Source organism: Oncorhynchus keta, chromosome 4, assembly GCF_023373465.1.
Source record: "Oncorhynchus keta strain PuntledgeMale-10-30-2019 chromosome 4, Oket_V2, whole genome shotgun sequence".
Taxonomy (NCBI): Eukaryota; Metazoa; Chordata; class Actinopteri; order Salmoniformes; family Salmonidae; genus Oncorhynchus; species Oncorhynchus keta.
Window position 1 is genome coordinate 64,148,969 of NC_068424.1, and position 72,089 is coordinate 64,221,057.

Below are 72,089 nucleotides of genomic sequence, written 5' to 3' on the forward strand. Positions count from 1 at the left end.
CTGGCCACTCTACCATAAAGGCCTGAATGGTGGTGTGCTGCAGAGATGATTGTCCTTCTGGAAGGTTCTCCCATCTCCACAAAGGAACTCTGGAGCTCTGTCAGAGTGACCATCGGTTCTTGGTCACCTCCCTGACCAAGGCTCTTCTCCCCCGATTGCTCAGTTTGGCCGGGCAGCCAGCTCTAGGAAGAGCCTTGGTGGTCCCAAACTTCTTCCATTTAAGATCTGTGCCTCGACACAATCCTGTCTCAGAGCTCTACAGACAATTCCTTCGACCTCATTGCTTGGTTTTTTCTCTGGCATGCAATGTCAACTGTGGGACCTTATGTAGACAGGTGTGTGCCTTTCCAAATCATGTCCAATCAATTGAATTTACCACAGGTGCTCCAATCAAGTTGTAAAAACAAAGGACAATCAATGGAAACAGGATGCACTGGAGCTCAATTTCGAGTCTCATAGCAAAGGGTCTGAATACTTATGTGAATAAGGTATTGCAGTTTGTTATTTTTAATACATTTGCATCAATGTCTAAACCGGTTTCCCTTTGTTATTATGGGGTAGTGTGTGTAGATTGATTAATTTAAAAAAGTTACCAATTTTAGAATAAGGCTGTAATGTAACAAAATGTGGAAAAAGGGGTCTGAATACTTTCCGAATGCAAAAATGTCTCAATGGGTCTCCTTGTGCGATTTTTGGTGATGATTATCTACGTACCATGTCATAATGGAGCACTTCCCTATACCGTATGTCCATTCTGGCTCGATATATACCCCAACATTCATACATAAATGACCTTTCACCCTCCACGTTGGGCCCATAGAGATGCCACTACGATTCAAATGGCCTTCTTTCATATTGTATTATGATGTTAATAACACAAGTTGTTTTGAGAAGATTGTTGTTTTATAATACATTTCATGAATCCAGTTGTCCTTATTAACCGCATAGGGGTCATAACATTCATGCAGTGATTACCACAATTTATCAATGTCCGATTGTGGTTATCATACCAAAATATAGCTCACAGACATTACCCTTGCCACCCCATAGTGGACCAATATGTGAAATGTGGCCCTCTGGCCCATGGACTATTGATCTAATTCATTATCAGAGCACCATGCCTGCCAGGAAGGCACCATATGCGATAACAATGAATGCAAGGACAATATTTCAAGTATGAAAACATTTTTTATTGGTAAAGCATTTCTAAGACAAAAAAAATCTTAACATTTAAGAATAAAAAAAATATAGCAAAATTACAATCTCAAGTCTTTTACAAGGCCATCTTCACGGTTTATCTAACAACCTATTGCTTATTGCACACAATGTCTGCTCAGTGTATTATTATTTTTTTTTTAAGGCATCTAGATGTTTACAATCCAAAACGTCATCCAAAAACACTGATTTGCAGACATTGTCTATGGTTGTTTAGAACAAAAAAAAATACTCAAAATACTCAATACCTTTCATTATTTGTTCCATAACTCTGTTTTGCTGTCCTTCAAACTCATAAATATAACTGTGCTTTATTACTACACAACAGAATGATCACAAGTTGATAAAAACAACATTCCTGCCATATAACCCTGCAACAATACAAGAGACTATGCAGATACAGTTCCCACATACCAGCATATGATTCACCCAGAACAGAAAATAATGCAACACAAATGCAATTCCAAAAAGCATAGGCTACAACATTACTACACAACGAATGACATAACTGTAGAGGCACATATACACCGCATCTGTTAGGATTCACTGAAATGATTACCATATAACAATCTGCCTTATTATAACTTGACATTACCAGTCAATATATTCCTGACCTTGCTCATGTGGAATGGCTACTTTGGTATATCAATGTGATTCTTTGGAAGTCTCAGTTGCCCAGTGATTTGACTGATGAATGTGCTGGCTGTATTGATTGCAAATATCATAATATAAAATCCATTCCACCAACTAGCATTGAGGCTTATACAAGTGATCGGTTCCTTTCGAATTATATCAGTGAAATATATAGATCATTTCATGGTCTCTTCCAAGTCTCACTGATAGCCCTGTAGAGAGAGGGTGAAAGGAAGCAACATTCAGTGTTATCAGACGCTTCAGTGTTTCATCATGGAATATAAAGTGCCATTGTAGAGTCATTGCTCTTGATTTGCATTCTCCTTTTGCCTCTGAGAAATGATCTCTTTTCCACACAGCAGTAAAGGTCAGCAGGTACGATACTCCCAACTCTCAATAGATCCACATCTTTGATGCGTCTTTTGGAACATTGTCATCATTGGTTTTTGAAATCAACAGACATCACTAGATTTAGCAGCGTTGGTAAGAACCTCTGTTAATGCCTTCTAAAATAACATCTGACTCGCTCCATGGAAGGATGGTAATCTTCAAAGTTTGTGCAAGTCATGTCCTCTGCTGTATTGCCTCGTTTTATAAGCGCTAATTTGTACCCATTCGCCTCGGTTCACTGCTCTGTGTCACTGAGCTTGCCGTTAGATGCCTCGATCATGGCACGGAATCTGGAGTTGTCATCTGCCAGCAGGGCAGCAGGGGTGTCGAACTCCAAAATCTGGAATGAAGAAAATAAACAAGTTCTGACCAACAAGTATTTCGACCCACTAGAGAAATGTTTCCTTAGGTACACAGTAGTATATCAAATATTTTGTTTAGTATATGCTGTTAACCCTTTACACTCGTACCAATATACAGGTTGGAAATGGCAGATTTGGACACTGATAAGTGCCTAAATTGGAACACAGTGGCTGTACAGTAACATACTATACATGACGTCAGAGCTCAGGCTCTGTTCTTCACAGCGCTGTATGGGATTTGACTGACAGCCGTTCTGAACTTGGCAATTTTCTATTTTTTTTTGTCTGAGGGAAAAGCTGTAAATTAAGAGGACTCAATGCATTTTGAAATATGAGACGTTGAGGATTACAATGAAATATATAACTTTGATGTCAAACGCCCGTGAGCCCAAATGTGCACTTCACATTTCCATATCATAAAACTCATGTAATATACAGTCAGTGTTTATGATCACTATGTTTGATATACAGTTACAAGATGACATACCCTGGGTTGTCTTGAACAGAATGAGCCTGTTTGTTGTATTGTGATGAACATTTGCCATGGACCACGCATCAATGCGCTTAAGACTCCATTCTAATCCCACCAAAATTATGTTCTGCTTCTCTGAATTGCCTTGTGAAAGCCTAGCAGTGTAATATTGTATTTTATAATTTAGCTAGCCATGTTGGCAATAGAACAAGCTTTCAAATTATGCCCACCTGTCCCAGATTGCGGTTAAAATGGACGCTTTTGGATTGCGTAAACAACAGTAATTGTGTAAAGGCAGGAGTTTTCAGGGCTGTGTTCCAAACAAAACAACTACAAGTGTACTTGCTCTAGTTCCTCAACAGCACAGCTAGGAGAGCTCAAAAAATAACCTTATAGTTGAATACTCTTCTGCATTGAAATTACTTAGGAACTGGGCACACTTTGGAGAAGTGAAACACCAGTTAGACCTCTCACTCAAATCCATGTCATTTTTTTCTCTTATGTTGCACCTGTCCCACATTTTCCAGGAATATTCTCATCATGTTACTGAATGTATCCAGAGTATTTTGAGATTTTGTTATTGTCAAATGAGATGAAAAGTACAGTAAATGTAAAATGCACATAAAAGCAACAGTGTAATGTTTGGGTTCATTATTGTGTCAGGTGAACTGTTGTGTCCTCACCTTTAGTCCAATAATTTCCCCACAATCTCCTAACTATTCCTGTTTAATTGTTACCATGGTCATGCATATGTTTCCATATTTCTTCCGTAAGAAACATTTCAATTTAATCCTATCCATATAGGCCAATTCCCACAAGTGTAAAGGGGTTAAATACATGCCTTCAGGAACTAGTCATACTCCTGGTCTTATTCCACGTTTTGCTGATTAACAGACAGAATTCAAATGTATTATTTTCTCACTCAGCTACACACAATACCCCATAATGACAAAGTCAAAACATGTTTTTAGAAATGTTTTCTAATTTATTGAAAATGAAATACAGAAATATCTAATTGACATAAGTATTCACACACCCATGAGTCAATACTTTGTACAAGCACCCTTGGCAGCAATTTCAGCTGTAAGAGCATTCCACACCTGGATTGTGCAACATTAGCCCATTATTATTTTCAAAACTCTTCAATCTCTGTCATATTAGTTGTTGATCATTCCTAGGCAACCATTTTCAGGTCTTGCCATGATTTAAGTCAAAATTGGAACTTGGTGACTCACGAACATTCACTGTCCTCTTGGTAAACAACTCCAGTGTAGCCCTGTGTTTTAGATTATTGTACTGCTGAAAGGTGAATTCATCTGTCTGGTGTAGAGGTCGACCGATTAATCGTAATGGACGATTAATTCGGGCCGATTTCAAGTTGTCATAACAATCGGAATTCGGTATTTTTGGGCGCTGATTTGCATTTTTTTTTTTATACCTTTATTTAATCTTTATTTAACTAGGCAAGTCAGTTAAGAACACATTCTTATTTTCAATGACGGCCTAGGAACAGTGGGTTAACTGCCTCGTTCAGGGACAGAACGACAGATTTTCACCTTGTCAGCTCGGGGGATCCAATATTGCAACCTTAACTTGTCCAACGCAATAACGACCTGCCTCTCTCTCGTTGCACTCCACAAGGAGTTACGCAAATGCAGCAAGCCAAGGTAAGTTGCTAGCTAGCATTAAACTTCTTATAAAAAACAATCATAATCACTAGTTAACTACACATGTTTGATGATATTACTAGATATTATCTAGCGTGTCCTGCGTTGCATATAATCTGACTGAGCATACAAGTATCTGACTGAGCGGTGGTAGGCAGAAGCAGGCGTGTAAACATTCATTCAAACAGCACTTTATTGCGTTTTGCCAGCAGCTCTTCGTTGTGCGTCAAGCATTGCACTGTTTATGACTTCAAGCCTATCAACTCCCGAGATGAGGCTTGTGTAACCGAAGTGAAATGGCTAGCTAGTTAGCGTGCACTAATTGTTGATGTGTTCCTGGTTCGAGCCCAGGGAGGAGCGAGGAGAGGGACGGAAGCTATACTGTTACACTGGCAATACTAACGTGCATATAAGAACATCCAATAGTCAAAGGTTAATGAAATACAAATGGTATGGAGAGAAATAGTCCTATAATTCCTATAATAACGACAACCTAAAACTTCTTACCTGGGAATATTGAAGACTCATTTTAAAAGGAACCACCAGCTTTCATATGTTCTCATGTTCTGAGCAAGGAACTGAAACGTTAGCTTTCTTACATGGCAGATTTTTTACATGGAACATATTGCACTTTTACTTTCTTCTCCAACACTTTGTTTTTGCATTATTTAAACCAAATTGAACATGTTTCATTATTTATTTGAGGCTAAATTGATTTTATTGATGTATTATATTAAGTTAAAATAAGTGTTCATTCAGTATTGTTGTAATTGTCACTATTATAAATAAATAAATAAAAACTTTTTATTTTTTTTATTATTATTATTATTTTTTTAAATCGGCCGATTAATCGGCATTGGCGTTTATGGTCCTCCGATAATCGGTATCGGCGTTGAAAAATCATAATCGGTCGACCTCTAGTCTGGTGAAACACCGAACCAGGTTTTCCTCTAGGATTTTGCCTACGCTTAGCTCCATTCCATTTCTTTTTATCCTGAAACTCCCCAGTCCTTAGCGATTACAAGAATACCCAGAACATGATCCAGCCACCATTATAATTGAAAATATCAGTAATGTGTTGTATTTGATTTGCCCCAAACATAACACTTTGTATTAAGGACAAAAAGTTAATTTCTTTGTCACATGGTTCTGCAGTATTACTTTAGTGCCTTGTTGCAAACAGGATGCATGATTTAGAATATTATTATTCTGTAAAGGCTTCCTTCTTTTCACTCTGTCAATTATGTTAATATTGTGGAGTAACTACAATGTTGTTGATCCATCCAGTTCTCTCATATCACAGCCATCTAACTGTTTTAAAGTGACTATTTGCTTCATGGTGAAATCCCTGAGCGGTTTCCTTCTTCTCCCGCAACTGAGTTAAGAAGGAGTGACTGGATGTATTGATACACCATCCAAAGTGCTCAAAGGGATATTCAATGTCTGCTTTTTACATGTTTACCCATCTACCAATAGATGCCCTTCTTTGTGAGGCATTGAAAAAACTTCCTGGTCTTTGTGGCTGAATCTGTCTTTGAAATTCACTTCTCAACTGAGGGACCTTACAGATAGTTGTATGTGTGGGGTACAGATACAAGGTAATAAATAAAAAAAATCTAGTAAACCACTATTATTGCACACAGCGTGAGCCCTTGCAACTTATTATGCAACTTGTTAAGCACATTTCTACTCCTGAACTTATTTAGGTTGGCCATAACAAAGGGGTTGAATACTTATTGACTTAAGACATTTCAGCTTTTCATTTTTAATTAATTCCACTTTGACATTATGGAGTATTGTGTGTAGGCCTGTGGGAAAAAACATCTAAATCTAATCCATTTTAAATTCAGGCTGTAACACAACAAAATGTGGAAAAAGTCAAGAGGTGTGAATACTTTCTGAAGGAACTGTGTATATTTTTACACTATACTACAAACCCAGAATTAGAAGACGTCAAATGTGTTTCATTAGCCACTGGTATGATTCAATAGATACAAATGGTTACAAGTCCCTCTCAAATAAACACAGAGCTAAGAGCAGCAGAACATAGAAGAAATAAAATGATATGGTAGAGTCTCAAATGGCACCATATTCCCAAAAGGCCCTGGTCAAAAGCAGTGCACTACATAGGGAATAGGGTGCCATTAAGACGCTTTCTATATGTCTATGGTGCAGAAGACCCACCTGTCCCTGGTCCAACACCATGACCCTGTTACAGCTCATCACAGTGTTGAGGCGATGGGCGATGATCAATGTGGTGCAGCTGCTGAATGACTCGCGGATGGTCTCCTGAATCAGCCGGTCTGTCTCTGTGTCGATGGCTGCAGTAGCCTCATCCAATAGCAAGATCTGGCAACCAAACACATGTCACATTTAAGCAAACTTTGCAGAGGTTTGGTAGAATAAGGAAGTAACAATATAGAAACAACATTGAATATGGATGTGTATATTACAATCTTAAGTCTTTTGTTGTCATCTTCAGTTGATTGAATTTCCAACTGCATTGTATAGAATCAGAGTGACATTACAACACAAGCCATGTGGTGGCAATGTTACGCCTTGGAGAAGCTGCTGCCTTCTGCCCACCTTAATGTGACTACCTCAATATTAGGACGTGAGGCACAAAAACTTCCTCTGTGGTAACAGAAAAGAGAAAATCAATCTAACTGCCCTTGTCCTGTGTGTGCTAGGGAGGGAGAGAAAGAGACGTGATGCAACGCTAGAGTGTGTGTGTGTGTGTGTGTGTGTGCGCACGTGCATGTGTGATGTGTCTGTGTTTGTGTGTGTTAACCTTGCTGTGTCTCAGCAGTGCTCTTGCCACACACAGTAGTTGTCTCTCTCCCACTGAGAAATTCTCTCCGTTCTCTGTCACCTCGGACTGGAGGGAGTGGGGCAGTTGGCTGATCTGAACATGATGAGAGACGAAATGGAGTCAAAACACAAGCCATATATCGTTTTCAACTGTTAAAAAATCTCTAGTGTGGAACTTTAATCTTACACAGGTCTAGGATTTGTTATCAATTACTGTCAGCGCTAGTAACACCATCAGAAGGTGTACAAGGCAATGAATACATAGTATGATGTCAACACATAAGGACTACTTGACGTTTGTATACAGACAGACATTATCAATATATTTGGGATTAAACTGACATAACATAAATAGAGTAAGCAATGCATTGCTAACATTTACCATCTATCCCTACTTACAATCTCCTTTATATGGGACCGCTCAAGTGCATCCCAGATCTGGGGATCTGAGTATTGATTCCATGGGTCCAGATTGGACCTATTTGAGAAGGAAAAATAAGAATAAAGAATCAATCTCCATAATTTTAAACAAGCCTAGATAACAGTACAACAAGAGTCCGGTGAAGTTGCCCGTGGGGTCAGTTTGACAAATACCCCACTAATGGTTAAAGGGATACTTTGGGTAAGTAGGACATTTCCCGAAATTCCAGAGTCAGACAAACTCATGTCATGGATACCATTTGTAAGTCTCTGTGTGTAGTTTGAAGGAAGTTGACAGTAGCATATTGTTAGCTTAGTGCAATTGCTGGAAGTCTATAAGCATCTACTACTCAGCTCCTCTCAAAAGCATGGAAATCAACCTAACTATTCAAAGGCTGGGTGGTTAGCACTTTGTGCTCTAAGTATTCATTACAAGTATATATGAAATTCTAATGTTTTTATTCGTTATTTCTGGAACTATTTTCTCTGGACTACGCATTTCATTTATCGACGGTGGGCACAAGCATTGGCTGTGTGCAAGTGTAAACACAGCAGGCCAGCTGAGACAGCGGCAGTTTGAACGAGGTTGCTAGATAGATATCAAGTAACTGAAGCGTGAGAAGAGAAACCTCACAAAAGAAACAGAGTACATCAGACTGCCAATGCTTGTCCAGTGCAAATATTTTTACCTCGCAGCCGTGACTGTAAAGTTTGTCACTCAACTTCCAGCAGTGTCAACAATGTTAAAGGCATAAAAAAATGCTAACCTCCCATGTTATTGTAATGGTGAGAGGTTAGCATGTCTTGGGGGTATGATATTTGTGTGTCGAACTTTCTCAGTCATCATTATTCACGATTCATTCTGGATTATCCGTAATCATGGTAGCATCCACATTAATGTAGAAGTGTTCAGAAACATATTATATTCTTAATTACAATAAAAGTGACTCCAATATGACACAATAGGTTATTTACCATTAATTTCTATTGGGCACAAAATAATCTGAAACACAACCAAAACAAAACAGCAAATGGAACCAACAAATTTAAAGGAATATGGGACCAAACACTAAACTATTGACTACTTTAATAGAGATAAGTGAATTTGTCCCAATACTTTTGGTCCCCTAAAATGGGGGGGACAAAAAAGTGCTGTAATTTCTAAAAACGGTCCACCCAACATGAATGAAAATACACTCAAATTAAAGCTGACAGTGTATAATTTCAAATATAAAGTGTTGGAGTACAGAGCCAAAACAACAAAAACATGGTCACCGTCCCAATACTTTGAACTCACTGTATACTTTTGGAAAGTTGAAGGCTTCGAAAGTTTTGAATAGAAAAAGGTCATTCAAGACGGTTGAAAGCCTTTTCAGCATCAGACATGATTGATAAATCTATATCTTGTTTTTTTAGCGTATTGTATTGAACTGAAACATGTTATTGTATTTGTTTTTAAGGGTCTATTTTGATAAACCTTGTTTGATTGAGTTGCCATGAATATAACGTTAGCAAGCTAGATAACAACACTCCGACCAAGGATCTCTGAAAGTTAATGGTTTGCTCAGATTTTTTTATAACTAGGGGACTATTATGAGAGGATGGAACTGACAAGCCATAAGATGAGACATTTCCTGAAGGATACAGCGGTCCAATCAGAGGCCATTCTATGCACATCAGGACAAAGTGGAATGGGGGTAAGTGTGATGCGATCTTACATTATCTGATTGATTGAATAGTAGCTAGCTGCTCTCATGATAAAATGTGATAGGCCTGTCACTTTTCTTGTGGATGGGCTGTCCATTACATCTGTGATGCCCTCCGCTCAAAGCCAAAGAAAACCAGAGTACAACAAAATTATGTGCTCTTCTTTTTTCATTATTCAACATTGAGTGGTGCCAATATTTTAGTCTTTATTCAACTTGATTCAAGTACTTTCCAACTAATTATACATTTTCCACATGCTTGAGAAACAAATAGATTGAATTGACTTTATAGTGTTAGCTATATAATGCATGACATCATGCCACTAAATCAGAACATCTATTATGACCTTCTTCAGGTGTATATTTGTATATCCTTTGTATATTTCAAATGATTTTCCCCATTTCCTGTTCCCTTTATTGCTCACTCTGGTTTAGATAGCAGACATGCCTGCTGTGTACAGTCCACAAGGAACGGACTCCATGTTTGCTGGAGTAACATCACATTCAGAACCAGAATAGAGGACAAGCCTCAATTTTTGCTGGCAAGTACTCAAAATATGCAATCAATGTTTACACTTCAGCACTTGTTGTGTCATATTAGGATGGTCCAGACACATCTATTCTAACAAATGGACAGGTAGCCTAACTGCCCCTCCAGGATAGTTTTGCTGACTTGGGTAAAGTGGAGGGTTTCTTTGAATGGCGCTCCCTTTCATGTGTGCTCAGAGGCACCCTTTCTAAAGTGTGGGAAGCTGACTATATCCACTACACTAATCTGATCAACTGCATCCAGAAGTGTCACACATGTTCTTTCTGTATGTATGGAAACATCCTTGTGTTTACATTGTATTCACTGGTTTATCAGCTCCTCTTTCCTCATTTCAGACACTCCAAGATTCAACTTGTCCACCCAAAACAATCAAAATAGTGGATTGCCCGGCCAATATGTCAGCCTACCACACAAAGATTCTGGAATGACCTGATGGAGCGCGTCCTGAAGAGACGCATGGACAAATACTGGGAGTCCAAATCCAACATACATAGCCCCATCCCAAATCCAACATACATAGCCCCATCCCAAATCCAACATACATAGCCCCATCCCAAATCCAACATACATAGCCCCATCCCAAATCCAACATACATAGCCCCATCCCAAATCCAACATACATAGCCCCATCCCAAATCCAACATACATAGCCCCATCCCAAATCCAACATGCATAGCCCCATCCCAAATCCAACATGCATAGCCCCATCCCAAATCCAACATGCATAGCCCCATCCCAAATCCAACATGCATAGCCCCATCCCAAATCCAACATGCATAGCCCCATCCCAAATCCAACATGCATAGCCCCATCCCAAATCCAACATGCATAGCCCCATCCCAAATCCAACATGCATAGCCCCATCCCAAATCCAACATACATAGCCCCATCCCAAATCCAACATACATAGCCCCATCCCAAATCCAACATACATAGCCCCATCCCAAATCCAACATACATAGCCCCATCCCAAATCCAACATACATAGCCCCATCCCAAATCCAACATGCATAGCCCCATCCCAAATCCAACATGCATAGCCCGATCCCAAATCCAACATGCATAGCCCGATCCCAAATCCAACATGCATAGCCCGATCCCAAATCCAACATGCATAGCCCGATCCCAAATCCAACATGCATAGCCCGATCCCAAATCCAACATGCATAGCCCGATCCCAAATCCAACATGCATAGCCCGATCCCAAATCCAACATGCATAGCCCGATCCCAAATCCAACATGCATAGCCCCATCCCAAATCCAACATGCATAGCCCCATCCCAAATCCAACATACATAGCCCCATCCCAAATCCAACATACATAGCCCCATCCCAAATCCAACATACATAGCCCCATCCCAAATCCAACATACATAGCCCCATCCCAAATCCAACATACATAGCCCCATCCCAAATCCAACATACATAGCCCCATCCCAAATCCAACATACATAGCCCCATCCCAAATCCAACATACATAGCCCCATCCCAAATCCAACATACATAGCCCCATCCCAAATCCAACATACATAGCCCCATCCCAAATCCAACATACATAGCCCCATCCCAAATCCAACATACATAGCCCCATCCCAAATCCAACATACATAGCCCCATCCCAAATCCAACATACATAGCCCCATCCCAAATCCAACATACATAGCACCATCCCAAATCCAACATACATAGCACCATCCCAAATCCAACATGCATAGCCCCATCCCAAATCCAACATGCATAGCCCGATCCCAAATCCAACATGCATAGCCCGATCCCAAATCCAACATACATAGCCCGATCCCAAATCCAACATGCATAGCCCGATCCCAAATCCAACATGCATTGCCCCATCCCAAATCCAACATACATAGCCCCATCCCAAATCCAACATGCATAGCCCCATCCCAAATCCAACATACATAGCCCGATCCCAAATCCAACATGCATAGCCCGATCCCAAATCCAACATGCATTGCCCCATCCCAAATCCAACATACATAGCCCCATCCCAAAACCAACATACATAGCCCCATCCCAAAACCAACATACATAGCCCCATCCCAAAACCAACATACATAGCCCCATCCCAAAACCAACATAGACCCATCCCAAAACCAACATAGCCCCATCCCAAAACCAACATAGCCCCATCCCAAAACCAACATAGCCCCATCCCAAAACCAACATAGACCCATCCCAAAACCAACATAGACCCATCCCAAAACCAACATAGCCCCATCCCAAAACCAACATAGCCCCATCCCAAAACCCAGCAAGGAGGATGTCATTATTGGTTTATGATGATCCACATTAGCTTTTGCTAAAGCAGCAGCTATTCTTCTTGGGGTCCACACAAAAACATAAAACATGACAAGTGACAAGTAACAAAACAGTGATATACTGATAGACAAAGACAGTCACTCACGTCAAGATCATTGCGGGACACACATCAAGATTCAAGGACACTTGGGGGCTATTCTGACACCCCCAACTCATCTGGTATCTATGGAAATGGTCGTCCTTGAACAACTACCTACATTAATACAAACTACTACAAAATACAAACACTCTGGTCATTATCACACTGCATCTGTAGCATAATAAAATGATTCACTGTAGACTACCACTGGACATAACAGCACCCCCATACCATTCACTGTAGACTACCACTGGACATACCAGCACCCCCATACCATTCACTGTAGACTACCACTGGACATACCAGCACCCCCATACCATTCACTGTAGACTACCACTGGACATACCAGCACCCCCATACCATTCACTGTAGTCTACCACTGGACATACCAGCACCCCCATACCATTCACTGTAGACTACCACTGGACATACCAGCACCCCCATACCATTCACTGTAGACTACCACTGGACATACCAGCACCCCCATTCCATTCACTGTAGACTACCACTGGACATAACAGCACCCCCATACCATTCACTGTAGACTACCACTGGACATACCAGCACCCCCATACCATTCACTGTAGACTACCACTGGACATACCAGCACCCCCATACCATTCACTGTAGACTACCACTGGACATACCAGCACCCCCATACCATTCACTGTAGACTACCACTGGACATACCAGCACCCCCATTCCATTCACTCTAGACTACCACTGGACATCCCAGCACCCCCATACCATTCACTGTAGACTACCACTGGACATCCCAGCACCCCCATACCATTCACTGTAGACTACCACTGGACATAACAGCACCCCCATACCATTCACTGTAGACTACCACTGGACATCCCAGCACCCCCATACCATTCACCGTAGACTACCACTGGACATCCCAGCACCCCCATACCATTCACTGTAGACTACCACTGGACATCCCAGCACCCCCATACCATTCACTGTAGACTACCACTGGACATAACAGCACCCCCATACCATTCACTGTAGACTACCACTGGACATCCCAGCACCCCCATACCATTCACTGTAGACTACCACTGGACATCCCAGCACCCCCATACCATTCACTGTAGACTACCACTGGACATCCCAGCACCCCCATACCATTCACTGTAGACTACCACTGGACATACCAGCACCCCCATACCATTCACTGTAGACTACCACTGGACATAACAGCACCCCCATACCATTCACTGTAGACTACCACTGGACATAACAGCACCCCCATACCATTCACTGTAGACTACCACTGGACATAACAGCACCCCCATACCATTCACTGTAGACTACCACTGGACATAACAGCACCCCCATACTATTCACTGTAGACTACCACTGGACATAACAGCACCCCCATACCATTCACTGTAGACTACCACTGGACATAACAGCACCCCCATACCATTCACTGTAGACTATCACTGGACATACCAGCACCCCCATACCATTCACTGTAGACTACCACTGGACATACCAGCACCCCCATACTTACTTTGTACTGTCTATTTTATTGTATATTTGACCTTTAATTGATGTGCATTGTTTGAATGTCTATACTGTGTTTTAAAATACATAATGGTCATTGCCTCTTCATCGATTGTCATGTCATTACATAGGTATACGCTGTTTTGTTGCTTCTACCAATTTACCTTAAGTATTCAAATGTTACTGACACATAGATCTGACTGCTATATTTCATATTACAAATAAGATTACAAATTACAAACACCAGTCGATATGCAACCAGCCTGTATTGACTAAGAACAAATAAGTTATTATTCATGAGTCGTTAGATACAAATCATCTAATAATAAACTATTTGATTTGATCAGAGTGCAATTATGAAACAAAAGTTACCGATAGATTGTCTTCTTTATATTTGTTACTGTGTGGTGGGACAAGCAAGAATAATTTCACTTACTCGATAGACAGCTGTCGATTCGGTCCAGCAGGTAGGGGCTGTTTCTTACAGTTTCATTTTGGGATATGGAAGAATGTCTCCATAACTCCAGGATTGATAAGCGCAGAAAATTCCTCAGGGTTTGTTACAGTCTCTGTGTGCGTTGTTTTCTTTGCCATAGATATCAAGCCCCCCCAGTCAGTAAATTATGAATTTGATAGTAATCTATATTTTATGAAATGAGATCCTATGTATACCTTTGTTAGACTATAAATGACCAACCACATAGCTTTGTAGTAGTTAGGTCTATTTCCCTGCTTTTGAGAGGAGCTGGCTAGTAGACCTCCAGAAATTGTGCTAAGCTAACGATATGCTACCTTCAACTTCCTTCAAAATGCACGCAGAGACATAAAATGGTATCCATGAGTTTGTCTGACTCTGGGTAAGTAGGAAATTACCCAAATATCCAAAGGATCCCTTAAAGGAGGGGAAGCTGATCTTACATATGTACCTAGGGGAATCTTAGGTAAATCATTAATACATACCTGATAGTGCCAATGAAGAGAACGGGCTCCTGGGGAATGACTGACAGCTTGCTTCTCAGGTCTTCCAATCCGATCTGTGCAATGTTGACGTCGTCGATGGTGATGGAGCCCCCAGTCAGCTCCACCAGTCTGAAGAGAGCTACGCCCAGTGAGGACTTCCCTAGATAGATAGAAATGGGGGGTTGTGAGTGAACTACGATTAGTTCGGATAGATGATAACCACATCTACATGTGAAGATTACAGTTCACTGGTTAATGTTTACTTTTATTTTATGAGAATGTTTTTGAATGAGAATCATTAGAAAACAAACACCATTACCATCAATTCAACCCATTGTTACATTATTTCTTAGTAAATACCAGGTAAACACCAGCGGAAACAAAGATAATAAAATGAAACATTAACGATGTAAAACGATACATAGAAATAAGGAGGGAAGTACCTGAGCCAGTGCGACCCACAATGCCGATGGTCTCCTCTGGCAGGATGTTAAAGGAAAGTTTCTTGAGCACCAGCGGCAGGTCGTCCCGGTAACACATCTCCACATCCTGGAAGGAGATCAGTCCCTTATCTGGCCAGCAGGGGGCAGGAGAGGAGGGTCCAGTGATCTGCCGCGGCGCCTCACCTTCTAAGGTCTGAGACAGAAAAAATAGATCCAATATGGAGTGCTAATCTCTGTATCTCCAATCCCATGAAGTAAAGACCTCTATAACTGTAATTTATAGATCTCTAAAAGCTTGTTGGCACTTTGAGAGAAAAAAAGTTGTTCCTCTGATATGGGGGTGTTTATGTTTTGATGGGTGTTGTGTGAAACAGGTCCTGTCATGTGCTGTGATGTGTGACGGGCCACACACTGGGTTCCATCTGCTTCCTGCTGGGCCTCTCAGAGACGATGTGTGTCCCAAACGGCACACGACTCCCTATACTGTGGGCTACTTTTAACCAAACCCTATGGGCCCCTGATCAAAAGTAGTGCACTACATAGGGAATAGGGTTACATTTGGGATGTACACTGTGTCTGTCTGGAGCCTACCATGACCAACAGCTTTGTGTTATTGGGATTGGGTTATGTGTGTGTGCATGGGTGTGCGTCATGATTGTGTATGTGTGAGTATGTCAACCTTATCCAACAGCTTGTGTTGTTGGGATATGGACCTGTGTAAGTGCGTGGGTGCACCCTGCGCAGGAATGTGGATTTAGAGTGTGTGTCTGCATGTGAGTATGCTGTGCCTGTATGTGTGTGTGTGTGTTGCTTCATCTGTGCCTGTGTCCTGCTGCGTTAAGTATATAAGCCTGTGTTTGTGTGTCACACAATGTGTGTACTTTCGATTCGGCCACACATAGTTCAGCCAATCAGCAACCCTTCCCCCGACTGTTGGCAGCATCCCTGGTGTCATTAGGCCTACCTACCTTTATATAATGATTGATCCTCTCGACTGACGTGAAGCGAGCCTCAGTCTCTGACAGCAATCTCACGGTAAACTGAAACAGACCGGTCAGCTGGAGAAGAGAGAGTGCGAGAGAGACAGACAGACAGAGAGACATAGACAGACAGAGAGAGAGAAGTGATTAGTCAATGATTAACACCCTCAAACCCTATTACAATCAACCCAGGCTCACTTCAACACTAGTGTTGGTCACTGTGTGCACTGCTACCATTTGGATGAATGAGCAGCACAAACCATAAACCTTTACGACCCCTATAGACAGACATACAGTTGAAGTCAGAAGGTTACATACACTTAGATTGGAGTCATTAAATCTCGTTTTTCAACCACAAGTCTGGTTCATCCTTGGGAGCAATTTCCAAACGCCTGAAGGTACCAAGTTCATCTGTACAAACAATAGTACGCAAGTATAAACACCATGGGACCACGCAGCCGTCATACCGCTCAGGATGGAGACGCGTTCTGTCTCCCAGAGATTAACGTACTTTGGTGCGAAAAGTGCAAATCAGTCCCAGAACAACATCAAAGGACCTTGTGAATATGCTGGAGGAAACGGGTACAAAAGTATCTATATCCACAGTAAAATGAGTCCTATATCAACATAACCTGAAAGGCCGCTCAGCAAGGAAGAAGCCACTGCTCCAAAACAGCCATAAAAAATCCAGACTACGCTTTGCAACTGCACATGGGGACAAAGATCGTACTTTTTGGAGAAATGTCCTCTGGTCTGATGAAACAAAAATAAAACTGTTTGGCCGTAATGACCATCGTTATGTTTGGAGGAAAAAGGGGAGGCTTGCAAGCCAAAGAACACCATCCCAACCGTGAAGCACGGGGGTGGCAGCGGCATGTTGTGGAGGTGCTCTGCTGCAGGAGGGACTGGTGCACTTTACAAAATCGATGGCATATTGAGGAAGGAAAATTATGTGGATATATTGAAGCTTCATCTCAAGACATCAGTCAGGAAGTTAAAGCTTGGTCGCAAATGGGTCTTCCAAATGGACAATGACCCCAAGCATACTTCCAAAGTTGTGGCAAAATGGCTTAAGGACAACAAAGTCAAGGTATTGGAGTGGCCCTCACAATGCCCTGGCCTCCATCCTATAGAACATTTGTGGGCAGAACTGAAAAAGCGTGTGCGAGCAAGGAGGCCTACAAACCTGACTCAGTTACAACAGCGCTATCAGGAGGAATGGGCCAAAATTCACAACTTATTGTGGGAAGATTGTGGAAGGCGACCCAAAACATTTGACCCAAGTGAAACAATTTAAAGGCAATGCTACCAAATACTAATTGAGTGTATGTAAACTTCTGACCCACTGGGAATGTGATGAATTTAAAGCTGAAATAAATCACTCTCTCTAGTATTATTCTGACATTTCACATTCTTAAAATAAAGTGGTGATCCTAACTGACCTAAGTCAGGGATGACAGGGATGACAGCGTTGCACACAAAGTGTGCAACGCTGTCATCAAGGCAAAGTGTGGCTACTTTGAAGAATGTCAAACAAAATATATTTTGATTTGTTTCACACTTTTTTGGTTACTGCATGATTCCATATGTGTTATTTCATAGTGTTGATGTCTTCAATATTATTCTACATGGAGAAAAAAGTAGAAATAAAGATAAACCCTGTAATGAGTAGGTGTGTCCAAACCTTTGACTGGTACTGTATAGAACATCAAAAAAGCCTTCATAAAAACATTCCCATAAAGGGCAGTCAAAATCATTCACAGATCGCAAGGACATACTCTAGCAGTGCGTGTCTGTTTACATGCGTGTGTGCGTGTTTACATGCATGTGCATGAATGTGCTTTTGTGTGTGTGTACCTGCACAGCGTAGGATATAGCCAAGCCTGCGTAGGCTGGGGGGATCTGGTTGTGCATGAAAACGATGAGCAGGGCTACGGTGGTGATGAGAATGATGCTGATCAGGTCCAGCCGTACAGCCAGCCAGCGCATAGCACAGCTGAACAGGTAGTGGGAAGCCTGGTTGGTGTCCAGTAAAGCCTGGTACCTGAGATACACAGAGATAAACCAATAGGAATGGTGAGTGAAAGTCAACGGACCAATAACAGACTTAGTAGTGGAAGGCTGCTCAGTGCCCACATTAGCTAAGCAGAAATCAAATGCTACTCAAATCAAAAGTCAAGGAAACGTTACTTAGGGGGGTTCTCTCATTATTAGTTGTGCAATTTGGGAGGCACCTAGTCCAGCGGTTAAGAGCGTTGGACCAGTAACCGAAAGGTTTCTGGTTCAAATACCCGAGACAACTAGGTAAAAAAAAAAGTTTATGTACCCTTGAGCAAGGCACTTAACCCGAATTGCCCCTGTATGTCATTCTGGATAAGAGCATCTGCTAAATGACAAAAAAATGTCATTTAAAAATGTAGACGTGTGGTAGGCGAAGCTAACTGGACATGAACTGTCAAAACCAATGTCTTATCAGTGTTTGAAAAAACGTCCTGTGACAGATAAGGTGTCTTCCTATGAGCGCTATACGGTATATTAGTGTACTGTTCTCACCTGTGTAAGAAGTCGTCCCCTCTGCCATACGCGTGAATGGTGGACAGCCCCTGGAGACTACTGGTGATGTGCGAGGTGAAAGGTGATTGGCTGATGTTCTCCAGACGCTTCAGCTCGCGAATCAGAACCCTAGTCAGACAAAGAGGAAGTGGAACATCAAGTTGATTACTTAAACGTACCAGAGCACCACTTTAGGGATGCTAAAGAAGTCCACTCACTCACCATTTCTCTAACCTCTACTCTGTGACCCCCAGCCAAACCTCTATTGTTCAACTCACAATGATGCAGTGGATGGCTGCCGTCTTACAGGATAAACCAATGTACATGGTATTATGAGCAGAGCTTTCGAGAATAAACGCTATTGGCTAAGTTGACTGATCTCTGTCCGTTTCATTTAAATAAGAACCTTACAAATTCTTACAAACAGACAGAGTGTATTAATTGCATTGGTAAATGAACACATTGGAACAAAATTCCTTTAACACCCCCCAGTCAAACCTCTACTCTGTGACCCCCCCAGTCAAACCTCTACTCTGTGACCCCCCCAGTCAAACCTTAGGGAGGGTTAAACATTTTAATTTCCCGTTGCAAAAATGTTTTCCATTGCGTGTTCTAATGAACCGGATTCAACTTGTGAATTCCTTACCAAACCAGACACTAGATCAGGACAACAACAACATTGTGAAATATCTAGGGATGGTGGTTGACAAACACTACATTATAACTCCAATGACAGTGCAGTTATCTGACAGGTTAGTGGACTATGATACACTGCTCAAAAAAATAAAGGGAACACTTAAACAACACAATGTAACTCCAACTCCATCACACTCCATCACACTTCTGTGAAATCAAACTCTCCACTGAGGAAGAAACACTGATTGACAATACATTTCACATGCTGTTGTGCAAATGGAATAGACAACAGGTGGAAATTATAGGCATTTAGCAAGACACCCCAAATAAAGGAGTGGTTCTGCAGGTGGTGACCACAGACCACTTCTCAGTTCCTATGCTTCCTGGCTGACGTTTTGGTCACCTTTGAATGCTGGCGGTCCTTTCACTCTAGTGGTAGCATGAGACGGAGTCTAAAACCCACACAAGTGGCTCAGGTAGTGCAGCTCATCCAGGATGGCACATCAATGCGAGCTGTGGTGAGAAGGTTTGCTGTGTCTGTCAGCGTAGTGTCCAGAGCATGGAGGCGCTACCAGGAGACAGGCCAGTACATCAGGAGACGTGGAGGAGGCCGTAGGAGGGCAACAACCCAGCAGCAGGACCGCTACCTCCGCCTTTGTGCAAGGAGGAGCAGGAGGAGCACTGCTAGAGCCCTGCAAAAATGACTCCATGAGGGCCCGACGTCCACAGGTGGGGGTTACAGCCCAACACCGTGCAGGACGTTTGGCATTTGCCAGAGAACACCAAGATTGGCAAATTCGCCACTGGCGCCCTGTGCTCTTCACAGATGAAAGCAGGTTCACACTGAGCACATGTGACAGACGTGACAGAGTCTGAAGACGCCGTGGAGAACGTTCTGCTGCCTGCAACATCCTCCAGCATGACCGGTTTGACGGTGGGTCAGTCATGATGTGGGGTGGCATTTCTTTGGGGGGCCTCCATGTGCTCGCCAGAGGTAGCCTGACTGCCATTAGGTACCGAGATGAGATCCTCAGACCCCTTGTGAGACCATATGCTGGTGCGGTTGGCCCTGGGTTCCTCCTAATGAAAGACAATGCTAGGCCTCATGTGGCTGGAGTGTGTCAGCAGTTCCTGCAAGAGGAAGGCATTGATGCTATGGACTGGCCCGCCCGTTCCCCAGACCTGAATCCAATTGAGCACATCTGTGACTTCATGTCTCATGTCTCGCTCCATCCACCAACAGGTTGCACCACAGACTGTCCAGGAGTTGACGGATGCTTTAGTCCAGGTCTGGGAGGAGATCCCTCAGGAGACCACCCGCCACCTGCCCAAGCGTTGTAGGGAGGTCATACAGGCATGTGGAGGCCACACACACTACCGAGCCTCATTTTGACTTGTTTTAAGGACATTCCATCAAAGATGGATCAGCCTGTAGTGTGATCTTCCACTTTAATTTCGAATGTGACTCCAAATCCAGACCTCCATGGGTTGATACATTTGATTTCCATTGATAATGTTTGTGATTTTGTCAGCACATTCAACTATGCAAAGAAAAAAGTATTTAATAAGAATATTTCATTCATTCAGATCTAGGATGTGTTATTTTAGTGTTCCCTTTATTTTTTTGAGCAGTGTATGATGAGAGGACACAGGGGAGTCAGAGTGTAATTCTGCCCAGGACAGGACAACCATTTCTGGCACAGCTCAGGCCATTCCTTGGCTCCACTAGAATCATTTCTGAATGATGTGTGATTTATGAGCCACAGACCCACACTACCACAACACTCGACTGAGTCAGCAGGGAAGTGTGAGAGAGAGGGTTTTATTGACAAAGGTGGGGTGGAGTTCTACTTTTAGGTCCATAGATAGGCTGCACATGTGAATAACAAGTCTGCTCATGAATCATCCCCGGCGGGAGGGGGGAGGGAGGAGAAGAGGGCAGGGGATTAAAGAACATGACACTCCTTATTCTGAGACTACCTACACAAACATGTTTATGCAGTTTGTACTTTCATCTCAAGATGCCAGCTGGCAAAGTACACCACATCAATAAATGGGACCCGTCCCAAAAAGCACTTCATTCTCTACATTGTGCGGGCCTTGGTAAAAAGTAGTGCCCTATATGGGGAATGGGGTGCCTTTTGTGCTTGCTTTTAATGAGGAAACTGGTTAGATGCGTCACGCTGAATAATAAATTACCCAAAGACCTAGGGAACCCTAATCCATCTCTACACTTATCTTCTTTAAATCAAAGCACGCATGAGCATACACGTATAAATCGATTGGTTGTAGCCTGACCTGGAGACGCGGTTGACAATGAGGAGGAAGGCTCCCAGGGGCAGGAGGGAGATCAGGAACCAGGGGAATACGATGCCCACCATGACCAGGCAGAAGAGCACCAGGGTCATGTTCTGGAGAAGCATCTCAGCCTGCATGGCCAGACGGACGTCCACTGTGGATGGTTAGAGAGAGAGAGAGAAAAGGAGACCGAAAGAAAGAGAGGACACAGAGGGAGAGAGAAAACAAAAAACTGTCAGATCACACTGTTGTCTGGGTGGTATGGGCACCTCAAGGCTCGGAGTATGAAGTCAAGGCAAGACACCTCACCCTCGTCCATGTCTCGGGAGAAGCGGGTGAGGATGCGGCCCAAAGGTGTTGTGTCAAAAAAGCGCATGGGGCTCAGGAGGAGGCGGTGGAACAGCTTGTCGTGGAGTACCGAGGCAGCCCGAACAGTGCACTGTCAGACAAACACAGTGGTGTTTCAACACGGAGCCAGACACAACACTGGTAAACAGATGGGTTGTCGGGACTCAGGAAGGCTCAACACCCAGGCGCAACAAATGCAAGTAGGAGTAGACATTAGAGAATTGTTGCCAGCATTCACAGCTATGAACACATACTAGCTAGCGCTCATATGACATGTTGCTAATACTAGTTGGCCATATGTTGTTGTTGTTGATGATGTGTCCCTATTAGTAGTCACTGTGCTGTTAAGAGCAAGTGGAAAGTTTCTCGGGTCATGCAAACTGTCAAATCCTCAGACATAAATGAATGTCTGGCAGGCTGACACAAAGGTTATGAACCCATGTCTAGGTTAACGCAGTGAGAAACATCTGGCAGAAATGACTTTTGGCAGGAGAGAACACATTCAATCTATTAATAGAATATGCAACACTCCCACATTCACGTTACAGCTAAGCCTAAAAAAAAGAAGATTAGCCATCTTCGGGAAAAGTTTGTGTCACACAATTACGTGAGGACATAACCTCTGTAATGGGCTGTCAGGAAAGTTTAACAAACACAGGGGACATATCCAAAGGGACAGGGACACACAGCGGCACACGCACACACACAGCCATTAAAGCAGCGTGTCACGGCACTGGACAGAAATGGATTTAGCCTGCAGGCACTTTCAATTATAGTAGTGCAACTCATGAAAACGTCTTAAAGACAAATAGAGAGAGTCAAGGTTGTACCACAACAACTTTGCACTTCTTTCCTTTGAAAAGGGCCTGAGCATAAATCAATGAAAACCTGACTTATGGAGACTATGGTTACGTCCAGAATGGTACCCTATGGGCCCTTGTTAAAAGTAGTACCCTGGAGTGAATTGGTCAGTGATGCACTCTCCTTTGACAGGCCTTAGAGTGTATCAATGAATGGTCCTGACATTTCAAGACGAGAGAACAATCCACAAGAACCACTCTAAAAGGCATTTGAGCAAGATGCTTACCTTGACGAACACTAGCCCCCTCATTGTCTTCAGGAAGAGAGCGGCCCCCATGGACAACACATAAACTCTTGAGTAGTATTGAACGTGAGGGTTGAGCCTCATGCTGTCGCTTGCCAACCCCGCCAATGTTTTATTGGTTTCGTTCTCCAGGATTAATGATGTATTCTGAGGGCAGATGGAGGGATACACACAAGGCATTTCTATCCAATGAAGGAAATAAATTAAACAAAGCCAGCTGAGACAGAAGACATGAAAGAAGCAGCCATTTGGGTAATGTCGCTATTCCAAACACATCCTTCAATCAGACACGGATGACAGCTTTGCAGCACATCTGCTTTTTGCCGGCTCGTCTCTTGTTTTAATTACGTTTACAGAGACACCGGTACTTTTTTTAATTACACGTGCTGAGATTAATGCTCGCACTTTCCCCACTACAACTCAGTGATGCACAGAAGTCGTTTTACTTGTGGGAGACAGCCTGCTACAGTATAGACATCCCTCAGAGTAGGCAGAAGTTGTCCTATCCCACTAACACAGCATCAGATATTTCTTTAAATTCTAATAATTCTAAGTATTGTAGGTCGGGTAATCTGATCCTAGTTATATGTCCGTGTGTAAGGCCATCAGAAAATCCAAACTCACCCCACTGCGCTGGCGGATCCAGTAGCTCAGCCACCAGTTACTGAAGGCGATGCTGCCAGTGGTGAAGAGGAAGAGGATGACGTTGATGATGAAGGCATAAGGGCCTCCAGCCGCATTGATGTAGGCCTTGTACACATCCCAGGCCACGGCACCAGAGCCCTTCTCCTCCGCTTTCATGAGCTGGTCTGGAAAGTGAAGAAAGGGAAGGAAAGAAGGAAGGAAAGAAGAGAATTAGAAAGGGAAGGAAGGAAAGAAGAGGAAGAAAGGAATGAAGGAAGAGGAAGGAAGAGAGAGGAAGGAAGAAACCTGTGAGTAATTTCCTCATTTCAAGCCAACTGCTTTAAAGGGAACACATTAACACATTCTATTTGGCGCAGTCAAGTCTCACCTCCTTTCCCTTTCTCCACCGGCGGTGTGGCAACTTTGGCGAAATTCCCGGTGGTCTCAACCTTTTCATCTCCCTCTTTCTTCAGGTTTGTTTTCACCCGGTTCTTTTTCACCAGGTTCTAGGAGAGCAAGCCAAAGAGACCTACAGCATAAGACAATCGGCCAAGTCATAACACTGCCAGTAAGTCATTTAAACAGAGATATTGGTGACAGGGTCTTCAGCAGTGTGACACCGATAAATCAACGCCGACCTAAATAATGAAAGGCCCTGTATGCATTAACATTTCCCAGCCACCCACTTGGCTTCTCCTGCCTCATGAATTACGCAGGATGTGACATACGATAGTGTTGTGTAAAGAGGGATGAAAAAGGTGTTTTTACATAGAGGAGAGCTGGGCTAGCCTGGTCCCAGGTTAGTTTATGCTGTCTTGCCAGCTCATGCCAATGCATGACAATGAAAGGCAACAGATCTGTGATCAGGCTAGAGCTGGACATGCGCTCCGTGGTTGGCATTACCTCCTGCTGTACGCTGTTGAAGAGAGCGGCGTAGTCACGGTCTCTGCCCATAAGCTGGGAGTGGGTGCCATGCTCGGCAATCTGCCCGTCCTTCATCAGAATCACGTGGTCACACTCTGCCAGGTACTGAGAGAGGGTCAACACCAGTGAAATCTGTGATTCTCCTGATGAAGAATCCTGGGCTATAGTATGCTCCTCTATATTTCTATATGGCTCCCTTTCCTCAGCCTTCTCATTTGGGGACAAATTCTTGAGAGTCACACTCTTAACTTAGATTTTATGCATTAATGTCAATGGGAAACTTGTGTGAAAACTCAAGTGGCACTATAATCACCGACCTAGGTGGTCTACATAGGGTCTCATTTCCTTTCAGATTAGGCGTCCCAAAGATATACAAGAGTAGTTAAGAAAGCCATTTCAGATAATGAATGCCATTTCCTAGAATTTGGCCATAGTACACAAGTCACTTATTTGCTGCAAATTCTTCTGTTTCTCACATAAATACAATTTGAATTGATCATTCAGATAATCAGAAGCTCCTCTTACCTGCAGCTGGTGTGTGACAAAGATGGTGGTCTTGCCCTTGGACGCCGTGCGGATGGCATTGTGGAAGAGATGAGAGCCCACGTGGGCGTCCACGGCACTGAGAGGGTCGTCCAGGAGCAGGATGGGCCGCTCGCTATACAGGGCACGTGCCAGGCTCACCCGCTGGCGCTGCCCGCCACTCAGGTTGGCACCCCTCTCACCTATCTGGAGTGAAAACATTGGGACAATGTTGACAAAATGTATCAAGGATCATTTCTGATTGATAGGCTTCACACAGAGGCAGCAACAGACCAGACATGTACTTACATAACACTTTATCGTGTTCTCTCACAAAACATCTATAAATGCATGTACTACTTACTAGCCTGTTACATGGTAAATACACTTTCTGCTACTTTGGTATAGTGTAAGGCAAATGTATTGTCCAGAATGGCCAGAGTTCATATTGAGAGCATCTCCAGCAGAGAGATGTAATAGCGGTCTGATACATACCTCAGTCATATCCCCATAGGGCAGCTCTGTCAGATCAGGAATCAGGCAGCAGGCAGAGACCACAGCATTATACCTAATAAGGAAACACAGCCAAGGACATGACTTAACATGAGAGGGAAACGCAGTCATGGTCCAGAGAAATGAGTAAACCATGAGTTAGAAATGAGCCTTTGGCCCTTTTGAATGTGAAACTATCAAACTATGACTTCCAAACGTGACTGGTCATAGACTACAGATGAAAATGAGCCGTCTACCTAAATCCAGCACTAAGACACCTCTAAATGGTCTGCGTTGTTGCTTTCATTGTGTACTGTTCGATAATAAGTACAAATCAATCAATCTTTACTTGTCTTCGTCGTATTCTTTTCCGAACAGGATGTTCTCTCTCAGTGAGTCATTGAGGATCCAGGCCTGTTGAGCCACATAGGCAAAGCCGCCACTGGCTGCCACGTTGCCCTCCAGCAGGGTCATCTGTTGAACACCAGAGATAAGACTCATGTTAAAACATACTAGAGGTAAAGCTGACCTGGGCTTTCATGAGAGGGAAAATACTTGAACTGCGTTTGATTGCCTGGTACAACGGAACAGTCCCAAAAGTGCAAAAAAATCAAGCTTAATCAAACGCACCTCAAATGCTTTCCAGTCTGGTTTGTGGGGGAATCCCCCAGTATTTGAAGGCCAATGATAAAGAACCTCACCTGTCCCAGCAGAGCAGACAGCAGAGAGCTCTTTCCGCTCCCCACAGCTCCACATATTCCTACCAACGCCCCCTGCAGATCAGAAGGATACCAGGGAGTATTGGTATGGATTTGAAATTGAAACACTCAGTCCATTTCAAAAGGAAAGAAGTTGCTGACTCCCTCCAATTGTCTACTCTTTCAGTCGTTCTCTTTGAGTTGTGCTACTATAATCGAATGTGCCGGCATGCTAAATCCATTTATCTGTCCAGTGCCGGTGACTCAATGCTTTATTGCAGTGGTATTCAAACTTTCTTAGCAGGGACCCAATTTTTTCCACCAGAATTTCAGATGACACCATTTTTTGGGGTACAAATTTCTAGCAACCCCACCCCAAATATAATGACACAACCTTAAAAATCTGTACATTTTGTGGACCCCAGGAAGAGAAGCTGCTGCCGCAAAAGCGAACAAATTAAATTCTCAGATGGAATAAAAAATATATACAGTAGCAATCAAAGATTGACACACCAACACATTCAATGTTTTTTCTTTATTTTTTACTATTTTCTACATTGTAGAATAATAGTAAAGACATCAAAACTATGAAATAACACATATGGAATCATGTAGTAACCAAAAAAAGTGTTAAACTAATACAAATATATTTCAGATTCTTTAAAGTAGCTCTTGGCATTCTCTGAACCAGCTTCATGAGGTAGTCACCTGGAATGCATTTCAATTAACAGGTGTGCTTTGTTAAAAGTACATTTGTGGCATTTTTGTTCTTTCTTAATGCGTTTGAGTTCCTTCTTAAATCAGTAGTGTGCTGACATGGTAGGAGTGGTATACAGAAGATAGCCCTATTTGGTAAAAGACCAAGTCCATATTACGGCAAGAACAGCTCAAATAAGCAAAGAGAAACGACAGACCATCATTACTTTAAGACATGAAGGTCAGTCAATCCGGAAAAATTCAACAACTTTGAAAGATTCTTCAAGTGCATTCGGTAAAAACATCAAGCACTATAATGAAACTGGCTCTCACGAGGACCGCCTCAGAAAAGGAAGACCCAGAGTTACCTCCGCTGCCTTCATGGTCAAATTGCTGCAAAGAAACCACCACTAAAAAGGACACCAACAAGAAGAAGAGACTTGCTTGGGCCAAGAAACACGAGCAATGGACATGAGACCGGTGGAAATATGTCCTTTGGTTAGATTAGTCCTAATTTGAGATTTTTGGTTCCAACCGCCATGACTTTGTGAAACGCAGAGGTGAATGGATGATCTCCACATGTGTGGTTCCCACCGGGAAGCATGGAGGAGGTGTGATGCAGTGGGGGTGCTTTGCTGGTGACGCGGTCTGTGATTAATTTAGAATTCAAGGCAAACTTAACCAGCATGACTACCACAGCATTCTGCAGTGATACACCATTCCATCTGGTCCGCGCTTAGTGGTACTATCATTTGTTTATCAACAGGACAATGACCCAACACACCTCCAGGCTGTGTAAAGGCTATTTGACCAAGAAGGAGAGGATGGAGTGCTGCATCAGATGACCTGGCCTCCACAATTACCCGACCTCAACCCAATTGAGATGGTTTGGGATGAGTTGGACCGCAGAGTGAAAGAAAAGCCGCCAACAAGTGCTCAGCATATGTGAGAACTCCTTCAAGACTGTTGGAAAACCATTCCAGGTGAAGCTGGTTGAGAAATTGGTTGCACCAATTTGTAAGTCGCTCTGGATAAGAGCGATAAGCGATAAGTCGCTTTGGATAAGAGCGTCTGCTAAATGACTTAAATGTAAATGTAAAATGCAAAGAGTGTGCAAAGCTGTCATCAAGGCAAAGGGTGGCGACTTTGAAGAAGCTGAAATATATTTTGTTTATCAATTTTCTGGTTACTACACGATTCCATGTGTGTTATTTAATAGTTTTGATGTCTTCATTGTTATTCTACAATGTAGAAAATAGTACAAATAAGAAAGAAAAACTCTTGAATGAGTAGGTATCCAAACTTTACTTGTACTGTATACAGTTGAAGTGGGAAGTTGCACCTTAGCCAAATACATTTAAACTCAGTTTTTCACAATTCCGGACATTGAATCAGAGCAAAAATTCCCTGTCTTGGGTCAGTTAGGATCACCACTTTATTTTAAGAATGTGAAATAATGTCAGAATAATAGTAGAAAAAATGATTTATTTCAGCTTTCATTTCTTCCATTAATATTCCCAGGGGGTCAGAAGTTTACATACACTCAATTAGTATTTGGTAGCGTTGCCTTTAAATTGTTTTTGGGCCAAACATTTTGGGTCACCTTCCACAAGCTTTTCACAATAAGTTGGGTGAATTTTGGCCCATTCCGCCTGACAGAGCTGGTGTAACTGAGTCAGGCTTGTAGGCCTCCTTGCTCACACACGCTTTTTCAGTTCTGCCCACGAATGTTCTATAGGATTGAGGCCAGGGCTTTGTGTGGGCCACTCCAATACCTTGACTTTGTTGTCCTTAAGCCATTTTGCCACAACTTTGGAAGTATGCTTGGGGTCATTGTCCATTTGGAAGACCCATTTGCGACCAAGCTATAACTTCCTGACTGATGTCTTGAGATTTTGCTTCAATATATCCACATACTTTTCCTATCCTCATGAAGCCATCTAGTTTGTGAAGTGAACCAGTCGCTCCTGCAGCAAAGCATCCCCACAACATGATGCTGCCACCCCCGTGTTTCACGGTTGAGATGGTGTTCTTTGGCTTGCAAGCCTCCCCCTTTGTCCTCCAAACATAACTATGGTCATTATAGGCAAACAGTTTTATTTTTGTTTCATCAGACTAGAGGACATTTCTCCAAAAAGTACAATCTTTATCCCCATGTGCAGTTGCAAAGCATAGTCTGGCTTTTTTATGGCGGTTTTGGAGCAGTGGCTTCTTCCTTGCTGAGCGGCCTTTCAGGTTATGCCGACATAGGACTCGTTTTACTGTGGATATAGTAACTTTTGTACCGGTTTCCTCCAGCATCTTCACAAGGTCCTTTGCTGTTGTTCTGGGACTGATTTGCACTTTTCGCACCAAAGTACGTTCATCTCTAGAAGACAGAACGCTTCTCCTTCCAAAGCGGTATGACGGCTGCGTGGTCCCATGGTGTTTATACTTGCGTACTATTGTTTGTACGGATGAATGTGGTACCTTCAGGCATTTGGAAATTGCTTTCAAGGATGAACCAGACTTGTGGAGGTCTACTTTCTTTTCTGAGGTCTTGGCTGATTTCTTTTGATTTTCCCATGATGTCAAGCAAAGAGGCACTGAGTTTGAAGGTAGGCCTTGAAATACATCCACAAGTACACCTCCAATTGACTCAAATGATGTCAATAAGCCTATCAGAAGCTTCTAAAGCCATGACATCATTTTCTGGAATTTTCCAAGCTATTTAAAGGCACAGTCAACTTAGTGTATGTAAAACTTCTGACCCACTGGAATTGTGAGACAGTGAAATAATCTGTAAACAATTGTTGGAAAAATTACTTGTGTCATGCACAAAGTAGATGTCCTAACCGACTTGCCAAAACTATAGTTTGTTAACAAGAAATTTGTGGAGTGGTTGATAAATGAGTTAAATGTATGTAAACTTCCGACTTCAACTGTATATATTTTACATCAACAAATAACCTTCAAGTCATTACATTTTCATCTCTTATCAATATGAAAGAAACCAAAAAATACATTTACTAAATACAAAATACATTTACTAAATACAATTTTCAAAAAATGTTTGAATACAATAATCTGTCCTCTGATTTCTTTGTTCCAATTGTTTTCATAAATTAATAGCCAACCCCACTGTGTTCCCCCCCAGACCTTGAACACCACTGCTTTAGTGTGTGTGTGTATGTGCAGGTTTGCATGTGTGCGTGCATGCATATATTTGTCAATGTGTACAAGCATTTGTGTAGGCTTGTATGAATGTAAATCAGGGTTGTTTTGTGCACGGGTGAGTACACCTGTCTGATTGATGGTGCTTGTTCGAGCAGTTTACCTTCTTGACGCGCAGATCGATGCGATGTAGGGTTTTGTGCAGCGGTGGGCGGATGATGGAGCTCTGGGTAGAGGAGATGGTGCTCTGGGGGCTCTCCTGTTCCATGTGGGTAAGGAGACTCTGTCCGTTGGGACCCTCGTTGTTTCCCTTACCCTCTTCTGCTGTGATATACAAGCTCAGTTTCTCCTTGCGCAGTACTCGATGCATTCCACCTCTCTTGCACTGCTTCTTGGGGACGGGGGTGGCTTTGGCGGGAGCTTTGGCCTTCTCCCAGGCCAACGTGGCGTACCGGAACTCCACGGCGTTCATCGGGTCGTCTGTTTTGGCCAACACAACCTCTCGGTCCTCCATCAAGAAGAGTCTCTGTTGACATATGATATACTGTATGATATATGGAGAAGATTAATGAATGAACATGTCTATTTTGAAGTGCTATGCTGACAACAGTCCATCCTGACTGAACGCTACAATCATTCCCAATTTTGTACAACAATCTCGTCTGTCTTTCATTTACCTGAAATCGGTTGACTGCCACAGAACCCTCTGATAATGCTCGTACAGCCAAGGGCGTGACTTTGAGGGCAAAGGTCATGGAGTTGAAGACTGCAACAACGGTAAAGGCCTGAAGGGAGCAACAAAGTGGTCAAGTAATTTCACAGTTAGTGGAATTCCACATATTTAAAAGCTACTGGGGAGCTTTCTATTGAAACAAACAACAAAAGCTACTGGTAGATATTGAAGTCACTTGACTCTTGAAAAGTTAGTGACAGCTGAGGGGAGGGGTTTACCTGGGCAGCAGTGAGGTCAAAACCCAGGGCCATGTGTAGAGTGAATGTGCAGACACTGGCGATCACCACGACGATGGGGGCCACGCCCACTGTGAGGCTCTGAACACAACCAGCCCTCTCCAGTATCCTCCTCTCCTCAGATCGCACCGCTGGTGGGGGGCAGAAAGAGAAAGCAGCAGAGAGCGAGCAAGGCAGAGAGCGAGCGAGGCAGAAAGAAAGAATGAGCGACAGAGAGAGGAAGTGAGCGAGGGAGCGAGCGACAGAGAGAGAGCGGGAGCGAGCGAGCGACAGACAGAGCGAGCGAGCGAGCGACACAGAGAGCAAGATAGCACAGAAAGAAAATAGACAATGAGCTCTTGTATTACCACTGTAGAGTCTTTCAGGAATTTACACCTGGCACTGTACAGTTATATTCAGCCCCAAACAACATTAGAGAGAGTCCCTTACAGTCATGGCCAGAAATAAGAGACAAGTTGGGCCTCGTGGCCATAAATGGTATGAAATGGACTTTTAAAATTGTGGGCCATTGGCTGTTGTCCAAGTCAAGTGGCTTGTCATCCATGATTGTGTACATCTTCTAAATGCATGTGTTGGCTGCTTCATTCAACAGTCCATTCAGTGCACTCTGTCTCCAAGCAAAGGTTTCTTTCTAACACAGCCAAGGCTACTACGTGCTCCAGGAAAGCTATAACATGACTGCACTCCTCCTAAAACACATTTCATAGTATTCTCCAGGGACTCACAGCAGTGTTGTTGGATTGCCTTTGTAGAAGCTGCTACATATACAATGTATATTTTATCAGCAGGTGGAATAGGGCCATATACTAACACTAACTGAAGAGAACGATATCAGAACTCCTGATATGAAACTCGATAGCCCTTAAGATGAATATCCAATTAATGATCCTAATAATAGGTATTATCACTATTATCCAAACAGCAGGCTGTTATGGGGATATGAGTCCAACCTGGCTAATTACAGTCATGATTAAAAGCACCAAACGTTTCTTATCCACAATGTAAGGCAGAGCCTCGTGAGAAATGTCCCCCCTCCCTCTCTAATTCTTCAATCTCCTCTAAGTGGAACAACCCTCTGCAGGTCTTAGGTATCAAAGAGCTTTAAACGCTTTTCAAATTAAACTTTGGGCGCAGTGATCCAATCAGGGCTTGTGTAATGTGGGAAGGCATGGAAGGAATCTCAGCCAATGGAACCTAACGGGAATGGAGTTGCCGGGTCAATTCCGGGGATGAATTTGAATTGATGATTGGAGGATTTGAACTAATGGATTTCAGGTAACGGGTTGAATTTCCTGGACTGACTGGAATTGAAAGAGAATTGGCCTAACAGAGAAGAAAATGTAAATAAAGTCAAATAAAGGAAGTACGAATTTGAGAGTAGCATTCTCAGCTGGAAATAATCACTCTAACCCAGACACAAAAACAGGAAGTGAGTATTATGATTTTTGCTGTGTCACTGGGCCAGTGCTGTAAAAATGATGATTGCAGAGACACTAGCCCCTGATGACTGCTGACTTACTGGCCCCTTGTCATAAACGTGATGACTGCAGAGTCAATGACCCTGTGCCATGACGACTGCAGAGTCACTAGCCCCCGTGCCATAAACATGATGACTGCAGAGTCACTGACCCTGTGCTAGAAACATGACTGCTGAGTCACTGGCCCTGTGCTAGAAACATGACTGCTGAGTCACTGGCCCCTTGTCATAAACATGATGACTGCAGAGTCACTGACCCTGTGCTAGAAACATGACTGCTGAGTCACTGGCCCCTTGTCATAAACATGATGACTGCAGAGTCACTGGCCCCTTGTCACAAACATGATGACTACTGAGTCACTTATGATGACTACTGAGTCACTTATGAGTTATCATGTTTATAGCTCGGGGCCAGTTGTCACAAACATGATGACTGCAGAGTTACTGGCACTCGTGCCATAAACCTGATGACTGCAGAGTCACTGGCCTCGTGCCATAAACCTGATGACTGCAGAGTCACTGGCCCCGTGCCACAACATGATGACTACTGAGTCACTGGCCCCGTGCCACAACATGATGACTACTGAGTCACTGGCCCCGTGCCACAACATGATGACTACTGAGTCACTGGCCCCGTGCCACAACATGATGACTACTGAGTCACTGGCCTCGTGCCACAACATGATGACTGCTGAGTCACTGGGCCCGTGCCACAACATGATGACTGCTGAGTCACTGGCCCCGTGCCACAACATGATGACTGCTGAGTCACTGGCCCCGTGCCACAACATGATGACTGCTGAGTCACTGGCTCCGTGCCATAACATGATGACTGCTGAGTCACTGGCCCTGTGCCACAACATGATGACTGCTGAGTCACTGGCTCCGTGCCATAACATGATGACTGCTGAGTCACTGGCCCCGTGCCACAACATGATGACTGCTGAGTCACTGGCTCCGTGCCACAACATGATGACTGCTGAGTCACTGGCCCCGTGCCACAACATGATGACTGCTGAGTCACTGGCTCCGTGCCATAACATGATGACTGCTGAGTCACTGGCCTCGTGCCACAACATGATGACTGCAGAGTCACTGGGCCCGTGCCACAACATGATGACTGCTGAGTCACTGGCCCCGTGCCACAACATGATGACTGCTGAGTCACTGGCCCCGTGCCACAACATGATGACTGCTGAGTCACTGGCTCCGTGCCATAACATGATGACTGCTGAGTCACGGCTCCCGTGCCACAACATGATGACTGCTGAGTCACTGGGTCCGTGCCATAACATGATGACTACTGAGTCACTGGCACCGTGCCATAACATGATGACTGCTGAGTCACTGGCCCCGTGCCATAACATGATGACTGCTGAGTCACTGGCCCCGTGCTATAAACAATATGACTGTGGTCTGGTGTTTATCCTCACCAAGTGACCTGACCAGAAAAAAAAACAATACAAGCCCAGTGTGTGTGTGTGTGTGTGTGTGTGTGTGTGTGTGTGTGTGTGTGTGTGTGTGTGTGTGCGTAAGTGTTACCAAACACTCACTGTGGATGTTCTGAGCGAAAGCGTTTTCAAGCAATACATCTTGATGAACTTGATACAGCCGAGGATCTCATTCATGAGCCTCACGCGCTGGTCAGTCACTAACACACACTTCTTACGAAAATACGCTGTGAGACGTGAAGCCAGCATCTGTCCCGGATAGAGAGAAGCAAGAAAATAAGTAACAGAGGAGAAATGTGAGTGTCGTAACAGGGAAATGAAGCCAGACACAGTCTACATCCCTATGTTTCCCCTAGTGCACTACTTTAGAACAGAGCCCCATGGGCCCTGGTCAAAAGTAGTGCTCTATATAGGGAATAAGGTGCCATTTGGGACATAGACACAGCCCTATTGAAGCTAACTCAATTGAAAGACTAACAGCAGCAAAGTCAACAGGAGATTGGCAGGCGGAGAGTTTTGGGGAAGTTGAAGGGCAACTCCACCACAATTTCATTATCTCCTGCACAATACCAGTGTCAACATATGTGAAAACAGTGCAAAACTATGTTTTGTAGAAAAAAATCAAGTTTAAAAAAAGTTGTACCCGATGACATCCTCGAAAGTTAAAACATTATATAAACAGTGATTTTCAAAACACAGATTTGCGGTGACATGGGGAGCAAGAAAATACCCTCCCTAGAAATCCGTTGCAGGTTTTGAAAATCACTGTTTTTTAACCTACGCTGTGATGCCACAGAGAAGCCCTTTTTAGGACCTTTTTTCTTATCTTTTTAACCACAGATCATAGAAGCAAACAGGTTTTCACATGTGTACACTGGTTTACTGCTGGAGATGAAGAATATGAGATTGAAAAATGGCAGAATCGCCCTTTAACTTCCCCAAAACCCTTTTAAGGGGAATTAACAGGCTGTGCTGTAAAGGATAACGGTCTGTGAAGTGAAGGACGTTCACTTCAGTTCTACAGTTACGGGGAAATATGATGCTGTTTATCACTAATACTATAAACAGGAAAGACAATTCATGAATGACTAAGTGCTGAGAATGAGATAAGTTCAAAGGAATCATGCTCCAAGTAACACTGCTGTCAAAATAATGTTAACTTTCATAGTGTATTCTTTTTACAGTAACTAAAGCTTTGTTCCTAAATAAATAAACTATATGAAAAGGTAGCACTAAGATGCCTCTGAGTTAATGAAAGTGGAGTAACTTTCCTTTAGACATCGGTTCACATTTTTTCGTTAGTCAGCACTTTTGTTTTCCATAAGGTGTGCATTCCTTTGTTAGGAGACATGGAGGACTTCCTACCATAGCAGGGTAGAAGAAGATGAATATGGCTGATCCAACCAGTGCAGTGGGTCCCAGAAAGTAAGCAGTGTAGGACAGACCCAGGATGCCAACCAGCGGGCCCCCGGCCAGCAGACAGCCCACTGAGACTGCCTCGTATACCCGCTGGCCATCGCTGGAGCAGATGTTGATCAGCTGTAGGAAGGGACATTGACACAGAATGTTAGTGGACACATTGAACAGACAATTTACTTCACAAGGACATAGTGAGTCAAAGAGAATGAAATTAACCCACAGAATCGTGAAATGTTGCAATGAGAATAAGGTACAATAGTAGAGCATGGACAAAGGGCTGAGACATTGGCACGACAGAGGATTTGATTTTTTTCATTGAAACAAACAAACTAATACAATCGAGTTATTTGTTATCTGAGACACACCTACAATGTAACCACTAGAAGTGCATTTCACTTTCAGAACTGAAGGCAGTGTCTGTGGGGTAGGGTTGCACATTTTGGGGAATATTCAGAGGTGGAAACTTTCCGTGGGAATTAATGGGAATATATGCAAATTAGTATTAATACCATTTAAATGTAGATGTTTCTTTGCATTGGATATATTTACCATATCATATGGAAACAGAAACAGAAACCTTTATCCAAGGTAGACATAATTGCAAATGATGAAATCCTTCCAATAGAAATAAAAAACTATTTAGTTACAAATTTAACTTAATTAAATGAGTTGACTCTTCACATGGGATGATTTCATTGAACCACAAAAGAAAGGGAATATTGAATGGTCCCCAATCATCCATCGCATCTCCCAAAAACTTTTTCAACATACATCTGTAAAATGATATTCTAGAAACTAAAGCTTTGGTTGTCATCCTCTCAGGCTTCCATGTCTTCTCCCTGGACCTCCTCAATGTCCACCTCTTGAACATCAGACTGAGGCCTCATCTTCACGGTCACTTTCCAACCTTGTTGAGGATGGCTCGTTGTCAGGCTCAAAAAGCCTCAAATTTGCCCGGATGGCCACCAATTTCTTAACCCTTGTATTGGTCAGCCGGGATTATGTAGTGCCCACGAAAATTTGACCACCCATCAGAGATGATTGCAATACAGTCTGCTTTCTCTATGATTTTCTTGACCTTCACTTGAACTCTGCATCCAGCAAATGAGTAGATAAAGCATGTCTGGTTGGAGGGGTGTATGCTAGGCGAAGAACATTCAGAAATCTCTTCCTATACACACTGCCTGTGAGCATCAGAGGTGAACCAGTTGCATAGACAGCTCGAGCAAGACATTCATCAGCATTTCTCCGACTACGTTCCTCCCTTGAGTCAAAAAAAACTTCTGACTCTTCTGATTCATCATTTTCACCTCGAATAGAAATAGAGGGACTTTTGTCAGAGGTTGCTTGTTGTGAGCGCAGAGGGAACTTTATGCACTTGGCCAGATGATTCTGCATCTTTGTGGCATTCTTCACATATGATTTGGGACAGTATTTGCAAATGTACACCGCTTTTCCTTCTACATTAGCTGCAGTGTAATGTCTCTAAACATCAGATAGTGCCCGTGGCATTTTCCTGTAAAGATGAGAAAAAATAAATGTAAAAAAAATAAAATAAAATTCCATCTACAGATTAATCTAACTGCTGAACTATTTAACACCTTTGTAAGAAATGTTAACAAATTAAACATGTATGGAAACAGGTGAATTAACACTCAGTTAGCAGGCTCAAGCAAGCTAAAACCCACATGGTAGTAAAAACTAACTAGCAGAAATTGTTAACAAGTTGGAAAGGATTTAAACACACGTTGCTGTAGGCTACTATTTACTAGTTAACAAAAAAATTATGTATGTCCTATAAAATATATTCACCCCACCCAATATTGAAATAAAAACTTACCAGAAAGCATGTAGTCCTTGGCTCAGACAGTGTAGTAGTATGGGCTCAACAGCATCTCATTAGTGTGCAAGATCTTGAGAATCAGCTGTACATGTGATGGAAGAGTGCACTGTGGATGTGATGAAGAATGCACTGCACATGTGATGGAAGAATGCACTGTGCATGTGATGGAAGAATGCACTGCACATGTGATGGAAGAATGCACTGCACATGTGATGGAAGAATGCACTGTGCATGCAGATGGTTGCAATTCCATTGAATTGGGAATAGTTTAACCAAAATATGCCACAAGACCTAGAATTGCCTTATGCACATCACACAAAAAAAGGTTCACTGTTATAAGCTACATTTTTGTTATAAATTTAAGCAAAATTCCCCATATTCCCGGGCTTAACTTCCCATGTAAAAATTCCGGAAATTTACTGTAATGTTCAGACCCTTCGCAATCCTACTGTGGGGTAAAGGGGTTGATTTGGTCCACCATCACTCAAACACCCTAGCCTGTTCGGAGATCTGTTTGGGACCAGGCATGACAATGACCATAGGAGTTGCCTATACTGCACAAACAGATCTGGGACCAGGCTAACAATCACTCACCTCTCCAGCACTGATGTCTTTGGTGCTGCGCAGGCGGAGGATCTTGTGAAAGGCGAATGTGAGCGCTGCACCCCGGAGGCGAGCGGCGGTGCGGTAGTTGACGGCCCACATGAGTGCCAGCGACCAGGAACGCATGAGCTCCATCAGGAAGATCCCTGCCACTAGGGAGAGGCCGTAGGGCAGCCAGGCCTCCGCACTCTGAGAATACTCCAGCAGGGCACGCACCAGGAGAGCCTGGAAATGGGAATGAGGTGGGAAAGGGAGAGGTAAGAAAGGAAGCGTAGAAGAGGGAGGGGAAGGAGGAGAGTAGGCAGAAAGAGTAACATTTTGAGCCAGATTAGAGACATACAATAAGGTAATTGAGGAAGACAGACGTAGAGTGAACTGAAGACTTTGGAAGTACAATGGGAAAGATGGGCACAGTCTTAAATGATGACATTAGATGGTGCCCATCTTTCCCTTTCATTTGGGATTGAACCATACGGATCTACAGTGCATTCGGAAAGTATTCAGACCTCTTGACTTTTTTTCACATTTTGTTATGTTACAACCATATTCTAAAATGGATTAACTAAAATGAAAAATCAATCTACACACAATACCCCATAATGACAAAGCAAAAAAATATATATTTTTGAAAGTTTAGCAAATGTATTAAAAATTAAAAAGAGAAATACCTTATTTGCATAAGTATTCAGACCCTTTGCTCTGAGACTCAAAACTGAGCTCAGGTGCATCCTGTTCCGATTGATCATCCTTGAGATGTTTGTTTCGACAACTTGTGATTGGAGTCCACCTGTGGTAAATTCAATTGATTGGACATGATTTGGAAAGGCACACAACTGTCTATATAAGGTCCAACAGTTGACATTGCATATCAGAGCAAAAACCAAGCTGTGAGGTCAAAGAGCTCTGAGACAGGATTGTGTCGAGGAACAGATCTGGAAAATGGTACCAAGAAATGTCTGCAGCATTGAAGGTCCCCAAACAACACAGCGGCCTCCATGAGAAACAAGATTCTCTGGTCTGATGCAACCAAGATTGAACTATTTGGCCTGAATGCCAAGCGTCACTTCTGGAGGAAACATGGCACCATCCCTACTGTGAAGCATGGTGGTGGCAGCATCATGCTGTGGGGATGTTTTTCAGCGGCAGGTCCTGGGAGACTAGTCGGGATTGAAGGAAAGATGAACGGAGCAAAGCACAGAGAGATCCTGCATGAAAACCTGCTTCAGAGCGCTCAGGACCTCAGGCTGGGCAGAAGGTTCGCCTTCCAACAGGACAACGACACTAAGCACACATCCAAGACAGCGCAGAAGTGTCCGATTGTCCTTGAGCGACCCAGCCAGAGCCTGGACTAGAACCCGATCCAACATCTCTGGAGAGACCTGAAAATAGCTGTGCAGCGACGTTTCCTATCCAACCTGACAGAGTTTGAGAGGATCTGCAGAGAAGAATGGGAGAAATACAGGTGTGCCAAGCTTGTAGTCCCAAGAATAACTCGAGGCTGTAATCCCTGCCAAAAGGTGCTTCAACAAAGTACTGAGTAAACGGTCTAAATACTTATATACATTTGCACCCAAAAATAAGTTCTCAAAAGGCTGTAAAGTAAAAAATGTGGAAAAAGTCAAGGGGTCTGAATACTTTGAATGCACTGTGCATAACAACTGACTGGGGTCATGAACTCATCTCAACATTAGACCACTCAAGGTCTGAAAACGTGCAGGTGTCCAAAATTGTAATTACAGTAAGATTACCAGTGCTACTATAGTTCAATTTATGCCAAATAAATCTGTACAGTAGGCCTACATAGCACCCAGGCAGGAATGTGAGACAAATGATTCATTGTGTTAATAATTAGTGGAATGAGGAAAGCTGCTAGCATGTACAGTAGCATGCCACACAGACCTAGATTAACATCCATATAAAACAGCCAGAGGTGTTGGAAACAATACAGCCATTCAATATCTCAGTTAAGGAACCCACGAATTGAATTGCCTTTCATCTGAAATTGTGTGTAATATGGCTGTAATAAGCGCCCGCATTGTGGTGCAATATCGGCACAAGTGTATTAATTTGGGGTATTTTAGGTAGGAGGGGGAAATGAAGTCCGTAATGTGGCAGTTGGAAAAGAACAGCCTATTTCTGGGACAAAGTGTAATCGTGGTACCAATGGCTAATCTGGAGGATTAATATGGGTTTCACCATCTAAAACTGGAGGATTAATATGGGTTTCACCATCTAAAACTGGAGGATTAATATTGGTTCACCATCTAAAGCTTTCTAATCTTCGGGTATGTTTTCATTTCAATTTTCAGACCAGCGTGAAATTGGATGAAGTGCTTTTTCAAACAGTTTGAGCTAGGGTAGGTACGTCCCGAATGGCAAACTATTCCCTGTAGAGCAGCGGTCCCCACCACCAGGCCGCACGGAAATCTTTTTTTATTTTTTTTATCGGTAAAATAAAAAAATTCTATACAATTATGGGCTATTTGTGCAGTAATTACGTTGAACGTGTTGCAGTCTGTTGGTCCTTGTCTCACCACTCTAATATCTGTCATGCCCACAACAGTTTACAGATTTTGAATGAGTAATGTGCGCGCTGCGAGCAGTGTTGCCAACTAATTTTCAGGGTAAATTGCTAGAGGCAGGTTGATTTGTTGCTAAAAGTTGCTAAATGACGTTGTGATGTCATTGCGTGATAACGTTAGAAATCACAATAAAGTTACTCAAATTGACTGGCCATCTCGGCAAAAAATATAATTTAACATTTTGTTAAGGTACAGGCTCCCATTCTTTTCTGTACAATTCTGATTGAGACATGTTGTTTGATGTTGTAAGTTCTGTTCAAGATCAAACATTGGTGAGCAACTATATTCACTGGGTTTGGCTCGTCGAACCCGTACTACTGCTGCTGTCAGCCAGCCAACAATGACTTGCAAATTGCTGCTGCTGTCTGTGCACGAGCTGAGCGCCTGCTGCTGACGTCACTCACAACGCACTTTTGCAGCCAGGCAGGTGTGACTGAGTGTGTGACAGAGAATTTTTTTTTGTGTCATTTAGAGGGAAAATGCGTGCATTTTAGCATTTGAGTCACTTTTCAAAAGTTGCTAAAAGTTCCAAATACATTTTTAAAAGTAGCTAAATTTGTAGCTAGGTGCTGTCTGGAAATAAAGTTGCCAGGTTTCTCTGAAAAGTTGCTAAATCTAGAAACAAAATTGCTACGTTGGCATCACTGGCTGCGAGTTCATCACGGTCTGTGTGAGCTGTGTTGCCCGCCAACTTTTTACTAGCTAGCTACGTTAGCTGACATGAATATAAACAAATAAACGTCGCTGGAGAGCTTCTTCGGAAAGGATAAAGGATATTAAAAAGGCCCGAAGATGACGATAATGCAAAGATAGCAGAGCCAGAAAAAAAATAATAAAATAAAGCCTCATTCAATAGAAAATATGACTCCTACCTCAAATATGGTTTATTGCAACAGGTGACTCGCATGCTCCAAGACCCCTGTGCACAGTATGTGGAGATTGGCAAGCAATCTCCCCCTGGATTGCCTGAGTGTTTGAGTTATGAGAGCCACTGCAGAGATTTTTCAGAAAAAAAGTCACCACTGGCAGCACATTTCAAAGATGAGGCATGGGTCGCAAAACTTGCTTACCTGTGTGACATATTCAACTTGCTCAACGAACTCAATCGGTCACTTCAGAGGAGAATGACAAGTTGGCAGATAAAGTGGCTGCATTCAAAGCCAAACTGGAACTGTGGGGACGGCGAGTGGACAGGGGCATATTTGACGTGTTCCAAACATTAGCAGGGATTTCGGGAGACTTGAGACTGGGCCGTCTTTCTCCCAGCTGGTGCACGGTCATCTAGCTTCGCTGTCAACGGAGTTCGAGTCTTACTTCTCAACTGCCAAAGACCCACAAAGTGTTAAGGAATGGATCCTCAACCCATTTGTGAATGTCCCAGGTGAATTGTCCATCTCCGTACAGGAAGAAGATCAACTCCTTGAGGTTGTAAATGACGATGGCCTTCAAAGTATGTTTGAGAATTTCACCTCTGCCGACCTTCCGGATTAAAATCAAGGCTGAATATCCTGAGATAGCCACAAAAGCACTGAAAACGTTGCTTCTATTTCCAACGTCCAAATCTCTGCGCAACTGGGTTTTCCGCAATGACGGCAACAAAAACGAAATTACGGAGTAGACTGGACATAAGGAACATGTCTCCCATCACCCCTAGATGGGACCGTCTCATTGCCGGGGAAAAAGGTTCAGGACTCCCATTGATTCAGCGTCAAGGTGAGTTGAAATGTTTTTATTATATTGTTATTAGAGAAAAATATGCACTTTATGTTTTTATAGTATCACGTTAGACCTACTTAAACTAAAATGTTACGAAAAAGCAGCTATACTAAACTTGTAGGCCTAATCGATATCCCACAGCCGGTCCTGGAAAATATTGTCTATATGAGAACGGTCCATGATGCAATGGGGACCGCTGCTGGAGCATGCACTACTTTTGACCAGAGTCCTACAGGCCCTGGTCAGAAGTAGAGCACTACATAGGGAATATGGCATTATGTGTGAACACATCCCCAGTCTCTGAGCCAGTATGCAGGCAGATTGAGGGCTGCAGCAGAATACAAAGAAAGTAGGAGGGATTTGGAGTGTACTTACTGGCCCAACGAAGCCAGTGACCATGGTGATGAGGAGAGAGAAGATGGCAACCAGCATGCGGGTCTGGCAGAACCTCCAGAAGACGCGAGACAGTGATGCCCCGTCTTTCCCCTTCTGTTTCAGCTCATCATACCACAGGTTCTCCAGTCTGACCATGGGTGGGTGGGAGAGAGAGGAGTTAAGATGGACAGATGAAACTGGAGACCATGGTAAAAGGATCTGATTAGCCTTCACCAAGTTCTAACCTTTTCCTATTCAAGGGATGGCAAAAACACCTGAGCCTCATTTATAACCATTGCCTAAATTTGACACTAAATAATTAGCCATTTCTGCAAATATTGTGCACCCACAAAAATATTGCAATTTATAAACTTGGCGCACGCCATATTTTATTTTATTTATTTAACCTTTATTTAACTAGGCAAGGCAGTCCCATCCAGGGGTGATGCACGCACGCTTCTGATATAAATCACACACATCGTAAACCTGCGTGAGCGTGAAAGAGCATTATAACGCCGCCTGAAAAACGTCCATCATTCACCTTTTATGGTGACAATGTGCTTATTTGCTGTATACATTAGAAGTATTGGAATTAGGCCAAATATTATAAATGAAATGCTCAGTAGCCCAATCTTTTGGCTACCATCGCTAAAAGAGATCTCAGTGATGTTGAATGAGGGATCTCAAAGGAGCATAGGGTGTTAAAGGGGTGTGAGTGTGTGTTATGTGTGAATGTGTGGGAGATTCTGGAGCAGCACCTGAGACAGGGTTTTCCACCACAATCAACAAAACACCAAATGATGGAATTTCTCGTGGAAGAATTGTCACGTCCTTCAAATAGAGTTCCAGACACTTATAGAATCTCTACCAAGGCACATTGAAAAGGTTTTGGCGGCTTGTGGTAGCCCAACGCCCTATTAAGAGACAAGGTTGGTGTTTCCTTTATTTTGGCAGTTACAGTGCATTCGGAAAGTATTCAGACCTCAACCTTTTCCACATTGTTACGTTACAGCCTCTATAAATATTTTTTTTCCCACATCAATTTACACACAATACCCCATAACGACAAAGCAAAAACAGGTTTTTAGAAACCCTAAAAAAAGTAAATATTACATTTACATAAGAATTCAGACCCTTTCCTCAGTACTTTGTTGAAGCACCTTCGGCAGCGATTACTTCCGAGTCTTCTTGGGTATGATGCTACAAAAGCTTTGGCATACCCGTATTTTGGGAGTTTCTTCCATTGTTCTCTGCAGATTCTCTCAAGCTCTGTCAGGTTGGATGAAGAGCGTCAGAGTGACCATCGGGTTCTTGGTCACCTCCCTGACCAAGGCCCTTCTTCCCCATTTGCTCAGTTTCGCCAAGCGGCTAGCTCTAGGAAAAGTATCGGTGGTTCCAAGCTTCTTCCTTTTAAGAATGATTGAGGCCACAGTGTATTTGGGGACCTTCAATGCTGCAGACAATTTTTGGTACCCTTTCCCAGATCTGTACCTCAACACAATCCTGTCTCGGAGCTCTACGGACAATTCCTTTGACCTCATGGCTTGGTTTTAGCTCTGGCATGCACTGTCAACTGTGGGACCTTATGTAGACAGACTCCAATCAAGTTGTAGAAACATCTCAAGGATGATCAATGGAAACAGGATGCACATGAGCTTAATTTCGAGTCTCATAGCAAAGGGTCTGAATAAATATATAAATATGTTTTTTATACAACTGCAAAAATTTCTCGACCTGTTTTCACTTTGTTATTATGGGGTATTGTGTGTAGATTGATCAGGATATATATTTTTAAAATCCATTTTAAAATAAGGCTGTAACGTAACAAAATGTAGAAAAAGTTATGGGATCTGAACACTTTCCGAATGCACTGTATCTGTACATCTTTCCAAATTAGTATGCACTCTGCAGACAGATGAAGGTGATAGATCAGCTAATATTAAGATGGTGATGGAAATTAGCATTTTGAGGACAAAATTATTATCTTGGAAAAATGCATAATCCATACCAGTATTTTACATTAAATAGACTAATTTAACATCGTGGGTCAGATTGATCACAAAAACGGCCAACGAGCCCAATGGAGATGAGAATGGATGGCACGTAGGATAATAGTCGCGTGAGCATTACACGCAAGCATGTTAAATATGTGGTAATGCACTCTTTACACACTTTTACCGGTGTGTAAATTCCCCATAAAGAGGGAAAAATGCCTTGACAAAATGTATCATTCCTAATGGCTGGAAAAAGAGAAGGATAGAGCAGGTGTCACATCTAATTGATGTGTTAATGAGTTTATTAAAAACGTTACAGAGATACAAAGTGCACTAACCCGTGCACATTCTCCCGTGGGCAGATAATTCAAACTTGAATTCACATTTACCTCCGAGCTGAGCGAGAAATTACAATTAACACTATAGCTACACTAAGCCGTCTATGCAGAGAGAGGTTTGCAGGAAATGAAACATTCAAAGCTTTGTGTAAATATATATCCATTGGAGTTTTTGGTTTGAATTGATATCATTGGTCGATACGTCAAGCAGTTTAACTTAGAGAGAAGCCTTTCAAGCCTGTAAAAGGTATACAAGCAAAATAAATCCTGCCCACTGTCTAGAGTCTATTTGTAGTGCACTATGGAGTGTAAATGCACATAAAGCAACTATAAATCTATAAATGACCTTTCACCTGTCTTAATAATACTGAAAGTAATAAAATAAGAAGTCGGTGCTGCAAAATGTAGGCCTAACAGCAACACTTTGTACTGGCTAGCCTTAGAAAAAAAACCTGCCTAAGAAAACAAATGTGGTGACTGAATGCAGATAAGGGCTAGTCTGCTAGCTTTTCATGAATAGCACCTTCTTTTGGCACTCAAGTGTCAACTCTCCCAGGGGCTATCTGGCTCGTCTCCCATCCCTCTCTTTGGTAGTTGCGTTACGTAACTGTTCTAGCCATGTAAACACAAAGTTAAACCCTCCACTCTACCTCTTTTTCTCAGACGTGGCACAAGCATATATCATTGTGTCGGTTTTCTGGGCCACGTTTGGACCCAGGCCAGGGACATAATGCGAGCTCTTCTCATGCCTCTCTCTCCTGTAGTCCCCTATAGCATGTTATAAGCCTAGCTGACAGGAATTTCTGCTCTTGATCAAAATGTGGAAGTCGTTTTAGGATGAGTCACAAATGATCCACCATTTAATATGTCCTTCTTGTGTTCATTCATTCATGCATGAATGACAGATTCACCTCCATAAGGGTGAGGACACAAGACTCAAAGGATTGCTTGAGATGCTGTTTTAGCAGCCGCATTGAGGCGAGGACAAGGGATAATGACATAACCGTTCTCTCTGTAGGCAAGACTGAGCGAGGCTAGTCCTGGCTAACTCTAACACCCTAATCTCTAATCCTAGGCTATTAATACCACCCTCCCTAACCGCCATATCTCTCCTGGAAGTGACAAGATGTTCATCAAATCAGGCAATCAACCTCTGTGGAAGGTGACTCTGGGAAATCCCACAAACGGCAAATGTGGAGGTCCACTGAGATTACCTTGAGAAACCTTGGCTGCACTACTGTTTTCTGGTTTAACTCGTACAGGGGCAGGAAAAGTGATTCATCAAATATTTGTTGAAGGGGAAAACATTGGGTTTCTGATAAGATACAAAATAATAACCCTGTTGAACCTATGGAGAGTCAATGGACCATAGGGTGCTTGGGGATTGATGTTTGACAATAGCCTCACCTCTGACAGTTGAATTCAGAGGCCTCGTGGCAGGATAGGCCCCATACGTCATCTGTGGAGAGGCTGGATGTCTTGTGGGCCCTCCGTGCGAGTGGGGTGAGCCAGTGCAGAGTCATGAAGGAGAAGAGGCCAGCGTTGTCGACTGGGTGCTGGTGCCTGCGAGAAAGCCAGGAGCAGAAAAGAACGGACTGAGTGAAAATCTAGGCATCATCTGGGTGCTAGGTGGAGAGAGATAGAGAGAACACACTGGCCCCTGAGAGAAAAGAAAAGAGCCCCTGAACCTTCACTTTGACCAGGGAAAGATGAATCATGAACCACCGTTGTTTGAACAGCAGTTTGCAGGCACTTCATAGAAATCTTGGGGAGCTGTGAAAAAAGTTCAGGGACAGTTTATCAGTCAGTGTGCGTTCAAACACAGAGCCCTCTGTTAGCGGGGGATAAGTCAATTCCCTTATCATGGCCTCCTGCTGCTCGCTTGAAACAGGAAGACTATACATGAGTCCCAAATGGCACCCTATTCCCTTCATAGTGCACTTATTTTTTAACCAGGGCCTATAGTACTGCACTATGAAGGGAATTGAGTGCCATTTGGGATGCAGACATTTACCCTATACACTCACAACTCAGCAGGGCACACTGTCTCATGTTGACATTTCAGGATTTATGCCGATTAGTAAAGGCTCTAAAACAGCGGTTCCCAAATTAGGGGTCGCAACCCCATGTGGGGTTGCCTAATATGAAAATGGGGTCGTGGGAGAATTTCCAAAATTCTGGAAATATATACAAAAATAAATATTATAATATTGTCTTTATATCTTAAAATCATTGTAATGTGGTTAACCTTAAAAATCTATATGAAATTACTAAAATCTAAAAGAAAAAATTCAATCAGAGAGCTCCCTTAGATCATGGGAAAAGGCCTCACTTGACTGTTGCAGTTGAATCATTCCCACGGTGAATGGCTAGGCCTGTTACGCTATGAGACTTCGATATTATCGTCCGCAATTGAAAACAATGTGTGGGGAGGCACAAAGTCAAATCAATACCGTTGTCATATAGCACTGTTAAAAAATGTATGGCGGGCTGCACTCTAGTTATGAATGTGTCTCCCTCTGTCATATGGACACATTGTATGATACACCAAAAGCAACTGGTGGCAAGAGAGCGGAGCACAGAACTCTGAGATACTGTATACTGCAGCAGGTAACTTCGATTGTAAACTACCACATCCACTGAGCGAACGCCTGTTTGCAACGCTATGTGGAGATATGATATCAGAGCATGACAATGTTCTATTTCACACTGAGGCTTTGTGGTTATCGAGGGGGAGTGTTTGAAATATTGTTTTGCTTTGAGAGAGGAACTGTTGTGTGTCCTTGCCTACGTAACAGACATATTTGGGAAACTGAACGAACTGAACGCAAGCATGCAGGGGAAATAAAAAAAACATTCTACAGACAAGTGACCAAATCAGTGGAAATAATTCTTATTGGACAGAGTCTTTCAAAAGTGACCCAAGCCCCCTTCACTTTGGCTGTGCATGTTTCCTAACAAAAAACAGCATCAATAAGTGTCCCACACAAGGGACGACTGCTCACATCCAATGCTTGGAAGAGCACTTTGACTTTGGTACTTACTTCCCAATCCGTTTGACTGTGATTCTGGCTCAGTTGCGATGCCGGTGAGTGAAATTTATCCGAATGCGTTCATGGGTCACTACAGAGGAGTTTTGGTTACTGACTCAAAGGGAATAGCCTGCCGTCTCCCTCTGGGTATTAAGGTTGCGTTCAAAACAACTGGGAACTCGTCCGGGTAAAGGAGGGTTTGGCCGGCCGGGATGTCCTTGTCCCATCACGCTCTGGCGTCTCCTTGTGGCGGGCCGGGCACGGCTGGCTTCCGGGTTAAGCGAGCAGTGTGTCAAGAAGCAGTGCGGCTTAGCAGGGTCGTGTTTCGGAGGACACTTGGATCTCGACCTTTGTCTCTCCCAAGTCCGTATGGGAGTTGCAGCGATGGGACAAGACTAACTACCAATTGGATATTACGAAATTGGGGAGAAAAAAAGGGGTAAAAAGTACCAAAAATAAAAACATATTTTATGTGATGGTGAGTTGAGAAGACAGAAATAATGCTAGAATGTTTTTCAATTGACTGTCATAGCCCAAAATATAAAAAAATAAACATGGTCGAGGTCACAAGAATTTTCAGATAACAAAATGGGGTCGTGGGCCCAAAATGTTAGGGAACCCCTGGCCTAAAGAAAAGTGTGCTTACTTGTGCGTTATCCTGAAGGGCTTCAGTATCTGCAGGCTGTGACGATAGCGGCCAGCCCTCCGCATGGGACTGGTCCACGGCACAACCTCCCTCTGGCCTTCCTCTTCATCGGGGTCGGTTAAGGTTGGGTTTGCGGGGGAGGTCAGGGGCAAGCCTTCCACCCTGCCAACTGCCTCCAGAGCATCAGGGAACATGGCTGACTTTCTGTAGAGGGGAAAATGCAAACACAAAAGTTAGTTGACATGTAAAAGTGTTCGGACTGGCCCTTTCTGTGCAAAACCTGGGTTGGAGTTGAATTAGGGTGTTTGGAGAGACACTTAAACAATCTGAATAACCTAACAGCAAGTTTGGAGTGCAGTGATTTCAAGTACTTGAGTTGAAAAGTCCTCATAGCAAATAATGGGTCATTTTCAATTCATGATCTTGGTGGGAACCCTTTCTATCCATCTATTGCCTAACCACCTCTCTTCTGAGCCCTATTAGAGAAGTCTATTTGTTTTGCTGACTCACCTTGTGGAGACCTGGTATGACTGAAAAGCACCTTGCTCATGTAACAATATTGCTTCTGGCCCTCTCCATGTTCTAAACTAGGCTTGAACCAGAGACCTTCTGAACACATCAAGAGCAGCCTCCCATTAATCATCGTTACCTATGGCGCCACAAAAGCTGCGGCCCTTGCAGGTTAAGGGAAACAACTACTTCAAGGTCTCAGGCCCAGTGACGTCACCGATTTTAACGCTATCTAGCTAGCCATTTCACACCAGTTACACTCAGTTTGTGCCCCCCCCACAGCCCTCAGCCACAAATATGAAGTGCTTATCTATTTAAAGACGGCCCGCTGGCGGCTTCAATGGCTTGGGAAACATTGAGAGGAGGGAGGATATTTGAGCCGCTTGTGTGTTCGCACAGCGTCAGTGATCCTTCTATGGCAAAGCTCCATGATAAGGTCACTCAGAGTACGTATGTTGCAGATCGACCTTGACCAGGGAAAGGACAGCAATTTGGACTGAGACGAAAGGTTTATTTAAGAATATATTTATTGGCACAGACATGCTGCCAATAAAGTTTAGCAAGGAAACGCAGCCATAGGTCTACTACACCCAATGGGTCAGACACACACACAGTAAAGTAGCATGTTGCAAGAGTCAGTTACATGTACGTCAGACAGATCGTATCGATCGATATATGCGCTGAGAAGTAGCACTGTACGAGTCAGTGGACAGTGTCTGTAGCATGAGAACTGCAGAGAAGTGAGACGTTTCACTTGACATACGCGAGAAAGATCACACTGATTTTCCCTCACTTCCAACCTTTATCACGTGGCCCCTTCATCATGTGAAGTTGGTCACCAGGCTGATAACTTAGCAGAACCAGCTGCTGTAGCAGAGACCAGGCCTAAATAATGCTTAAACAGCCACCGTCAAGGAAACAGCCCCTGGACTGCCCAAACATGTTCAAGTGATCAAGTTTACATCGGTTACATGATCAAGTTTACATCGGTTATACAATTTTCTTATGTCAAATAAGTCCTGTAGGATGGGTAAGTGCATGAACTCAATAGTCCACTAAAAATATAGAATGATGCCAAAGCAGGTTAATATTAACCCAAGTTCCATTGTAGACTCTACTTTTAATTGACCCACGTTAAAAGGATGTGACCGGAGCATAAGCAAACAAAACATTTTTGTTAACCCTACATTCGAACTGCCCTGTTTGCTGGCAATGTCAAATCCAAATAAATTAAGTCTTTCAGTACAAAATCAAATTTATCTGGAAAAAATAATGTATTGATGTAATTCGAAAATTATATACATTTGTAACAAACACAATCACCAACATCCTTCACAATCATCATCTCCAGTGAAACATTGTAAAAAAATTGTCAACATCTACATTATTCTGTGTAAGAAACTTACTTACATGTGCAATTCTGCAGTCTGCCCTCAGTTGTCCCCCAGCGGTGTAGCTCTCAAATCTGATGTTTATGAATATTGGTTGAGGTATGTATGGTCATTGGGTTTGATACCACTTTCGAAGGTTGCATCTAATTTTCTCTTAATAAAATACATAGGCAACACTTCTATAACATCAACTTTAAAATAATTAAAAGCCATGTCCCACAGAATGTTTCTTGCTAGTTGTGTTACCACTTTTTCCGGACCTCTCTGATGAGTTCTCAACTCAGTTTTTCTTCCACTCAGTGCATACGGAATTCCCGATATCCACCTGACGTCATCGCTGCTCAACCAACCGTAGCCTTGCTTGCATCGTCGCCGTAGCAACGTGAATGGTGACTACAAGAAAGCCACGTGGTGATCTCCAGCAGGGCGCGCGAACAGCTTACGTTTCTCTGTCTATATTTGGCTATGGAGAGACGGGAAACAGCAGTCCAGCCAAGGCCAAGGAGCTGAGTTGTGTGCTCTTTGGCGCTTAGTTGGGTTGGGTGCATGTGATTTCCAAGGAAGAGAAATCATCTATATAACATGGTGGCTTTAAGCATGCCTGCATTGTATCATGAATGGATGCAAGCTCCCCAAATAAAATAAGGAATATTGTGCTCTGTTGTTGATAAGATGCGCAGATTCCTTATGAAAAACACGGGTTTGAGAGGCCTATGTAATTTCTTGTTGTCCGGAGTAGGTGTCAAAATCAACCTATTTTTCACAATGTATTTCAATAAACTACTGAAACTGAAAAATAATTTGGAGGGTCCTTATGTTTGTCCTATTTCACACATGTACAAGTGTGTATTAATTTGCATGTGTAATGTACATCTTCCAACTCTCCCGAAACACCCTCAGAGAGTGGAATCACAGCTGGGGTCTGCAATTAATTTTTATTTATTTATTTATTTCACCTTTATTTAACCAGGTAGGCAAGTTGAGAACAAGTTCTCATTTACAATTGCGACCTGGCCAAGATAAAGCAAAGCAGTTCGACAGATACAACGACACAGAGTTACACATGGAGTAAAACAAACATACAGTATAAACAAATAATACAGTATAAACAAGTCTATATACAATGTGAGCAAATGAGGTGAGAAGGGAGGTAAAGGCAAAAAAAGGCCATGGTGGCAAAGTAAATACAATATAGCAAGTAAAACACTGGAATGGTAGTTTTGCAATGAAAGAATGTGCAAAGTAGAAATAAAAATAATGGGGTGCAAAGGAGCAAAATAAATTAATTAATTAAATACAGTTGGGAAAGAGGTAGTTGTTTGGGCTAAATTATAGGTGGGCTATGTACAGGTGCAGTAATCTGTAAGATGCTCTGACAGTTGGTGCTTAAAGCTAGTGAGGGAGATAAGTGTTTCCAGTTCGTTCCAGTCATTGGCAGCAGAGAACTGGAAGGAGAGGCGGCCAAAGAAAGAATTGGTTTTGGGGGTGACTAGAGAGATATACCTGCTGGAGCGTGTGCTACAGGTGGGAGATGCTATGGTGACCAGCGAGCTGAGATAAGGGGGGACTTTACCTAGCAGGGTCTTGTAGATGACATGGAGCCAGTGGGTTTGGCGACGAGTATGAAGCGAGGGCCAGCCAACGAGAGCGTACAGGTCGCAACGGTGGGTAGTATATGGGGCTATGGTGACAAAACGGATTGCACTGTGATAGACTGCATCCAATTTGTTGAGTAGGGTATTGGAGGCTATTTTGTAAATTACATCGCCAAAGTCGAGGATTGGTAGGATGGTCAGTTTTACAAGGGTATGTTTGGCAGCATGAGTGAAGGATGCTTTGTTGCGAAATAGGAAGCCAATTCTAGATTTAACTTTGGATTGGAGATGTTTGATATGGGTCTGGAAGGAGAGTTTACAGTCTAACCAGACACCTAAGTATTTGTAGTTGTCCACGTATTCTAAGTCAGAGCCGTCCAGAGTAGTGATGTTGGACAGGCGGGTAGGTGCAGGTAGCGATCGGTTGAAGAGCATGCATTTAGTTTTACTTGTATTTAAGAGCAATTGGAGGCCACTGAAGGAGAGTTGTATGGCATTGAAGCTTGCCTGGAGGGTTGTTAACACAGTGTCCAAAGAAGGGCCGGAAGTATACAGAATGGTGTCGTCTGCGTAGAGGTGGATCAGAGACTCACCAGCAGCAAGAGCGACCTCATTGATGTATACAGAGAAGAGAGTCGGTCCAAGAATTGAACCCTGTGGCACCCCCATAGAGACTGCCAGAGGTCCGGACAGCAGACCCTCCGATTTGACACACTGAACTCTATCAGAGAAGTAGTTGGTGAACCAGGCGAGGCAATCATTTGAGAAACCAAGGCTGTCGAGTCTGCCGATGAGGATGTGGTGATTGACAGAGTCGAAAGCCTTGGCCAGATCAATGAATACGGCTGCACAGTAATGTTTCTTATCGATGGCGGTTAAGATATCGTTTAGGACCTTGAGCGTGGCTGAGGTGCACCCATGACCAGCTCTGAAACCAGATTGCATAGCAGAGAAGGTATGGTGAGATTCGAAATGGTCGGTAATCTGTTTGTTGACTTGGCTTTCGAAGACCTTAGAAAGGCATGGTAGGATAGATATAGGTCTGTAGCAGTTTGGGTCAAGAGTGTCCCCCCCTTTGAAGAGGGGGATGACCGCAGCTGCTTTCCAATCTTTGGGAATCTCAGACGACACGAAAGAGGTTGAACAGGCTAGTAATAGGGGTGGCAACAATTTCGGCAGATAATTTTAGAAAGAAAGGGTCCAGATTGTCGAGCCCGGCTGATTTGTAGGGGTCCAGATTTTTCAGAACATCAGATGAATGGATTTGGGAGGAGGAGAAATGGGGAAGGCTTGGGCGAGTTGCTGTTGGGGGTGCAGTGCTGTTGACCGGGGTAGGAGTAGCCAGGTGGAAAGCATGGCCAGCCGTAGAAAAATGCTTATTGAAATTCTCAATTATGGTGGATTTATCAGTGGTGACAGTGTTTCCTATCTTCAGTGCAGTGGGCAGCTGTGAGGAGGTGTTCTTATTCTCCATGGACTTTACAGTGTCCCAGAAATTTTTTGAGTTAGTGTTGCAGGAAGCAAATCTCTGCTTGAAAAAGCTAGCCTTGGCTTTTCTAACTGCCTGTGTATAACGGTTTCTAGCTTCCCTGAACAGCTGCATATCACGGGGGCTGTTCGATGCTAATGCAGAACGCCATAGGATGTTTTTGTGTTGGTTAAGGGCAGTCAGGTCTGGGGAGAACCAAGGGCTATATCTGTTCCTGGTTCTAAATTTCTTGAATGGGGCATGTTTATTTAAGATGGTTAGGAAGGCATTTTAAAAAAATATCCAGGCATCCTCTACTGACGGGATGAGATCAATATCCTTCCAGGATACCCCGGCCAGGTCGATTAGAAAGGCCTGCTCGCTGAAGTGTTTCAGGGAGCGTTTTACAGTGATGAGTGGAGGTCGTTTGACCGCTGACCCATTACGGATGCAGTCAATGAGGCAGTGATTGCTGAGATCTTGGTTGAAGACAGCAGAGGTGTATTTAGAGGGGAAGTTGGTTAGGATGATATCTATGAGGGTGCCCGTGTTTAAGGCTTTGGGGGGGTACCTGGTAGGTTCATTGATAATTTGTGTGAGATTGAGGGCATCAAGTTTAGATTGTAGGATGGCTGGGGTGTTAAGCATGTTCCAGTTTAGGTCGCCTAGCAGCACGAGCTCTGAAGATAGATGGGGGGCAATCAGTTCACATATGGTGTCCAGAGCACAGCTGGGGGCAGAGGGTGGTCTATAGCAGGCGGCAACGGTGAGAGACTTGTTTTTAGAGAGGTGGATTTTTAAAAGTAGAAGTTCAAATTGTTTGGGTACAGACCTGGATAGTAGGACAGAACTCTGCAGGCTATCTTTGCAGTAGATTGCAACACCGCCCCCTTTGGCAGTTCTATCTTGTCTGAAAATGCTGTAGATTGGAATTAACATTTCTGAATTTTTGGTGGTCTTCCTAAGCCAGGATTCAGATACAGCTAGAACATCCGGGTTGGCAGAGTGTGCTAAAGCAGTGAATAGAACAAACTTAGGGAGGAGGCTTCTAATGTTAACATGCATGAAACTGAGGCTATTACGGTTACAGAAGTCATCAAAAGAGAGCACCTGGGGAATAGGAGTGGAGCTAGGCACTGCAGGGCCTGGATTCACCTCTACATCACCAGAGGAACATAGGAGGAGAAGAATAAGGGTGCGGCTAAAAGCAATAAGAATTGGTTGTCTAGAACGTCTGGAACAGAGAGTAAAAGGAGGTTTCTGGGTGCGATAAAATAGCATCAAGGTATAATGTACAGACAAAGGTATGGTAGGATGTTAATACAGTGGAGGTAAACCTAGGTATTGAGGTAAACCTAGGTATTGAAGAGAGAGATATTGTCTCTAGAAACATCATTGAAACCAGGAGATGTCATTGCATGTGTGGGTGGTGGAACTAATAAGTTGGATAAGGTATAGTGAGCAGGACTAGAGGCTCTACAGTGAAATAAGCCAATAAACACTAACCAGAACAGCAATGGACAAGACATATTGACATTAAGGAGAGGCATCCTTAGTCGAGTGATCAAAAGGGTCCAGTGAGTGGAGTGGTTGGTTGGGGGTCACGGCGATTTAGACAGCTAGCCAGGACATCGGTAGCAAGCTAGCATAGGATGGAGATCTGTTGTTAGCCACCTCTTGCGTTCCGTCAGTAGATTAGTGGGGTTCCGTGTGGTAGAGGGGATTAATCCAAATCACACAACAACAAAAACAATAAAAACAATAGATATAGTTATAGAGGCCCAAGAAGAAACATAATAATAATAAAAATAAATAAATTGTCCGATTGTCTATTCTGAGAGCAGCCGGTAAGACAGCTAACGGTTAGCAGGCCGCAGATGGGCGTTCAGGTAACGTCGCGACGGAGGAGCCAGCCGGATCTCCTTCGGGTAGATAACGTCGGCAGTCCAGTTGTGAAGGCCCAGTGGGGCTCCGCGTAGGCAGTAAAACGGGTCCGGATAGGTGACTGCAGCCCAGGAGTGATTGACGGAGCTCAGGAGTGATTGACGGAGCTGGCTAGCTCCGGAGTAATTGATGTTTGCTCCGGAATCGACGAAAGCAGATAGTCACACGGATAGCAGCTAGCTAGCTGTGAGATCCGGGTATGAATGTCCAGAGAGCAGTTGAAATCCAGGGACATGGAGAGAAAAATTGGTCCGGTATGTTCCGTTCCGAGTCGCGCTGCGCCGTACAAAACTGGCGATAGATTTTCGAGCTAAGGGATAGCTGATGACCACAAACCGTGGTTAGCTGGATACTAACGATTTGCCTGTAAGGAAGCTAACTAGCTTCTGAACTAGCTTCTGAACTAGCTTCTGAACTAGCTTCTGATTAGCTTCTGGGCTAGCTTCTGGGCTAGCTTCTGGCTAGCTTCTGGCTAGCTTCTGGCTAGCTTCTTGGAGTTTCTGGCTAGCTTCTTGGAGGATTGCAGATTTGACGTAAATAATACTTATTTATAAATATAAATTGGTGAGGCGGGTTGCAGGAGAGTGTTTTGAAGATGAGTTGATGTAAAATAAAAATAAAATGTGAAAAAAGTTGTGTATAATATATATATACAGCCAGGCTGTAGCTCTTAGGGATGTCTGCACCAGGCTTTGTTTACCCAGCTGACAGGGGAGTGGGTGGGGGAGACAAAGTTATATTATTTTGCAACTGAATAGTCAGTCGGCCCCTGGAAAGATGGGATGAAAAAGATAATGTTTCCGGTAGATGTATGAATAACAACAAATAATCAAGCTTTGAAGAGTCAACTTGAGAAAGTTGAAATACCCATAGGGCGCACTGCACTAATTTATTATTAACACCTCAGAAACATACTTGATGACATTGCTGCTTCTTGTAGAGATCCCCAGGGTGGCCAATGGACGAATCATCTCCTCTGAATTAGTCTGTGACCCCTGTTGGCACGTCAAACTCTTTTGCATTGTAAGTGCTGCTTAACCTTGGCCAGTGATGTGATCCACTCCGAACTAACACGCTTGTAAAAGCCACTTGAGGACAAGAGAAACTGTGTTGTTACAGTATGAACATTTTTAAGAAACCATAACTCTTTACAGTGTCCTCTATGGGTTTTGAGAGGGAGCGCAGTTGTTTCTTTGTCCAACCCAGCCCATGCAGTCCAAACACTGAAGTTAAAGGGAGACTGCACTTCTCAATTTGGCCTCGTTTTGAAGATTGCTCATTAAGAAATGCAAGCAGCCATGACTAAAGCAAAACAAGGGTCGTGGGGGTGTGGTTTGATGTGGGTGTGTTATGTCAGAGAGGAAAAAAAGGTGAAGCAAGAGGTTTCTCTCTTGAAAAAATCTGTCCAAAATAAGCCCAATGTGTTTCTATGGTCTTATTTTGGACCTAAGCTTGTAGTCTGACTTCCCGCCTTTGGGACAATGACTCCCGTTGATAGGGCAGAGACATGAGCATCTCGTCATTACATATCTCTGGTTATGTTTGCATATCATACCCTTGTAGGTAGTGTAGTTTGTCCTTCCTGAGTTTCCATAGCAACAACATAGCTACTTCCTCAAAATAGTGAAAATGAATCTAAGATAATCAAGAATCTGTCATTAATGTAGATGTTTTTGCTGAAGAGGTCTTAGTTGTGCAATTTGACATCTAGCAGTATTTCTCAAGTAAAAAAAAACGTGCATGAAAAATGTCCGTGCACTGTATACAGCCTACCAAGTAGGGAAAGTCTGGCTGCGTGCTCAGGACTGAATTCTGATTACAATAACATGTCTTTTTCATATATATACACAGTGGGGCAAAAAAATATTTAGTCAGCCACCAATTGTGCAAGTTCTCCCACTTAAAAATATGAGAGAGGCCTGTAATTTTCATCATAGGTACACTTCAACTATGACAAAATTAGAAAAATAAGTCCAGAAAATCACATTGTAGGATTATTTATTTATTTATTTGAAAATTATGGTGCAAAATAAGTATTTGGTCGCCTACAAACAAGTAAGATTTCTGGCCCTCACAGACCTTAACGTCTTCTTTAAGAGGCTCCTCTGTCCTCCACTCGTTACCTGTATTAATGGCACCTGTTTGAACTTGTTATCAGTATAAAAGACACCTGTCCACAACCTCAAACAGTCACACTCCAAACTCCACTATGGCCAAGACCAAAGAGCTGTCAAAGGACTCTAGAAACAAAATTGTAGACCTGCACCAGGTCAACAATTTTTTTCTCCTTTTGTCTGTCATAGTTGAAGTGTACCTATGATGAAAATTACAGGCCTCTCATCTTTTTAAGTGGGAGAACTTGCACAATTGGTGGCTGACTAAATATTTTTTTGCCCCACTGTGTATATATATGAAAAAGACATGTTATTGTAATCAGAATTCAGTCCTGGTGCGCGATGAGACAAGGATAACCCTCCCGGCCAAACCCTTCCTAACCCTGACGACACTAGGCCAATTGTGCGTTGCCCCACGGACCTCCCGGTCACGACAGAGCCTGGGCGAGAGCCCAGAGTCTCTGGTGGCGCAGTACAGCGCCCTTAACCACTGCGCCACCCGGGAGGCCGAATAACATGTCTTTTTCACCCCAGCTGCCAAACTAACCCTGATTCAGATAACCATCCTTCCCATGCTAGATTACAGAGACATCATTTATAGATCGGCAGGTAAGGGTGCTCTCTCAAGCGGTTAGATGTTCTTGACCATTCGGCCATCAAATTTGCCAGGAATGCTCCTTACAGGACACATCACTGCACTCTATACTCCTTTGTACACGGGTCATCTCTGTATACCTGTTGCAAGACCCACTGGTTGATGCTTATTACATTTTATGAAACCCTCTTAGGCCTCACTCTGCCTTAGCTGAGATATCTATTGCAGCCCTCATCCTCCACATACAACACCCGTTCTGCCAGTCACATTCTGTAAAGGGTCCCCAAAGCGCACACACATCCCTGGGTCACTCCTCTTTTCAGTTTGCTGCAGCTAGAATGAGCTGCAACAAACACTCAAACTGGACAGTTTAATCTCAATCTCTTCATTCAAAGTCTCAATCATGGACACTCACTGCCAGTTGTGGCTGCTTGGCGTGATGTATTGTTGTCTCTAACTTCTTGCCCTTTGTGCTGTTGTCTGTGCCCAATAATGTTTGTACCATGTTTTGTGCTGCTACCATGTGTTGCTACCATGCTGTGTTGTCATGTGTTGCTGCCTTGGGTCTCTATGTAGTGTTACCTCGTCTTGATGTGTGTGCTGTCCTATATTTATATGCACTACTGTCCCAAAAGTTTAGGGTGACTTAGACATTTATTTTAATTTTTTTGTCCATTAAAATAACATCACATTGATTGATCAGAAATACAGTGTAGACATTGTTAATGTTGTAAATGACTATTGTAGCTGGAAACAGCTGATTTTTAATGGAATATCTACATTGGCGTACAGAGTCCCATTATCAGCAACCATCATTTCAGTGATTCCAATGGCAGGTTGTGTTAGCTAATCATTTGAAAAGGCTAATTGATCATTAGAAAACCATTTTGCAATTATGTTAGCACAGCTGAAATATTGTTCTGATTAAAGCAATAAAACTGTCCTTCTTTAGACTAGAGCATCAGCATTTGTGGGTTCGTTTGCAGGCTCAAAATGGCCAGAAACAAATAACTTTCTTCTGAAACTCTGTAAGCTGTTAACACTGCCCAAAATCCACAATCAGCTTATCAGGTCACTGGCGAGTGGCTGTGTGTGTGCTTCATTGCTATTTGTTTTTTGAAAATATTGTGCATCTGTCCGGCAGTGTTTCATATGGAGTCATGTTACAAAACAGGTCGCGGGAGACAAGATGCTTCTGAATGGGTTTTGGAATTTTGACAGGTTGCAGTTGGGATACAAGTGCGCTCTGATCGTCTCAATTCTCATTTTACCCCAAAAAGTGGCAGACACTATAAAACACACTAGCAAGTGGCCGCACCATAAAGAGCTTATGGCCAAGGGTCATTTCAACATTACATTGGCGACTTATCTTTTGTAAACAAGTCGTGAGGCGGTGTGTAATGGGCAGGTCTGTCCCACTGTCTGGAGGTTCTGGCTGCTATGGTTGAATACAGTACAGAGCAAGTGATGTCACCGATTGAACCGCTATTTAGCGCGAACACCGCTAACTAGCTAGCCATTTCACATCTGTTACAAGAGCACAATCAGCACAGCAGCTTCTCTCATGTTAGTGGGCACTGGGCAAGATCGCGACACCCAACCCTCCTGTAAGTCGTGACAAACTCACTTGCAAAACTCAGTTTGGACCGAGACTGACCTTATGACCAAAATTATCCTATTAAGACACTATACATGTTTGAATCATATCGATGCCACAGAGGCCATTTTAAACGAGACAAGTTGGTTCTAAGCGACAGTTGACCTTTAACACTGCTGGATAGGAGAAAATCAAGGGTTTACTACGTAGGTTAACTTTCTATCTCCAATCCAGTCATGACCGATCATTGGATAGGTACCATTAAGGAAGTGAGAAAGGGCTGAAGGAAGGCTCGTCATAGTATTGGAACAGGACCCAGAGTCTCGCTCTCCATTTCTTTGATAATTTGTATTCAGCTCAAAGCCATCATCTTAATACAGTGATGCCATCTCATGGACTGGTTTCTCTGTACCACCGGCAGCCAGCAGAAATCAATACATAAACCGGCCCAGAAAATCATTGGAGTCGTCTCACTTTACTGAACTGGGAAATTTGCTGAATGCCTGAGATCAATGAACTGGATCCAGTCTCCTCTATCCATTTCCTGGGTGATTCCTGATATGTAGCAGCCGATGGCTGAGTTTGGAGAAAAAGTTCCATAGCACATACAGAACTTTGTTGCTATGGTGAAGAAACTGAGAGAAACTCTTTTTGATTGAGGGAGCGCTGGGTCAAAGATGGAATAGTTAGAGAGATGATTCACTCAATAGTTTGGCAGATGTTTCAATAAATCAGAAGTGGTCTAAAGTCAAATTAAGGCCATGCTTATCTTTACTGTGAGTAATGCTTTATGCATTGGAAGAGATCTGCAGACTTCAGGCAAATGAATGGGACATATAAAGCACCAACTGGATTTGGAGTGTATCCCTTTAAGACTAGCTTTGTCTGTCCACAGCTCAGGAGCAGTGTCAGGCTGGAGCAAATGAAGGCCTCATGCTGCTCTGGTGCACTTCACACAGGAAGAAATCATTTAATTCTCCTGCAAGACAGAGCAGGCGAGCTACACCAGCAATTTGACAGCATGCTCAGTGGTGACCTTCAGAATGGTGTCGACTTCCAATCAGCAACTCTAATCTGATTATCTCAATGCTAGAAATTCATAAAGTCAGAGATCCAAACCTGGCAACCCATCTCATAATTGGGCCCTTACATGACCTGAATAATAACCAATGTAAATTTGACGACCCAAATAACAATGAATGTAAATGTTACGGCTGGATAAATTACAATCCTAGTAGCTTGCTATTGGGATTATTCATCTTTACCAAGAGGCGCTGAAATCCCTGGGCAATCTTTGGGGAGCATGGCTTACAACTTGACTATCAATCAGGCCTAATAATAATACATCACTTTCACTACACTTCTCAAATGTCTACTGAGGATTTCTTTTTAATATTACATACAATGATAACAACAAATATTTAGAATCAAGGCAGGTAAAATAGCAATAGTGGGTTTGGTGCAAATTACGTATTAGATTGGGACTAGGACTATGAAAAACAGAAGTGAGTTTTAATTCATTCATAGCTTTAAATAGACGCATTTTGACGATTTTGAAGTCGATCCTGTAGTTAACCGGTAGCCAGTGGGTTTTGGCCAGGATCAGGGTCATGTGGTTTGACTTCTTGGTCCTGGTCAGGACTCTGGCAGCACTGTTAGTTGGATTAGTTGGAGCCTCTGTAGAGATTTGGCTGGGAGGCCCCCAAACAGCGCATTGCTGTAGTCAATCTGAGAGAAGGCGAAGGCGTGGATTAGTTCACATCAACACCATAATCTCAGACATCCTGGACCCACTCCAAATCCCATATCGCCCCAATAGATCCACAGATGATGCAATCTCTATTGCACACTGCCCTCTCCCATCTGGACAAGAGGAACACCTATGTGAACCTCTCCATCAACGTCAGCAAGACAAAGGAGCTGATCATAGACTACAGGAAACGGAGGGCCGAGCCTGCCCGCATTCACATCAACAGGGCTGTAGTGGAGCGGGTTGAGAGCTTCAAGTTCCTCGTGTCCACATCAGTAAGGATCGATCATGGGCCACACACACCGTCACAGTCGTGAAGAGGCACGACAACACCTCTTCACCCTCAGGAGGCTGAAAAGATTTGGCATGGGCTCGCAGATCCTCCAAAAGTTCTACAGTTGCATCATTGAGAGCATCTTGACTGATCCAGCTGCATCACCGCTTGGTATGGCAAATGCTTGGCATCCTACTGTAAGGCGCACAGAGGGTAGGGCGTACTGCCTAGTTCATCACTGGGGCCGAGCTCCCTGCCATCCAGGACCAACATACCAGGCGGTGTCAGAGGAAGGCCCTTAAAAATTGTCAAACACTCAAGCCACCCAAATCATAGGCCGTTCTCTCTGCTACCACACGGCAAGCAGTAACGATGCACCAAGTCTGGAACCAACAGGACCCTGAACAGCTTCTATCCCCAAGCCATAAGACTGCTATGGTAAGTTAAATAGTGAACCAAATATCTACCTGCATAGACTTTTTGACTCATTATATGCACTACTGATACTGATTTAACTATCCTGTTGCCTAGTCACACTATTCCTGGTTAAATGTACATATTTACCTCATACACCTTGTGACGAAATCCTGCACGGAGCCTTCACCATGCGCTGCCACTTTAAGAGCGCATCAGCAGTAAGGAAGGAGGAAATAAAGACAGCACTTTCAGCTCTCTGGGGAGGAGCTCTTGGTTGGCGCGACAGTTTGATTGTGTGTGCTATGCTACAGATGTCCTTGTTAATTTTTAAAGTATTTAACTCAATCATCGGTGTGATGGCTTGTCAAGAGAATTTTGTTATTGTGTTCATTAACCAATTCAATTGTAATTACTCAGTCTGCTATATCAGGATTTGTAAGATACTGATATAAATGAAGACAAAGAGAGGCCCAGTCTACAATAGTACAATAGTTAAATGTTTATTCACGGAAACGTTCTGCTTATCATTTCCTGTACATTGGTCTATATACCTCACATTTCGTCATAAATACCCCTCTCAGATACAATGGCAACATAGTTCACAAGTCTTCTCCTACTCATGCATATTTTCTGCCACCTGTTAAACAATCTACTACAAGCCTCTCTCCCCTCCCTGGGTGGGGACAGAATGTCCTGTAAGGAACACAGTATTCCAGCCGGTCGTTTCTAACAAGGAACAGAAAGTCTGTGTTCTAATTCAGAACTAAAACTACACACATTATATTCAGTGTTACGATTCATACATTCATACAGTGACAGGGTAGTATTCTGTTTAATTATAGTTCTACGTTAAATGTATACATCATTTAGTCATTATTCATATAAATCCCATAACACCGCTCTAGGTTGTGACTGGGACCGCACCTGTTATGGATCGCATGGATTAGTAGCAACATTGTTGTGAAGCTTTAACATACAAACCATCGGACGGTCAGACAGGACAACTGCCAGCCTGAAGACCACAACTAAGATCTCTCTTGTTCTCTTTCTCTTCCCTCTATCGTTCCAGTGCTTTACCCTGCAACAGATTCTATTTTTCAAATGCACTTCCCATTGATGTTCATTAGAGCTGGACTATTATTGCCCTGCCAGGACTATTTGGGTGGACATTTTAGTTAAAAGGGAGGTTGTTGTAAGTTGTATATTGTTATTTGAACTGTTTTGAGGTGGGGTGTACTAATGACATGTGGCCGAGAAGATTGTGGACATTTTTAAGGCCTTTGTTGTGTCTATGAACACCCCCCACATTCATACCCTCTGCACTCCTCCACTGAAAGACAATACATATTACTGCAAATCCTCTGTTGATGACTGGGTTCTTTCTTGTATGAAGTTGCTGTTCAATTGCTCTGCCATTATTATTATTATTATTATTATTATTATTATTATTATTGTATGAGGTATTCTTGGTGGGGTTTCCCCTGTGCTGTGATGTGGGTTTTATAGGGTGTGTATTCTCTTCTCTCTCCACTGGCTATCTGGGAAACAGGCTTCACCCTAGGCAGTCTCTTCTGCTGTGTGTGGGTCTGGTAGTGGTACTCTATTCTACTCTTTCTTTCGGCATGGTTAATACCTGCCTGGCGCCCGAACAAAATCTGTATCTTTACCTCTAATAAATACCGCTACAACCTGCACATTGACTATGTACTGGTACCCCGTGTATATAGCCAAGTTATCAATACTCTTTGTATTTAATATTACTTTCCTATTATTTCTCAATGATCTTTCTCTCTGCATTGTTGGGAAGGGCCCCGTAAGTAAGTATTACAACCTGTTGGTTACGAAGCATGTGACAAATAAAATGAGATTTTAGTCTCTCCGGATAAGAATGTCTGTAAATGACTAAAATGTATAATTAGCACAATCATGTTGTATGACCATATAAAGTCAACAGTGTGGCTTTCTGCAGATCATTGTCTGAAAGAATGAGAAATGCAACGCCCTCTATAATTGATTTCACCCTCAGAATCACGCAGGAAATCACAATTCACTCAGGCAATTAATTTCTTTGAAACTTCCATCTACAATTTTGGTTTGGAGCTTGTTTGTGAGAGAAAGACAATATGGCTCAGCTTACAGAGAAAACCGTCTCCCGAAGAATAGCATCTAAAATCTGATAATAATTCTACAATAATAAATATGACATGATTTCGGAGCAGAAAAATTACACCTGTACAAACAATCAGTTTCCTCTTCTTTCTGCGAAAGGTCATGCAATCTAATGGGCATGAAGAGCAGGCATCGTTCATTAGGTGCAGTGCTACATTATGCCATCTCTCTGGCATCAGGGGCTGGAACCATCAGGCTGGCATTTCAAATCAAACATCTTAGGAGCAGATCAGGATGGTCATTACACTGTTTAATGGGCCAGAAAAAATAACACCTTTCTCCCTGGGAGTTAAATATGAACTACACTGTCAGCACACACTGTGATAGGATTTGAGACAGATTCTCACTCCATGGGTACATCTCAATAGTCTAAGTAGCTTCCTCTACCAACTCCTTTCCTTCAATAGGACAATCTACCTATTCTATGTTCAGTTCAGTGCAGATAATAAAAAATAAAAAAGCCACTTTAGACAATTGACATGCACCCTTTCCCCAAGCTTGTAGCCGACACTATTCTGTGCCAGCTAAGAAAGCACAGCGGCCAAAAACCTGCCAGTCATTCAAAGTCTGGAGGTGTTGATAATTATTTAACTGAATATAAATAATTAAAGGAAATCTTTGTACATAGCAAAGCTTGGCTCCTCTCTCCCACTAATATCCTCAAAGAAAGAGAAATCTCTTTAGTTCGAGCTTTAATATTCAATAGTCTGCCATTTCTAAGATGCCATTCCAAGTGCCCACAGGGCAAGAGTTTCTGGAGCGGTGCATCCTGTGCTGTCTCAGCACTGGCTCTTGGCGAACACTGATTTTAAAGCCCCTTTCTACCCATACATAAATGAATGAGCTCGGTTCAGGGTTTATTGAGACATGAGTCCGCGTGAGCTGCTCCCTAATGCTGTGGCCATATACCAGCTGCCACAGCAAATGACCAGCATCACATTAGCTGTGGAATCCATTATACCGTTATGTAGCTGTGTTTCTGGCCCATAGGGGGAGCTATTGACTCACCAACTCATTAAGGAGGACTTGTGAGGGCTTTTCAATGGGTTATTGGAATTCTATATTGTATAGAACACTTAACTTGTGTTCAGTGGGGTCACTGGCAGCTTCCGTTTCCACTTTGTGTTCAGTAGAGTCACTGGCAGCTTCCGTTTCCATTTTGTGTTCAGTAGAGTCACTGGCAGCTTCCGTTTCCATTTTGTGTTCAGTAGAGTCACTGGCAGCTTCCGTTTCCACTTTTTGTTCAGTAGAGTCACTGGCAGCTTCCGTTTCCACTTTGTGTTCAGTAGAGTCACTGGCAGCTTCCGTTTCCACTTTGTGTTCAGTAGAGTCACTGGCAGCTTCCGTTTCCACTTTGTGTTCAGTAGAGTCACTGGCAGCTTCCGTTTCCACTTTGTGTTCAGTAGAGTCACTGGCAGCTTCCGTTTCCACTTTGTGTTCAGTAGAGTCACTGGCAGCTTCCGTTTCCACTTTGTGTTCAGTAGAGTCACTGGCAGCTTCCGTTTCCACTTTGTTCAGTAGAGTCACTGGCAGCTTCCCTCCACTTTGTGTTCAGTAGAGTCACTGGCAGCTTCCCTTTCCACTTTGTGTTCAGTAGAGTCACTGGCAGCTTTCGTTTCCACTTTGTGTTCAGTAGAGTCACTGGCAGCTTCAGTTTCCACTTTGTGTTCAGTAGAGTCACTGGCAGCTTCCGTTTCCATTTAGTGTTCAGTAGAGTCACTGGCAGCTTCCGTTTCCACTTTTTGTTCAGTAGAGTCACTGGCAGCTTCCGTTTCCACTTTTTGTTCAGTAGAGTCACTCGCAGCTTCCGTTTCCATTTTGTGTTCAGTAGAGTCACTGGCAGCTTCCGTTTCCATTTTGTGTTCAGTAGTCACTGGCAGCTTCCGTTTCCATTTTGTGTTCAGTATAGGGTCCAGGGCTGTTGCAGTGACCATATTACCGTCACACCGGCAGATGCACGAGTCGTGACTGTTTAGTCAGGGTAATTAGGCTTCTCCAAGCTCTGATGCTGCTGCTGGTCATTAGTAGCCTACCAAACTAACTGCCTGGTACTCAGCACTCTATTGTCCCTCTAAACACTGCAAATGTAATCAGAAATCAATTCAAACACTAAATGAGAGCCCATTATCATGTTGCCCAAGAATTCTATAAGGTATAAAATCGCATGAGAAAACAAAGTTTTGATGGGCTCTTAAAAAGAGGAGCATCCCATCAGCTTTCTATAGACTAGGCCTATTATAATTATTTCTCAACTTACATAATATTAAGCATATTGCTTCACTTTACAACAGGAGTATAGCCAAGCGGGCTAGCATGACAATTAATCAGAGTTATTTAAGTGTATAGGTGTATGATAATGGTCCATTCTAAATCAAAACTCAATTCACACATATATTATTGAGTATATATAAAGACAAGATTTAATCAAGAAAAGGTTGATGGGTGACAATATAAGTCTATCACTTGTGAATGACATTTCACTTGTGAATGATGCTCAGCTGGTCTGCAGTAAGGCAAGAAATGGAGTATGCCTTTTTTTGCAAATTTTTCAAATCATATGTTTTGTATCACAACTAAAGTGGCCCCCCCCAAAAAAATTAAGAATATTAATCCGCTTTACAACCGGTGTAGAGTCTAACTGGCACACATAGGTGACGTGTGAGTTTGGAGAAGATCATTTTCACCATAAAAATGCACCTTTATAATAAAAGCCTTACATGCATAACCACATTCGAGAATGGTGTTTTCCTGCTAATTGTTTCATTTTGGAATATTTTCACTTATATCCTACTGCCGCGTGCACATTGCTGCGCTTATAATGTGAATTAATAGCCTAATAGTTCAACATTTTAAGCTAAACGTTCTCATTTGTTGCATCAGCCACATTGCTTTTAATTTTTGTTTGATGCTAGGGGTTATTTCTCGCACAGAAGGACACATTGATCATAGAATAGGTCAACTTTTGTATTATGGGTATTAATGCTTTTGCTGTTTGTTACTCATCTTGTTGGCTGACGAAAAGTAAATGTGGACAATTCTTCTAACATCTTCAATATGCGCCTTGGAATTCGATAAGAAGGACGTGCTCAGTAGCGTCCCCTATCAATCAAATGTATTTATAAGGCCCTGCTAAACACAAACCCAGCCTAAAACCCCAAACAATGTAGATGTAGAAGCACGGTGGCTAGGAAAAACTCCCTAGAAAGGCAGGAACCTAGGAAGAAACCAGGCTCTGAGGGGTGGCCAGTCCTCTTCTGGCTGTGCTGGGTGGAGATAACAGTACATGGTCAAGATGTTCAAACGTTCAGATGACCAGCAGGGCCAAATAATAATAATCACAGTGGTTGTAGAGGTCAGCAACAGGTCAGCACCTCAGGAGTAAATGTCAGTTGGCTTTTCATAGCCAATCATTCAGAGTCAAAGACAGCAGGTCCGGGACAAGGTAGCACGTCTGGTGAACAGGTCAGGTTTCCATGGCCGCAGGCAGAACAGTTGAAAATGTCTTCACTTGTAGCCTACTTCGGAGCTGAGATAGATGCCTGTGAGAAGAAGCCGATCACGCATTGGCTAATAAGAATTGAGATATCTGAGCGAACCATGTGAGTGTGAGGTGTTTCGGAACACGCAGCCAAGAGAAGGTAATTATACTTATTATTTTCAGCCAAAGGGCACAATGGCCACTAGCCACAAAAGGCATGGATTTTTTTAGGGGACATTACGCCCACACTTGGGGGATGCCACTGGAAAATTTGAGGCATTATCAAGTTCTTGTCAAACTGATGAAGTGTGTGCAGCCTGTGCAAGAAACAAAGCAGAGCTCATGCCTTTCATGAGACTTTTTTCAAATCATCATTAGAGTCACATCATGCCGCCTTAGAATGTATTAAAAATAAAAACGTGTTTCATAAATAACTCATAGGAGGACCTGTTTGTTAACCGCTCAACACAGAATAAATGCCTCTGTTAAATGCTATTCTGTTCTTCTGAAATAGGTATAATTTTTATTTTATTTTTTAAATCGGTCTAAAATAAGTAATGAATTTGTGATGTGTGAGCTATATTAAATGGATTTATTAGACATTTTAAAATGTAGGTTTTCCAAAGGTCTGCATCAGTGGCTTGTAGGCTGTGTGTGGAAGCTAGGAGATGATACAGTAAAATTGTTTATGTTAATTAACTGCCAATTACCGTGAGACCGGCAGTTATTTGCTTGTCAATCACCGGCTGACAAAATTTTATGACCGCCACATCCTTAGTAGGGTCCGTCTCCACTTTGTGTTCAGTAGGGCCACCGGCAGCTTCTGTGTTCAGTAGGGACACTGGCAGCTTCCGTCTCCACTTTGTGTTCAGTAGGGCCACCGGCAGCTTCTGTGTTCAGTAGGGCTACCGGCAGCTTCTGTGTTCAGTAGGGCCACCGGCAGCTTCTGTGTTCAGTAGGGCCACCGGCAGCTTCTGTGTTCAGTAGGGACACTGGCAGCTTCCCTCTCCACTTTGTGTTCAGTAGGGCCACCGGCAGCTTCTGTGTTCAGTAGGGACACTGGCAGCTTCCGTCTCCATTTTGTGTTCAGTAGGGCCACCGGCAGCTTCTGTGTTCAGTAGGGCCACCGGCAGCTTCTGTGTTCAGTAGGGCCACCGGCAGCTTCTGTGTTCAGTAGGGCCACCGGCAGCTTCTGTGTTCAGTAGGGCCACCGGCAGCTTCTGTGTTCAGTAGGGCCACCGGCAGCTTCTGTGTTCAGTCGGGACACTGGCAGCTACCCTCTCCACTTTGTGTTCAGTCGGGCCACTGGCATCTTACGTCTGAGTTGTTTCCTATCGAGATGGATTTTGTTAGGGGTCACGGGAAAGGATGGAGCCATGCTCTTAAAAAGTGGTCCTACTTTTCAGAAGTACCATCACTTTCACACCCATATAAACACATGTAGACCCATAAGCTGCAACCAAAAATATGCAAACACATGCGCCCAGCATCTTCTCACCTGTGTAGTCAATGGAGACCATGTTTATAATTAACTGGATCTTGATGGTTTCAGGAAGTGATTTAAAGACTGCAGTAATTACAATAATCTCAAGCACCATGATACCACCCAAAATAACCTTGCTATCGTCTCAAATCAAATTACTCCTTTTTTTACACATGATTTGAATGTCTTAAGAGATTTAAACTCTTTATTTCTGGGTATTCATAGTTTGACACTACTGCCCTTCCTACTTACAGCCTCTGAGATGCAGGCTCCTATATTTGTTCTTCCATACAACTTGAGCAGAATGAGGGCAGATGCTCAAGGACATCCTCCGAAAATCTTCTGTAGATTCATCTTCCAAATAGGGGAAATATGCGCATCGGCTTTCGCTGGCACGGTGAATCACACCCTTGAATAGCTTTAGCTTGAATTTTGAATCCACCTTGGATTGAATTAATGAGGAACTCTCCCCGGTGGGGCGATGGGAAGACAACACCAAATGGAAAAAATCCACCGGGGACTGCGGGCCGATTTAATTAGGCTGTGTTTACATCCTTTGTGTGACGCACTGAAAACTTCACATGCCAAAAAACTCTCAAGTCTGAAGAACAGATGAATTATGAATGACTCCCATCTAACTCTACAGAGGCATCAAGTCTATGGGGAGATTGGACTTGACAGAAAGAACACAGCAACTTCAGTGAGGATAGAAACTGGCAGTATGATCATCGGTGCCTGTAGGAGACTAGAGTGAAGAGTCATGCTGTGAAGTGCACTCTCATTTGTCAAATGGGGCTGGCCTGGTATGACAGAGATAAGTGTTTGAAAGGGGGGGGTCCACGTTTTCTTCCCTGGGCCTTCTGGCGAGTCCATGAGAGAATCTGACTCAAAGTATTTAACACTGTGTCTGAATGCCAAACATGAACCATTCCAAGCATGGAAATAACTGTGCATTTAACCAACCTGCAAAGGGAACGTGTTGAAGCAGTTGAGTGTGCGGGCCCAACTTCATTACTAGAACCACCATGCTCTTTGTTGTCAGACAAAACCTAAGAATTAGAAGAGGACTATATACAGTGCATTCGGAAAGTATTCAGACCTGGACTTTTTCCAATTTTGTTACATTACAGCCTTATTCTAAAATGGATTACATTATTATTTTTCCTCATCTACACACAATACCCCATAATGACAAAGTGTAAACAAGTTGAACCCGATGAAACGTCTCTGGAGAGACCTTAACAAAATATGGAAGTCAAGGGGTCGGAATACTTTCCCAATGCATTGCAGATCTATATACAATACAGTACACAAATCTCCACTCAGCTCTATGGTTCTGCCGTGTGTGTTCTCTCCACTCTCTTCCCCTTTGGACCCCATGTTAATAACACATGCCAAGGCAAATTCATATGTATAGAAGGGAGCCTTGCAGGGGGAAAACCAACTCAATACTTATCATTAATTCAGGAAGGACGGATGGTGTTCTGACAAGTGCGTGGACTTAATGTTTCATACACAAGGCGTTAGGAGATGGCAGAGTCTGACGAAAGCAAATCATGTGTAATAAACCTTCGGTTTCCCCGAGCAACAAGGAAAGAGTACGCCGACAAACTGCCCGACGGAGGCGCATTAGGAACTCTCCAGCAGGCTTTTGGGAAGGACCTCCGGTCCTGGCAGCCAGGATTCAACCTGGAAGGAGGGGAAACTGGAGGGGAGACCAACATCTGTTCTGTTGTAAAACAGCCTTATATACACAAACAGTACATGTTCGCATGCTCACCGAGGCACACACACAAGCCTCTATAATTAGATAAGGATGCTTCATTAAGAAGACCACCAACAGCGTGTTTCAGCTTTGCCCAGGCACAAGAGCACAGGTAATAATGTTATTTTGATGGTTCTAAATGGCCTTAGGTAAGGTTTAATGACAGGCCTTGGGCAGCGCTAAGAGATAACAAAACCAGCATCACAAAAGGTCTTGGGCATCTCTCCAGGCATGGCTGGGCAGGAGCAGTGTGTGTGTGTGTGTGTGTGTGTGTGTGTGTGTGTGTGTGTACCTATCAGAGGCTCCTCATGTGGCTGGGGACCATCCTTGACTGGATTAGCAGTTTGCTCCCACTCATGCTACATACAGCATCTACACGCAACCTACCAAAGTGCCAGCGAGCACAACTCTATTCAATACAACTCTATTCTCAATTCTTCAGATTGCTTTGATTTTTTATTTAAAAATATCATCCAAGCATTTACAGAGTAGGAAAAC

The 72,089-nt window shown here is 43.1% G+C and overlaps 2 protein-coding genes and 1 long non-coding RNA gene across 7 annotated transcripts in view; 1 reads left to right on the forward strand and 2 right to left on the reverse strand.

Annotated features, from left to right (window-relative positions):
- Positions 1–1,168: 1,168 nt before the first annotated feature.
- On the reverse strand, positions 1,169–51,231 carry wu:fb13g09 (ATP-binding cassette sub-family C member 5). The gene is given in 30 exon segments (XM_035767578.2): positions 1,169–2,578; positions 6,924–7,088; positions 7,531–7,644; positions 7,950–8,028; positions 15,125–15,284; positions 15,568–15,760; positions 16,536–16,625; positions 18,405–18,591; positions 19,101–19,229; positions 22,035–22,188; positions 22,344–22,473; positions 23,470–23,634; positions 24,112–24,296; positions 24,500–24,617; positions 25,015–25,140; positions 25,561–25,764; positions 26,053–26,125; positions 26,399–26,523; positions 26,751–26,822; positions 30,760–31,122; positions 31,274–31,381; positions 31,548–31,696; positions 34,596–34,625; positions 34,628–34,742; positions 35,859–36,032; positions 38,350–38,583; positions 43,032–43,179; positions 46,771–46,926; positions 49,042–49,245; positions 50,962–51,231. Coding segments are annotated over 29 exon segments (4,245 nt in total). The 5' UTR covers positions 49,236–49,245; positions 50,962–51,231; the 3' UTR covers positions 1,169–2,473.
- On the forward strand, positions 49,876–51,731 carry LOC118380615 (uncharacterized). Its single transcript, XR_004824899.2, has 3 exons — positions 49,876–50,581; positions 50,978–51,041; positions 51,243–51,731. It is a non-coding gene; the product is annotated as an uncharacterized LOC118380615 (long non-coding RNA).
- A 20,294-nt stretch (positions 51,732–72,025) lies between these two features.
- The window catches only part of LOC118384047 (ecto-NOX disulfide-thiol exchanger 2-like), a 317,169-nt gene continuing 317,105 nt past the window's right edge, over positions 72,026–72,089 (reverse strand). For all 5 annotated transcript variants that reach the window (XM_052512566.1, XM_052512574.1, XM_052512561.1 and 2 more), the window contains one exon: positions 72,026–72,089. This exon is cut by the window's right edge and continues 989 nt beyond it. The gene's annotated coding sequence lies outside the window, so the exon portion shown is untranslated.